Source organism: Triturus cristatus, chromosome 10, assembly GCF_964204655.1.
Source record: "Triturus cristatus chromosome 10, aTriCri1.1, whole genome shotgun sequence".
Classification (NCBI taxonomy): Eukaryota; Metazoa; Chordata; class Amphibia; order Caudata; family Salamandridae; genus Triturus; species Triturus cristatus.
In genome coordinates, this window is record NC_140593.1 from 391,637,071 (window position 1) to 391,700,606 (window position 63,536).

General features: G+C 41.8%; 1 protein-coding gene across 1 annotated transcript; it reads left to right on the forward strand.

The window, feature by feature from the left end:
- Positions 1–28,248: 28,248 nt before the first annotated feature.
- NPVF (neuropeptide VF precursor) lies at positions 28,249–60,326 on the forward strand. The gene is made up of 3 exons (XM_085630098.1): positions 28,249–28,414; positions 47,387–47,853; positions 59,901–60,326. The coding sequence occupies exons 1-3, from the start codon at positions 28,277–28,279 to the stop codon at positions 59,995–59,997; spliced, it is 702 nt and encodes a 233-aa protein (XP_085486224.1). The 5' UTR covers positions 28,249–28,276; the 3' UTR covers positions 59,998–60,326.
- The last annotated feature ends 3,210 nt before the right edge of the window (positions 60,327–63,536 follow it).

The following is a 63,536-nucleotide window of genomic DNA, read 5'->3' on the forward strand; positions in this document are numbered from 1 at the left end:
GTTGTACAATACTTTTGCCCATAGGGAACTGCTCAATAACATGCAGGAGGCTGCTGTGTATCCACACAGGTATAGTGATCATAATCCCCTTGAGGTTGCATTTGATAGTCCAGTGGGTTATGTGAACATGAAGGCGGGGATTACAGGGCTTGCCACCAAAAACAGTGGATGCAGGCCTGTCTGGAAAAAATGCAGACTTGAGGAGTATCTTGAACTGCCTAATGAAAGACAATCCTAGAATTGTGAACCTTTGCTCAAGAGAATTCTGTGTAGTCTGGTATATTTTGGGGCTTTTTTTCTCCTTTGGTATTTTTATAAGGGAGTTGCTGTTGATGCCAATTAGGCATGTTGCTGATAGTTAGAAACCTGGGTGGCTTGGCTCTGTGTGCAAATCAGCAAAAGCTAACTGTCGCATTGTTCTGAAACGAGTAAAATACAATAGGGAGGAATTAATACTGTGCAGGAGAGACTATAGAAAGGCACTAATCAAGCGTAAAGAGTAATACAGAAAGCGGGCTTGCAAATGGAGGTCTTAAAAGACTTGGTGGCCTCATGTAAGCGTAAAGACGCAAATTCCTTTTAGAAAACAGTTAACTCCAACAAGATAGCTAAGTTACCTGTTTAGAATCTGGTGCGGAACATCACCGTAGGGGAGTGGGTTGCCCACTTTGAATCCATATTTCTCCTTCCCCTGGCAACAGCAATGAATGCGAAGAGTCCCCACCAAAATACACCCTAATATATAGCCTTTGATTTAGCATAGGTAATGGCAGCAAGTAATCAGAGCCCTAATAATAAGGCACCAGGCTCTGATGGGCTCCCATTATACCTCTATAAGGTCAATGTAGGGTTTTGGGCATGTCTTCTGACAAATGCAATAAACGCAGCATGTAACTCAGGAATACCACGGTCCTGGAGGTTCGCTACAATTGTTCTGGTTTTTAAAAAGGGCAATTGTAGGGTCCAATGCTGCTATCGACTGACGTCTCTCTTAGATTCAACTGTTAAGATAACAATAGGAAGAATTGTCCTTGAGCAGCTTCAACAGTGGACAAGTGAGCACAATATCATCTCCGATGCCTAGATGGGCCGGATATGCCTGTGGTTAACGCTAGGTTCGTACACGTCCTCTTGCATTCAGATGAAGCTTTTACGAAGACCTTTACAATGGCTTGTGGTCCCAAAAATCCAAAGTCTTATTTTATCAAGGGCAAAATCATTGAAAAGATCTCTTACTTTCCTTTCTTAGCGGTTACTTTTGATTCCAATTGCACCTCTGGTCCTTATTTACTTGCCGGGAAACAACGTTTTAGTGTTATTGTGGGCTTCCTTTTTTTTCTTTTTTCCTTGGAGACAAACTTAGGTAAAAAAACAATTGTGCCCCTCTCGGAAATTTACAAACGCAAGTGTTTGCCAATATAAAAATGTGGTGCGGAATTTGGGATTATTGTGATTTTTGATCTCTTCAGGTTGAGGAAAATCATGCCTGTTGTCGCCTCCTGGGTCTCTATCCAAGTACTTCTAATTATGCCATACAGAAGAATTGGGCCTACAGTTCATAAAGGGAAATATTAAACTTTTGCCACTTTTGTTATGGCTCAATGTATGGTGTAATAAATCCACATATTTTAATAAGGAGATTATAAAGGGCTGCTTATCATGTGATTTCCCCATACTATTCCCAGGCTTCATTTTATTAGAACCACAGCAGCAAGCCTTGGTAGACCTGACCTGTTTACGGCCCCTAAGAAATTATCCACTGGAAATAAGGCTTGAGTTAATGCGAATTTCCTGAAGGCAGGATCGGCCGCGCAGGAGAGTGCAGAAGTCCTGAAACCTTCAGTCAAAAGATATGTATAGATATAGACCACCCTAGCCCATGAACCTTATCAGAAAATATCAGTCATACGTGGGAGCGGACATTATTAACTAGGGTCAAATTGGGCGTCATTAGGAGGCAGTTGTGTTTTCCATTGGGCCAATTTGGTTTGGAATCAGTTTGCCTTTGCCCTTGTGATGATGTTTCACCACAGATCAACACACAAAAAACGCTTGAAGAAAATATGGTCACTACTGTTAATTTTCAGTTCGGACATCTTGGAAGAGAAGGTCATCAAACGATATTTGAGAAGTCTTCTCACCCTTAACATTTTCAAGACATGCTTCAGCATTTGAAGACCTCTCACACCGGGGTAATAACAATGCCAACCAGCGGACTCAACCGATGAGAAAATGCCCTGGGAGTTCTGATAAAACTGTTTTCAGGACAGTTACTAGGGTCCTGTTTAGGCAAAATCAATTAAAACACAACTAGGGGTATACTTACAGGTTTCTTTATTAGTGAATTGCTCTGGTTCAATTTAAAACATTAAAAATGATCATATGGTGAAATACAATTTGTCACCAGGCCATCAAGAATCCATAAGTTACCAACATGTTTTGAGCTATATGACAGCGTAAAAAGGTCTCAACTCTTCTTCAGGGTGTAAGGACTCCCTAGCTTTGGTATCTAATCAATCCATGCAGAAAAAGGTAATAAATAAAACCATACTGGCCCCTCATTTAGTTAGGTTTAAACCTAAAGGAACAACACAAAATATAAGAGGAACAAGTTTAAGCATTAAGTGACCACATTCCTTATAGTAACTACTTCCACTATAAAACGTGACAGTTATTTATCTCAAAATATTATAGTGCACGACATGAAAATAAAAATAAAAATGCAGAAAGTTACTCCACATGACACTATCACAGTAATAAGTGATAAATAGACAATCACACACATTAACATTTATTGGTGGACATGCGTACTGGATGTCTAAATATGAACATGTTTTCTATTACCTGAGATAAATTAAACTACAAGTGTCGTAGCTGAGTGTAGGTGATGTCATCTTTGTAGTCACACATTAATAACGAAAATTGTTCACAAGAAAAGAGAAAATGATAGGGTACAATCAATATCAACATAGCATTCTTTTGGAAAGTCATGCATATTCAGAGCCTAACCAGGACATAAATCCTATGCATTCTAGTCATTTTGGTTTGATTTTATAGTGCCCCTTATTTCTACAGGTACCTTTATGTGTGCCCTTGATTAAAATTGTGATCTACAGACCAGACAAAAGAAGTGATTAAAATCTATACTTAGCATATTACCAGTGGACTATTGCAGCAGCCCCAAGCATCAGTAGGGTGGAGATTAGGAGGTCAAGATGAACTTGATTGTCATTTTAACATAAATAACTGAGAATAAATATCCGTGTCTTAGTACGCTATAGGTGAGGGATGCAGGGGCACCTGTAGGTTTCACCTTTTGTCTGGTCCTTAGAACACGATTTTAATGTCTTTTGATGACCTTCTCTTCTAAAAAGTGCAAACTGAAAATTAACAGTGGTGACCATATTATCTTCAAGAAATATTTTGTTTTGATCTTTTATCTGAGAGGATATACTTGAGGATTTACCTCCAATACTCTCTTATGGGGTTTGATTGGATTTTTCGCCACAGCCAATGCTTCTTTTTGTGTTCTTTTGTAAATGTGATTTACCTTTTTCTAGGAAATACCTTTTTTCAATTTTAAACAAGCAAGGGTCTGTCAATTGTAGACCTGCATTGCTTTACTTACGTATGCTGCCTGCTGTAGATGCTTCTGTGAATGTCAGTCTTTTTTCTAACATCTGCTGCCTGTTTTCGTAATAGTCTCCTTTTTTAGGTCTCGGCTGATCCAGCGCTTGCGCTGATCTGGCCGAGACATTTTGTATACAGGCTTTTCAAAGTGCTGCCGTGGCCTAAAGCTCCAGTGCACGTGAATGTGCACGCGCGCAGCGCCATGTGTCTTTCCTCCGTAGCACGCGATCGTAATCTCGATCACTTTCACTTGTGTATGTTAATGCTTTTGTTATCGCGGCTGCGTCTGCTTCACTTTCGCGGCGCCGCCCATACTTGTTGTTGTACTACTTGATATCAGGCTAGTCATGCTGGAAATGAGCAGTGAAAGGTTTTCAATGTCGCCAATAGTTTCCCTATGATGTCGCATCTCCTGTACCCTACTGATCTTAGACACGGGTGCAAAGAGGTGGAACAATGGCGTTTCAGCTAGCAACAGTCTACGGAGCTGGTCTGTGCTGCGGCATCACAGCGGCACAGAGCTGGCCTTTGTTAATACTGCTGAGATAGCATCAGAGCCTGCACTGAGAAACAGTAAGCGCAGGAGCCCAAGGATGTTCTCGTGAACTCGTAGCCAGAGCTTCCTAACACCAGGAACACCAAATACTGGGGCCACGTGGTCTTCATTCCGCCATAAGCACTTTATTCCAGCACCCTACTCTTTCTGCCTCTTCACGCCACTTTTGAGGGTTCTTTTTCCTCTTTCGCCCTTGTCGTTGTTTTCCTATTTTTCTGTTCCTCCGTTTTTCGTCTTTCTTAATTGACTGGCTCATTTTCTTTTTTTTTGTATAAAAAGACAGCCCGTGCCTGCCACGGCGCAAATTATGCTCTGTCCTTGCATCCAAGACCTAGAATGGATCGAGTGGACAGTGTGTTCTTAACGAATGCTTCACTTGCTTTTTATGTTACCTTGAACAAAGAGGTAAACCGAATTAAAGAGAAAAGTTTCATTTCCATAAAGTGCCGTCCTTTTGGCACAGACCTGGCAATGAAATAACACGTGTCTGTAAAGCAAAAAAGACCCTCCTGCTGGTGTCCGTTTTTCTAATATCAGTTGCTATGACAGCATATTGGGGCGATGGCATCCCCTGTACATACAACATCTCCATGGAGAGAGGGAATGAGAGGCTTGTTTTCTGTTGCTATCACTCACTACATTAGATCCTCCTGTGACCATGGGCAGAAAGGACATTGACGGGATGCCATATTATACATAGCTGCTTAAACACTCTGCTAATGCGACGATTGTGTGTTCTAAACCCACAACTACGACATCTCCATATTTTATTATCCCTTAGATTGCATTTAATCTACTCCCCAAAATCTCCCAAACCGAATCCATTCACTTTCGGCTTTTGATTGAAAAAAACAGAAAGGATTCCTTGAATTACGCATACTTTTTTTTTCTTTTGTAAAGGCTGCCTCTTCTTTTCTCATTGTTATTTTCTAATACATAAAAAAGCGGCAAACATCACCCTATTCACCAAAACATTCACTCTGTTGTCCTGTTCACACCACAGTGTGTTTTTTAAATATTTGTTGTCAAATCTCAACTTTACAAAAATATTTTTGCCTGTAAATTTAATTTGGTAATGGTGGCACTCTTGACCCACAAGTCTCCTTTTTTCGTGGGCACCATTCACATAGTAAACCACAAAGCAATTCTCCACATATTAAAAAAAAAATGAATTTAACTCATGCTGCAGCTGGAACTCAAGAGAAGCCCTACACTGAGATAATTAGTATGGATAATAAAAGTAAACAAAATAATACAGTTGTCTGTACAGAACTATTTGAACAAGCAAGAATCAAATTTCAAGACTAAAAATTAATTTTGAAAAATATTCCTTTAAAAAACGCAGGAATAGAAATTGTACACAATTATAACAAATAATAAATGTATGATTTGACTGTGGGATTCTAAAATGGGGCTTGTCAATAAAAGCGTAGTGCATAGGAATAGGACTCTAAGAAAAAAGATAAGTTGTAGAAAAATTACTGAAATGTTCGTATAGAGCATGGACGTCATTTAAGGGTCACTAGCGTTGACATCTGTGATCTGGCTTGCGCTTGCTACCCCTGACAATGCTCTTGCAACCCATGGCCTCAGAGTTTGAAAAGGCAGCACCAGTCACTGAGGAGTTGGACACTTTGGCAGCAGAAATACATTCAAAAATAAACTTGGGATGAATTCATTTCTTTCCCGTTTATGTAAAAAAATATAATAAAATGCAAAATAAAAAAAACGAAGGCCCTCGAGGGTGCTGCTGGCTGGGGACAGGGTACAGTTGAAACCTGTTACTATTTCATCTTGTCAATCAGCAATGTGCCACCTAGCAACATGCACGCCAAGGCTTTGCAGGACCCGTGCTCCCCTAAGCACTGTGAATGTTTGTGCTGCAGGCTAGGGATTTTTATGTTTTTCTACACTGGTCTCTAGTGGAAAAGGTATGGATTAGAAGGACTTGTAGCTTCAGCAGTTTTCCTGGGTTTCCAGTTTTGCTGGACCCTAGAAGTGATTTTGGGCCTGTGAGCTGTCCTTCCAAAAGTTCAAGAATGCAGCATTTTTCAACCTACTAACTGTCCAGCCCTGAAAACACTCAGCATTTTCTTTTTCCTTTTTTCATTTGCAATAGTGTTCCTTTATATTGCCTCCTTTGGTACTTTATGGGTGCCATACATTCCCTATGCTTATTTGTGATATTTTCCGTTTGCTTACGTGAGGTTTTAATGCCCTCTATGCAGCCCATTGACATTATGAGGCAATGGAGTCCCAAATTATCTTGTGTGCACTTTCTGTGGTAAAATTAGTATTCCATTTTGACATTTTAATATACGTCAATACTGTCATTAGGACCAGTTTGTCAGAATCATATGATGCACCTTCTGTTCTGTCATTAGGGTCAAATGATATGACGCCCATGACAGAACACCTACTATTTTTGTCAATCACGTCCAGGGTATAGAGACGTACCTTTTGTGAAATTAAGGCAGGATACCCCTCTCAATTGCTAACTAATTCTATTTTGGCGTGAACGCAAATCATGCCCTTTTCTGAACAACTTCCAGCAATGACCTCAATGGACCAGATATGTGTGTGTACATTTCTTCTAGTTCATGTATGCCTCCAGTGCTCAATCAACATGTATTCCTTTTTTACTCTCAAAGGTTAGTGTGTAGACTTATATAACTCGATTGTGTTACTGCACATAGGCTTTATCTTTATCACAATTTTAGAACAGCTGTCTGAGATATTTTTATCTCACTAGTGGGCATAACTAAGCTTTGCTATCAGCATATGGCAGAGAAACAAGCAAACGTTACTTGGTAATACGCATCATACGTGTGCTTCAGGAGAAACCAAGGCATAGGCAGGTTTGACTCAGGATGGTTTTGCCAGCGGTGAATCATCCCACTCACATTGGAGCAGGATTCCGATCTCTGCCTATTTGGATCAAAAAGGTTGCCCATAGCACTATACTTGAGGTAGTACCAAACAATGGAGGGTCTTGCATAGGAGCAACCAATGCATTGGACAGCACTACAAAGAGTGGTCATGACCAATAGTACATATCTGTCCCCCAAGCTGTGATCACTTCCACAAATGCTTTCCATACTATGGGAAAACAGGTAGCATAAGACTTCATTGTTCTTGAAGCAATTAATTTGACACACATGCCAATAGGAGAGGCATTTCTGCTCCTGATGATGAAGTGGTTAGCTAAGCAAGTGATGCATAGGCAAATGCACTACATTAGAAAGTAGGGAAGAGTCAAAATCTCTTAAATTAGTGCTAAAGAGGTAGAGTTCTTTTTCGTTGGCCTGATCTGTTGCCTCGGTTTCTAGAGTAGAATATGGTTAAAAATGGCAATTGATTAATAGAAGGGCATATCTGCCAAAGTTTGGCCACTCTTTCAGCTCAGTATGGAGCCCTATCTTCCCATAGATTTGCATTGATGTTCTGTGTACCCGAATCGTATGAAAAACAAGCATTGACATAGCCAATAGGTCTCGCCTTTGGGACCTTACAAGTGTTTAGTTATCCAGCACAATATTCTTGGTGCAACAACATCAAGTGTTGCAGGGCTAAACACTTATAAGGTCCCAAAGGCGAGACCTATTGGCTATGCCAATGCTTGTTTTATTTTGCACAGCAGACTCGGGCTGGGGTTTTATTTCTTGACTTGAGTTGTATTATCACATAAATTGTGATGTGTATGCTTTTATGTATGTATTCTGCTCTTTTACGATAATTTTTAATGATCAAATAAATTATTTTTTGATGATGAGGAGGATTTATTCTCGAATTTAACTATACCAACTCCTTATAATAAATCAGTTACAATCTTCACGATACAACCTCTGAGTGTCGATCGGCAAAGATACCTCACTGGCATCTTTCTTTCCTGTCTTCAATAATGTACCTATCTCCTTTGTAATAGTGGGCCCGGAAGTAATTTGAATTATGCCAGAGTTACTGGAGTAATTTTGGTAATTACGCATTACTCTTTGATGCAGAATTATCGAAAATTATGCAATAACTTCTGCTCGCAGAATTATGAGCAATTGTTAGGGAGATCCTACTGCAAGGGCATATTTATCGAGCGGCTGCTTGTTCTCACTATTTGTGTTCTGCCGCATTTAGCACTATTTCTCAGTGCAAATGCATCTTCACATACATTTTTGACATGAGGGTGCATTTTTAGCTAAACAAATAGTGCTACATACTGGGAGTAAGTTGTGGGAGAATTCTACCCCAAAGAGCGCATTTAGCGAGTGTGAGCGGCTGCTTGCGCCCACTATTTGTGTTCTGTTGTTTTTATCGCAATTGTTTAGTGCAAAATGCATTCTCATGCTCATTTTGGACATGAGGAGGCATTTTTGCGCTCCAAAATAGCGCTAAACAGAGAATAACTCTTCTTGTGTAATTAAGAGTAACTCGCCGAATTCTCAACTAATTCTGTGTGATTACGCTACACTGAATGATTCGAGTGACTCCCACTCCTATTAATAGATACTACTTCGGAATGGAGTGATTTATTCTCTGGTTTTTAGTGGGAGGGAGGGCGGGGCAGGAGGCAAAATGGAAGGAGGTTGGCAACATGGAGGGTGGGTGGGGAAAAAAGTGCTATGACGCAGCCAGCTAGCCTTTTTTCTATGGCGAGGTTGAGGGTAAGCAACACAGACAACAATGGAAGGGGTGGGAGCAAGCAACACATGAAGAAGGGACGGCAGCTGGGTGTGGCCATGAGCCAGCAAGGTTGTCAGGCATGCTATTGTGACAAGCACACAAAATACAATACAATAATTCCTAAAATATTCTTAATGATAGAGTGTTGAGTTGTACTGTATATGCATAACCCCTACACAAAAGTAGCTGGAGACCCAGCAACGGATGTAAAAACACATGGTAACCTTCACTCCAGTTTTGAGAAAGGTGAAGAGTTAACAAATGCTAGATATTACGATAAATACTGTGGGAGCCTGAAGATAAGCAAAGTATATTTTCAAGTTTAAAACACCCAACTTACAGACTTCGTCTTTGGTCAATCATGACGGCTCTTGAAAAGGTCAATGGACCTTTACCATCGCAGTATGACTGGAGCTAGAACAAAACATAAAGTATGCAACTATCATCAACAATAGGATTTTAGATGCTCAGTCAAGGATAAGAGGTTGATAAAGTATTCAACACTTTTTATGTTAAATGTTTAGTATTGGTTTTGTCATTTGTATTCAGATTAGTCAGTTTCCAGAAATATCCATAAAAAGATTGATTAATGACAGCATAAATCAATACACAGTGTTCCATAAAGGAAAGTGTCACTTAACGACCTAAAGGACCTAATATAAATAAAACTCACAAAGAGTCCTTTTCGGAAAAGAGCAAGAGTGGGAATGAAAAAAGAACTTCCCATAAGAAGTTGTTCTGGAAACTCAGCCGAGTTCCCAACAGCTGCAGAAGCAACCGTCAATAATGGAATGATATCTGCAGTAGCATTGATCAGGGTAAAGTCATAGATAACAGGAAATGAGTCACCTTTAGCATTAGCTGTTGGTAACAAAGCAAAATGATCAACTCTCAAGGAGACGAGTCTCAAAACACCGAAGATAGATATGGGTCTCTCAGAATCACATTGAGGGCTTCTCCAAAGCTTCATCTACCCCTAGCTAGCTATGAACACTCATTAATATAAACCATAGAATAATCTATTAAGCATCAGCTTGTCCGCTCTTCCGATGGTGTAGTCAGCTTCCAATGTCTCTTCACTCGATTCCCACTGTAAACATTCATGCTGGTACATTAGTAAGACACTGTTTCAAATGTTGCTACATGGATGAAAGTTCTCATGAGAACTATTTACTTAAGCTAGAAGACATGTTGTTGGTTTCAAAATGAAGACAAAGACTGTTCAGATATATGGAGGCAAACTAGTAATAATATTCTGATGAAGCATTCATAAATGTCTAAATCATTATTCATTAGAACAAACACAGCATGCCTTATTGCATTGTACTCAATGAACTAACATGGGATGAGGGAACTAAATGAAACATAGGTTTGACGTCAGCACATTCTAAGCAGGTTGCTGGTGCTAGGGAAATATACACGTCTATTAAACAGTGAGCAAGAGTGGATAGAAAAAGGGCTTTGAGACCTAAACTAAATCTGCACATTTAGGAATGATAGCTTAGTACAAACTTTTTTTAAATTATACTATTTCCTAAACATTTTGTAAGCACGCTTTTCATTATATATGTATGCTTAATATGTCTATTTACAGCATTAATAAGGATTTCTTCACATTATAGGGTGGGCACATTTTGTTTGTGTGTCATTTTCTAAGTGAAAAATTTCTGCAGCAGTTTAAATGGGTTTCTAAATTGTATTCTAACATAGCCTGAAAGTAGAATTTTTATATGAGAACTTCTTTCTTTCAACTTGAATTTGACGTGCTAGATTCCAAATAAAGCCCAGTGGAAGAATAAAGTTAGTACTATGGATATTAACAACAAAGCATACATGCCAACAAATCCGAATCAGGCAGGAGACACCTCATTTCCTAAGCCCAAAACGGCTATATTTAAGGCGTCTCCCTCCCAAAGTTTCCTCTGCTTCAAAATAAGCAAATGGGAAAAATCAATTCCCCCACTTTTATTTTCACAATATCCCTTTTACCAGTTTCAAAATGTTGGCATGTATGACAAAGTGTGTAATTGAATAAAGTGTCACTGGAAGGCAATGTGCCCCAATTCACCAGAATGCCATCAGTGAAGGAAGTTACATCACACAACATTTGACCTCTTGTGATATCACAGGTTGACCCGCAAATGCCACCATCGGTCACTCCACAGATGCTTGTATGCTGTCAAGACGCTACAAAAAGGCAAAACAAGCATTGGCATAGCCAATAGGTCTCGCCTTTGGGACCTTATAAGTGTTTAGCCATGCAACAGTTGCATAACTAAATACTTATAAGGTCCCAAAAGCGAGACCTATTGGCTATGCCAAGCGGCCGCGAAAGTGATCGTGATCAAACATCAAAGCGGCCGCGAAATGAAAGTAATGGCGGTCAAGTGCAGCGCGCGCGCCCGCGCACATGCACTGTAGCTCTAGGCTGGCCTGGTAGCACTTTTTGGACCCCTCTCAATAAGTCTCGCCAGACCAGCGCATGCGCTGGGTCAGGTGAGACCTAAAAAGGAAATTAGAGAAAGTAAACGGGTCCAATTATTTTCTGTTTATGTCACTGGCTTTGAAAGCACATTGTGTAGTTCACAGATTAAAAAGGAGCGGGAGTTCCCTGATTAGATAGATGTTTGACCGAGAATGTACAAAGGGCTCTCCTTCTCTCATTCTACCAATTGTTGCTGACAAGTAGGTAGACCGTGACATAACCAGGACCAACGGCTGCTGGCAGGGATCGGGGGTGAGGGAATGTGGGAGGAGAAAGAAAAAAAATATATGCACTTACCTTTAACCACTCCTCTCCTCCGTCGTCTCTCCCAGACGGAACAGGATGTGCGCATGACTGTTTGGCTGGGCCGAAACACTCATGCGCACTTACAGTGTGCTCATCACTCCTTCCCCTGTGTGAGCAGCCCAGGCCTGACCTGGCTGCCCCACCCCACCCCACCCACAAAGCTGCCACACCAGGAACAAATAAAATGATAATAACTTCATGTTATTATAATTTTATTTTATCTTTTTTACACTACTGAAAAGCAGTGGGGTGACGCTCGTCCGCCTTAGCGGAGGAGCCGCCACTGGCCAGGGATATTGGAGAGCTGAGTGTACCTGGTTAGATTATTTCCGCCCTGTTATTAGGGGTTTTACCCCCTGGTGTTTAAAGAGATGGAAATTAACTGGAGTAGTGAAAGTGGTGTGTCCAGGATGGCCGTTGAAATCTATGCTCAGACTATGAATCAAAATTCAAATTGGAAAAATGTATATTTTGTCATAACTCAAATCTGGTGAGCTCCAGCTTAAAGAGAATACTGAAAGTTTTTGTTTTTTTATTCTGTTGACTTACTGATGTCAGACGATGTCAAATCTGCATAAATTCACACCAGAGTCAGGCTGAAATCTTGTGAACGTGTGAGCTGCGCCTTGCTTACATGAGCATCATTTATACATAATGCTCTTTTAAATGAGGGCGTCTTTGTTAGCAAATAGTCATTAACTAAAAATAGCTCTCTTGTTTGCTATTTCCTCTGTCATTGAACTACGATATTTACTTGGGAGTCATTCCAGAATATTACATATTTATTAACGTATGTATTTCATACAATGCATATCTAGTTTCAGTGGGATTATCATTGCAACAGAAGCTGTGTAAACAAAAGAGCAGCATGGTTGTTTTGGGGTGGGAGGATGCTGAGGAGAGGGTTCTGCTAGAGAATGCCCTATTACTTACCAGTAATCTTCAATACTCTATGTCTTACTCATCCTTGTCACAGTCATTACACTACGAGGGTGACTCTGCCTTCTGGACAGAAAAAACACAGGGGAATTCTCAATAAGCCCTACAGACCCTCCTGAGTACTATGTAAAGGATAGCTTACATAGAATCCCCCTGTTATATCCAAGCAAAGTCACAGGCTTGGAGGGAGGGTGGAAGGATTTGTAATGACTATGATGAGAACGAGTAGGACTAAGAGTAATGAAGATTAGCGGTAAGTAATCGGGGCATTAACTCTTCGTTCCTTGTCCTCATCGCAGTCATTACACTATTAGCTATACCACATTAAATAGTCTTTGACCTTAAATCACAGTATACACAAAAGTATGCACACCGAATGATTTAATGCATGACAAATCTGTGAATACTCCATTTATTAAGTCAAAACACCCGTTTACTCAAGAACTGAGGTCAAAACCCTCAAACCAAAATTCTAATTGTAGTCAAGCATGTCATTTAGTCTGTAATACTTTACAAATGTAGAGTCTGAATATCATGCATAACAAATCTCTTGAACAGAGACTCCCTGGAACCCAAGAGGCAGCCGTACCCCTGGTAGATCTACCTCGAATAAAGTCACTTTGAGATGATCCATGCTGAGTTCAGGGGTGGCTGCTGCCAAAATACACTGGTGGAGCGGCGCGGGGGGCAAATAATAATAAAACAAAAAACACGTACCTCACGCTGCCATCCACCTCGGTGAAGAAGTATAAGCAAGTCTATTGGCCACTCCTATCCAATCCAGATGCTGTTCCCAGCATGGGAGCAGTGCCAGGATTGGTCTGAGCGGCCTTGTTAGGCGCTAAATAACTGAGTGATAGCCATTGATGTTTCTCCACCCAGCTGTACAATACGGCTGGGTTGTAGAAATAAAAGTGTGCATGGCAGTTTGGCCGGCCTAAGATGGCAGACCAAACCGTCATGTGTCATGCGCACTTCCAGTGCCCCACATCTCCTCCTTCCAATGCTGGCTGTTGTTCAGGGTGCCTGGCCCTACCCACCCCGCTCTTGACTAGGATTGACATGTCAGAAAAAAATAAAAAGATAATAAAATTATTTTGCTATTGTTTTATTTTTCTTCTGTAGTGAATGGGGTGATGCTCTTCCGCCATTGGCTGTGCTTGCATAATAACAGCCCTTAACCACCTACTTAAAGTAAATTAAATTAAAGTGATTTTAGTTGCCTTCTTTCCTTGACCAGCTTGTTTAAAAGTCATAAACCGTTGTTCTGTCTTCTGGAATGCTTGTGATTTGTTAAGTTAAATGGAAAGAGCTCATTTAACTTCCAAAGAGGGTAGAGACCTTTCCTCCTCCGAAGAAGGAGAAGGGAAAAAAGAAGAATGAATCACCTCTTATGAATTGTCAAAGAGTTGATGTTTGGAAGAAAAAAGGGATCTAGACAGAGAATGGCACCATCATCAAAAAACCTCAAAAACAAGAGGGTGGTAGAGTAAAGCCAATAGTACAGCAATCCTTCGAGCTGGAAGGATCACCAACAGAATTTCAAAGCAACTTCTTCTAAAGGTTCAAAGGAGGAGACTGCAAAGATTTAAGGACTGATGGCAGATCCCAAGACGAAGAAGATTTCACCATAGGTCTTGAGATAGAAAACTCCTAAAGACACTGTTAATCAGAATATCAATTAAGGGTGGGCGGAATTTGCGAAAGTGCCTTGCGCAAAATATCGCGAAACGGCAAAAAATCTCTGCGATCACGCGAAATTTCGCGTGATCGCGGAGATTTTGTGCTGATTCATGCGTTACTGAATTTGACCTTCAACTCGGGCACCTGCTTTATTTATATCTGTAAGACTTACAGATATAAATAAAGCAGGTGCTCGAGTTGAAGGTCAAATTCAGTATATGTAAGTGCTTCCTGTTGTGGTTTAATTTTTGTGACAGGAGCATCGTGCCAGAATGAATCTTGCCCTGCATATTTATTCAAGAAGATACCACCGTTTTGTGCAATACCTCTACTCAACTAATCTCCAGTATTAATTTCCCTTTCTGTGTCATTTTAGCAATGAGGGGCGCGAAGAAAGGATAGGCACCAACGCGCCTGCCCAGTAAAGTTCCTCCGAGGCACCATGGCCCAGAAGTGTGAGGGTGCCCATGTCACCCCAATGAGCGCCTTTTTTTTAATTAATACCTAACGCAGTGAAGGGGGGACGCTTTCTTTGCTTCCGTTAGGTTCCGGGACATTAATGTGAATATACTGGTGGTATACAAAATAGAAACAATGCACAATTTGCATTGCACAATTTGCAGAATTTTTTTTTTTACAATTTCTAGTAAGTACAGTAATTCTGGAAAATTCACGAATCTAGAAAAAAACAATTGTACAGTCTCAATATGCACGTTTCTTAAACATATCCATTTTCCCCTTCGTATATGGTGTATGTAATAACATGTGATTGTAACACTTCCTGCTTGCTGAGGAATATACTCTGCTCGCTCACCCTGCCTCTGACCCACACCTCTCCTCCAGTGCAGCCTAAGAACAATGCCCCATAACTAGACATGAGCTGAACCCAATATTGTGTATAGGATGTTGTTTCCGCTCTGTTGTTTAGCTGTCGCCTCTTTAGCTTTCCAAGTACTGGCGTCTAAGGCAGAGGACGGTCAGGTACTTGATGTTATTGCTGTGCTGGGAAACAATTCCGGGAAGCGGACTTTCTTAATTCAGAGCGGATGAAACATGAGGTGCGAGACCGTGCGGTGTAGAGCTGGCTGGATGCAGAGCAGTGACGGAAGAGGGGATCGGGCCGCACGGACAGGTGGGTCTCTGCGACTGGGAGGAGATGAATGGCGCGGAACGTCTCAAATAAGAGTTTAGGTTCTAACGCAGACTTTGGCTCCCAAATATACCATTCATTATTTGTCGAAAAAGAATCATGTATTGCCATGAGGGTCGGCAGCTGCGGGCGTTGAGTGCCTGCGGGTTTTACATCAGGGTCAGACTCCATATTTCTGAGGATTATACTTTTGACATGTAAGGAACATGTGACGTGTTTTTACGTAGCCTATGCCAGCCTATTACATGGCCTCTTAGTGTTCTTTTCACGCAGACCATGTGACTGCATTGTGGGCTTCTCCATGCAAGTTGCTCCATAAGCGACCAACAGACCAGGCCTAACCTGGGAGAATGAACGTGAAATGGGGTGGAGTTTTAGTTGCTAGGTTATAATAACTCCTAGAACTTTAACTCAAAGACAGTTCAGTTCTAGGTGGTTGTCAAAGGTGTCACCCGCAGGGAGTGCCTTACAAATAAAAATGTTGAGGTCCATATAATGAGTACCTTTGATGTCAGGACTAAGGGTGGGCGACAATTTCCATTCCCTCGTGGATCGCGGAAGTTTTGACATTTTCGCGTTCCGCGCGAAACGTGAAAATGTCAAATTTTCGCAATTTCCGCGAGCGGATCGGAAATTGTCACCCACCCTTAATATCAATATCCTTTTGAGGCTCTGAAAATGTTCTAAAGGCTTGATAGAGAACCAGTGAGAATTAAGAGTGGATTGAGAAAGATTAAGCTGATATCCCTCCACCAAAAATTGCAAAACTGCAGGAAATGGACAGGAGAAGCCAAGAAATCATGTTTGAAACACCATTTGTGAAAGTTATCCCAATGTCTACAATAGATTTTCAGGGTCAAAGGCCTTATTGAATTCTGAATGGTTTCAACCAAAATATAAGGGAGACCCTTACTTAAAAGGTTCACCCTTTCAACTTCCAGGCTGTTAGAATGAGATGTAGAGGGCAAGGATTCGTGAATGGAGACAGAGCTGATGGAAGAATCTATGGAGGAACATTTTCCATCCTCTTTAGAACTGGAAACCAAGATCGTCTAGGGCAATAGCGATCTATCAATATTACTTCTGCCTTTTCCAGCTCAATCTTTGCTAAAGTCCATCTGATTAAAGGAAAAGGCGGGAAAGCATAGAACATTTTGTGGGGCCTATCCTCCACCAGACCATCCGTTCCCCATGCCCTCTTCTCCTGTAAGCTCGAACAGAACCTCCAGACCTTTGTATTGCTCCTTGATGCGAAAAGGTCTAGAAATGGGAATCTGAATATCTTGCAGATCAGATTGAAGACTGATTGAGCTTTTTCTGGTCAATCCCCGATCAATAGTCCCCGGAGGACTTCTTGACCAGGAAGACAATTGAGTAAACACTCTGGCGCATTTCCTTCCTTGCAACAGGAAAAATGGCTCTTTTCTTCTGGCGGAAAGCAATCCCTTCCATCAAGACCTGACTCTTGAGGGAGTTACTAAGAACAGGTGTGCAAATGGTTCCGGAAAGTTTTGCAGGAGACAGAAATTCTATGTAGTTACCCGTCTTGATAATATGGAGCATCCATGTGTCTGAAGTAATTGGCTTCCATTCGGAGAATAGCTCCCTTATCCATCCACCAACATGTAAGGTTAAATAAATAAAAGCATAGTCAAAAATTCTGCGGTTTGGATCCCAAGTTTGACTTCTGTTTCCTAAATGAACAAAAAGAAAAGGATCTGCCCTGGGATCTGGACGAATGGTCAGAATATTGCCTCCTTGAAGGTTGTCTGAAGGATTTCCATCTAGAAGACTGTGAAAACGTTGCCACTTCCTTCTTAAATGATGAAGAAGGTTTCCTTTCATTGAAGGAATGATGGAGTTTGTCCTCTAACTCTGTTAAATCTCTGACCATCAAAAGCCATTTTAAGGGCAGTTGCTCTCTGGACTGTGTCGGTGTTCTAATCCTTTAAGTAAAAATTGTGTCTGGCCGAGATAAAAGATCCACTGGCACAGGCTGAGGACCTGACCACGTCAAAAGAGATATCTGACAAGAACTTTATCCGCAGCTTTAAAGACTTTAACAGATTAAGACAGTCTTTCTGGACTGGAATATTTACTTTACGTCAGTAAACACTGTGTCATATAGACCTCATAAGCTCTTACCCTCAACGCAATCTGGGATCCCATAAAAACCTTTTTCAAAGAGGAATCCACCTTCCGGTCAAGTGGATCTTTTAAAATGGTCTCATCTGTCATAGATGAAAAACCCATCAGACTGCCTACCTGACTACCACTGAATCAACCAGGATTGTATCAGGCAGAACAGTCTCCATTCTTTTCAAAGGGATAGAGTTTTATCATAAACCCAGGAAGAGAACTTTTGTCAGGGTCCTTCCATTCATTCTTAATAACGTCCAAAATATACTGATGAATTGGGTGTCCCACATTAAGGTGGTTGTAAAAGAGGGGCAGCACAATATCCTGGAAGAGGAAGGCTTCACTACTGGTGGAACAACCATAGGAGAGAATCTCTTGCATTTCGTCTCCAGAAAAATATTTCCTCACAAAACCTTGTGGAGACCTAGACTCCTCGCTATTCGAGGAGACACTTGAAGAAGAAAGAGGACCTTCCATTAAACTCTTATTGGTTTACTTATTACTCCTCTTCCTGGAATCATCCTGAAAGTCTTTAAAGTCTCCACAACTATATGGCTAATCTTCACCTCTTCATCGCCCTCTCTACCCTTCTTGTGTCACTTAGGGGAGGGAGAAGAGGCCCCATCTGAAATAGAAGATAGTGGGGATCTGGAGTGGGAGATGTTATGCTTTGCAGTGGTTTACTTCCACATACCTCTCAAAATCTGGAAACTTCCAAACAACACTCTGCAGGAGCAGAATCTGGAGAAGGAAACCACCAAGACCCTATTTTCACCAGGGAATCACTGTCAAAACACCATCTGCACCATCCAAACAACAAGGGCACTTGCCTCTGGCAGGAGCGCATCCTAAATACTCCCCCAAGAGGTTTACCCAGTCGGAACCAAACAAAGGGACGTGCATGTGCAGCAACTAAAAAGCTGTTCTGCGCCTGTGCCCACTCAGCTACGACACCAGGTACAAGCAGCAAGCCCTTTAAATCCAGCTCCTCGGTTCCCATGGTAACCGGGAGGAGGAGAAGAGGAGAACAACAAAAGCGCAGCAGCCCACCAACAAGGGGATGGAGCACCCATGGTGCTCTGCTCCTTGGATCTAGCTTAACTGGGAGAAGGAGCAGACACTGAGGACATGCACTGCCACCTAGCATGGTAAGTCCTCCACAGAAGTCCTGCATTGCAGAGGAATAGAGCTTACACGCTCAGCAGGCAAGCCCTGCTCCCACAGACTAACCTCTCCATCCTGTGTTTCTCGTCCCAGAGGACAGAAAAACAAACATTGAGGATTCTGGATAATCTATCCCTTATATAGCATGCGGGAGGGTGGCTAGGGCTTACTGAGAGTTCTCTTGTGGTTTTTTTGTCCAGAGGGTGAAGTCACCTTCATGGCGTAAGGACTTGGATGAGGGACGTAGAGGTAATGCATTACAGAGAAACATATTATGGGATACTGTCCCATGTAATTTGTTTTATGTTATATTAGGCACAGCTGCATTATGGCCCACATTTGAATTGTGAATTTACAAGCAGTGTGCTTACCTGATATACCCACTATCAGTTTTCAGGTTGTTCTGAGTTTGTATTGGTTTGGTTTTACACATTTGTGAAAGGGATTCACAGGATGGGGGGGGCGGTTCATTTATCAGTTTCACTACATTTAGAGGGTGGGATTCGGTATGGCATTCTTTTTCTCTTAAAACTAATTGATAATCAATTTTTTTGTCTAAAATAAATGTGCCTCGTAAATATATAATTTTAAATCATTGAATAAATGTTGTTGGACAAAACATATTCCATAAAAGAGGCATCTCATGAAGTTTAACAGCGAACAAAATGTTATTGCTTCTAAAATGCTGTGAAGATCACTCTAATGTTAACATGGTTAGTTCTAAAATGTGTTTGCTTCGTTATTTCTTATATACTGAATAGCCCCCTTGTCACAATAAAGAATAGGGCTGGAGGGAATTCAGATAAAAAGAATTTATAGCATTTAGGGAGTTACCAAAAATGCGAAGGGCATGGTGTAGTAAGGGATTTCGAGCAGAGCTTCACAGAGCAGAACGGACACCTGTGACCTCCTTTTGCCTTCAGCTATGGATTCCAGAGAACCGACTGGGCAGTCTCTAGGTCTACTCTGTCACAGCATAGCCATGGCTGACCCTCTACCATTTGACCTTCTCAGACTGACAAATAGGCAATACATAGCTAACATTTAAAGTATATGGGCATGGGTGGCGGGGGCAGCAAACCAATGGGCAACTGGTGGCAGTACGTAACACTACGGACAGTTAGAGGGGGTGGAATACAGCCACATACCCTCTCATGGAGTGCAACAAATTTTATTTTAAAAAATCTCCAGAAGCATGGTGGAAGGACACTGGCAGTGGAACAGAAGCTGTAATTGGTGCATGCTCCACAGGTCAGCTGAACACAAGAACACAACATGAAACCAGGAGGCGCTGGCCAATGGGAAGCAAGGAACTGACAGTGATGTCAAAGCCAACCAATGGTAAGAAATGGGTGGTCTCTAAGCCCCTTTGCATGTTTTTTTTGAGTTCAACAGATCTCGAGCAACAGCGCATACGTTGTCAGCCGAGACCTAAAAAATAATGAAATGTGGTGTATTAAAGGAGATGAAAGAAGTTGTGCATGAATCTAAGATCCTTGGAGTGCCAGAGATTTTTGCTATTGGTGGAGATGCCCCACTCTCTACCACAACAATAAAGCATAAGGTTAAGGTCAAAATTAGGCCTGGACGGTAAGTTCCGTTCCGCACACGGAATTAGCGGAATGTGGGTAATTTTTGCGTTCCGCGGAAAACGCGGAATTGCCTAAAATTGGGCGATCTGCGGCTTCGCGGAATTTTTTGCTTGTTCGCACTTTCAAAATGCATGTTCACAAGCTATTTTTCCCCGAGCACGCAAACAGCGTTCGCGAACAGGAAAAAAGCATCGCAAACGGGCGGAACAAGCAATTCCGCGTGTTCGCGGATCTCTGCTTGCTCGCGGAGATTTTTTACCGTTTCGCGGAGCATTGAGTAGCGCGACTATGCAAATTCCGCCCACCCCTAGTCAAAATGAAAAAACACTATGAATAGAACATACACAAGAAGAGCATTAAGGTATTTAGGGTGTAAAGATACCATGGAGAGAAATATTCTAGTATGATGGGAGCACCAGTACTTGCATGCATCTAGTGAAATCTCAGGAAGACTGACATCTGCTCATGAGCGCAAGCCATAATTAATTGCCGACCGCAGACAATAGGAAAAAGGGGGGCATTCATACAATTGATATATGTCATCTGAACATGGACATCATTAGAACACACTATTCTATGGTGTCCACATTATACAGAAAGCAGAAAAAAGAAATGACGCAAAATCATGAAAGAATCTTGAACAGAGAGGATTTATAAAATGATGCTGTTCTTACTACTTGATTATTATATTGACATTTTCATAAGAGTACCTCCCTTTTTGAGAGAAACATGGAAAAGGGTAACCCTAGCACAGAAGTTGAATTAGGTAGGACTGAAAGGAGGAAAGGTAACACTGATTAGAAAAGAATCACAAAGGTTGTCTACTCTATACTTTTGAGATTATGGTTTGTCAAATAACAATATGGTTAATTGCAAGAACAGGTAAAGTTACTGTGCTCTAGTGAAAGAGGAGTAAATGTGGTAATTGGTAAAATGAAATCCTAATGTTCAAAATATGACATGGCTGTAAGCTGGCAAAAAAGAAGCCATCAACGTGCTAAATTTCTAAAACTAAACCTTCAATTTTGGATCCCCAAATAACTCCTACTTTTATAAACACGTGTTACATATAAAATGGAAAAAGAACAATTGATGGACAGAATGCAGAACAATGTCATACATTCACCCCAGTAGACAGACCTGGGCCTAAATCCATCGTTTTTCTGCTCACCATGCCATTCCAGTTTGGACCCAGCCATATGCAAATCAGTCTTGACCCTGCGCCCAACGGTCTCAGGATGCTTGTTTCCGGTTCAGGGAAGACCTGGATTGGCAGGTCGGGCTGGACTGTTCCCATGAGGCACATGGTCAAGACTGATTTGCATATAGCTGGGTCTGAACTGAGGTGGCGAAGTGAGCTAAAGAAAGATGATGGATTCAACCCAGATCTGTGACTAGGGGTGAGTGTCTGAAAAGTTTCAGCACTCTGTCCATCATCCCCTTGTGTTTGCTTTGTGCGCCCTAGTTGGCAGGGTATGCCCAGACGTGGGTCCCTTGCTCACTTGGCCACTGGATTCAAGCTAGCCTTGCTGATGAAGGGTGTTACCCAGAAACCGGTCTCAGGGTGCTTGTTTACAGTTCAGGGAAGACCTGGCTTGGCAGTTCGGGCTGGACTGTTCCCATGAGGCACAGGGTCAAGACTGATTTGCATATAGCTGGGTCTGAAATGAGGTGGCGAAGTTAGCTAAAGAATGATGATGGATTCAACCCAGATCTGTGACTGGGGGTGAGTGTCTGAAAAGTTTCAGCACTGCGTCCATCATCCCCTTGCGTTTGCTTTTTTCGCCCTAAGTTGGCAGGGTATGCTCAGACGTGGGTCCCTTGCTTACTTTGCCACTAGATTCAAGCTACCCTGGCTGATGAAGGGTGTTACCCAGAAACCGGTCCTAGGATGCCTGTTTCTGGTTCAGGGAAGATCTGGCTTGGCAGTTCGGGCTGGACTGTTCCCATGAGGCACAGGGTCATGACTGATTTGTATATAGCTGGGGCTGAACTGAGGTGGCGAAGTGAGCTAAAGAAAGATGATGGATTCAACCCAGATCTGTGACTAGGGGTGAGTGTCTGAAAAGTTTCAGCACTCCGTCCATCATCCCCTTGTGTTTGCTTTGTGCGCCCTAGTTGGCAGGGTATGCCCAGACGTGGGTCCCTTGCTCACTTGGCCACTGGATTCAAGCTAGCCTTGCTGATGAAGGGTGTTACCCAGAAACCGGTCTCAGGGTGCTTGTTTACAGTTCAGGGAAGACCTGGCTTGCCAGTTCGGGCTGGACTGTTCCCATGAGGCACAGGGTCAAGACTGATTTGCATATAGCTGGGTCTGAAATGAGGTGGCGAAGTTAGCTAAAGAATGATGATGGATTCAACCCATATCTGCGGCTGGGGGTGAGTGTCTGAAAGGTTTCAGCACTCCGTCCATCATCCCATTGTGTTTACATATAAAATGGAAGCAGGGGATCTGTAATGTAATTCAGCAGTCAGAAATAAATGACAACGTCTTGATAAACATGGGACAGAGAGAAACTAGTTTGACTAGTTCATTTTTGAGTCACGGGTCAGTGTGTCTTGCTGTGAATTACTGATGGCAGTATTATCTCTCATAGTAGGGGTCAAAAAACTTTTGGACTGGCACTATTTCATGTCATTAGTGGTAAGGCAGTACTTGGTGCAAATGTGTTCTCTACCATATTAGGAAATCAGGTTTCTTGAGCTGGTAATGTGTGACAAGAATGTTTGTTGTGTCCATTTTGTTGTGATGCTGATGTGTTGCATTACTTTTTTTGTGTTGCTGTGCTGCATGACTGCAGTACGAGTGGTCTCATGGCTAGACTGCCGACTTTGTAGCTGGGATACCAAGGTTCGAGCCTCTGGGTCTACTCCACATCCTGTGATTCTGGGAAAATCACTTAATCTCCTTGTGCCTACCAAAAAAATGAATGTGTCCTTGTGTAACGTAACTGGTGATCATGTAATGCGCTCCAATGCTTTCAGGTCGAGTGTGAGCTATATAAATCTGCAACAAACAAAAATGTGATGTGTTGTTCTGTGGCTATCGTGTTCCATTCTGTTGTGGTATGGTGTGCCCTGCTGTGTTTTAATTATTTTGAAATGTTGGTTTGTGTATGATACTGTTGTTATGGTCCGTTGTTCACTTTAGATATGTCAACAAATGCTGATACATTTCCAGCCAAAATTACCACATTTCCTTTTAAGTTCATGTAACAAACAAGCAAATACCAATTACCCCATAATCAGTGGCAGAGACTATGTATTAAAATAGCACCTGCAGTGCTTACTTTATGTGATACAACCCTTTGTCTGCATCATGGATGTCAAGTGCCCTGAGGAGTGAGTAAGGATAACCCGTAGGGTGATGGAAGAAAGAGGTATCAGTGGAATCAAGACCAGGCAGCCTTGGTCCTTGACTCGGCAACTCCAGCATTCAGTAGCCGTAGCAGTGGACTCTTACGATAAACTTTGGGTTCATGCACTTACCTTTTACAAATTAAGCACTGGGCCAAAGGACAAGCACTCCAGTACCCAGGATTGGAACTTTCTGTCCTGGGAGTGAATCACCTTCCTGCCAATTAGATAACACCACAACAAGTAGTTAAGTTGTGAAGGAGAGCCTCACCAGGAGCAGCCTGTCTGCTGCTCTGCCCAACTGTCACTTCACCTCTCTGTGTCTCAACATTCCGAGGCTCATCCAGACTCCAACATTCTATTGAGTTCAGAGCACAGGCACTGGCTGAGCAGGTGGTGGAAAATACATTACAATACATATGCAGGATACTACAATTTTCCATTGAAACACTGACTCAAAAAAGAAGAACTTCCATTCATGTGTCTGGCACCAGCAATTGTAATACAAACAGTACATCCAATCCTGTCCAAAGAGCTGCCGTTCTAGCACTAATAAAGTATGAAGAATAAAACACTTGCCATCTCTACCACTTATCAAGTTATTTATTCTCCTTATTTAAGCACAACAGTATGTGCATTACCTATTTTACCACATTAGTATTTTATGCCTCTTGCCATGTAGGTTAGTGCCACACACATCCTATTAAAGAAGTGGGGGATAAATATATTTCCTATATTTCCTTGATGTTATTGAATTTTTGGACTCTAACAGTTTCAGATGACGACTTGCACTACCCTGTATTTCGTGTCACTAGGTTTAGTACATAGCTCTGAAACACTAGGATAAGGTCTTTAGTTCGCACACAACTCTCTAGTGCAATTAGTCAGAAGGGTGACTAACACCCAAGGTTGAAAATCAACTTTGTTCCTCTCCCCAGCATTTTGGCAGTGATCACTGGGAGTACTGCCCATCCGTTTGCCCGATGAGCTGGATTTATACATGTTGTGCGGCGTTCCTCCTGGCCCAGTCCAGCCAACTCCAAATGGCTTGACAGATTGATCAATTCTCCCAATGGCTTCCTCTTTTAGGATAATTTTTTTAACTCCTGTGAAATATGTTTCTTCCTTCACCACCCTTGCTATAGATCAATCCACTATCACAAGCATGCTTCACAAACCCCATGTATTCAGATCATAGAGTGATTGTCAGAATCAGACCTCCTGCCATCAGCATTCAATTCAATGATGGTGCTACAGACTTCTCATTGTAACTACCCCTCTAGCTCACACCATTCACCTGCCTTCCAAATGAAGGTTGATTCTGGTACAAGATATAGTTCTTATAGCCTCAACTTCCATTTTTTCAACCAGATAAGGTCTCTAACTGTCCCTTCTTTCATTGTGTAATTTTTATGGGGGGATTCTTTGATAGGATTTCAGAGTGCATCCAATCTTTTTTCCCGAAGAGAGGATGTGTTGGTGTACATAGGGTCGAATCGGAGTGTTGTGACAGCCCATTTCGAAGGAGGTTTGTGCGATCCCTTTGACTTGTGTAGAAGGAAGAGTAAGGTCCCATGCCTTTAACAGGGGTGTCTCACAGAAACTTGTGGATTTCCTGTGGTACATTCTCATGGTGAGACTCACCTTTAAGGGTGCATTGTTTTAATCTTAGTGTTCAAGGGTTATCCAATGTTCCTCACGTTTCAGCAGAAGGTCTGAATGTGGAAGCATTCTGAACTGCCATTTGGTCTCTCAGCAGCTCTGTGGTGGACCTCTAAGGTTCCTTAAGTTGTCATTGTAGATCTATGAACAAAACACATTTGCCTAGATGATATGCTTCGGATGCATCAGTGTCTGTGTTACTATGCCAGCTCTTCTACAACACTTTCCACTTAGTGTTAATGACTGACATCGTAGGCTTCCATGGAAAATCCTCTTAATCACAAGCATCTTCCTACCACAGAAGAATATCACTCTCTTCATGAGGGAATTGAGTGCAGTCCTCAAGGTAGAATATGTTTCCCTGAAGAGATTAGCAAGGCTCATCAGCCCCTTGACGCAAGCCTTGTTATCACTCATCTCTCCAGAACTGAATGATGCCCTTTTTTTAGTGGGGGTTTCTTACTCAAACTATGCTGTCCTTAACAAGGATGGCTAGGATGCCTTATACAGGTGATCAGCTAATACTGATTCCTGGCATGACAGCATCATCAAAATAAGCAGGTCTGCTTGGGGAGATACTGTGAGTGACAACTGTCCATGCTGGAGCTGGCTCCTGGAAGAAAGTCGTCTTCATTTCAGCATCAGTTTCTGGTAGGGAATAATGGTGTCGAAAATCTAGCCAAACAAGGCTCTTGCCATTGCTTGTTCATCAGATTGTATAATGTGCTCACTAAAGGTATGTAAACAACCTCAATGGCATACATTCAAATGTTCAGGACAAAATTATTGAGGACCTTGTGAGATGTTGGCCTGGTATATGCTGACCACTAATTAAAGTGGGCACCTTGTACCAGTCCAAACAACCCTTATTGATGATTAGGTTAAAGACAACCTTTATTGAAAGCTATCCTAGTGGTAGCTATGGAGAGCAGCCTTCAGGCTAAGTCTCAAAGGAATGTAAAGCAGCTTGTTTTACCAGATCAGAACCTCCTAAATGCCCAAATGAAAGGAGAACCACACAAGAGATATATAAAATATATGTATTTATTACTAAACACTCTCTATTAACCCCTTTATGAGATTAGATCACAAAGCACACAATATGAAATCACTAGAACAACAGTAAATAGCACAATACACAGCAGGCTCCAGGGGGAGACCGAACCATATACTAAGAAAGTGGTATAACAACCACGACTTAACTAGACACAGTGCCTAGAGCACGTAGAATCGCTGGGACCCCAAGGAACCACCCAAAGTAGTGACACAGAGGACCCAGGGAGGACGGGTGCAGTGTATGAACACAGACGTGAGTTCCGTACAACTCTATGGGAAAGTCACGGTTGGAATTTTAGAGCTTAAGGACACTTCAAAGAGGACTTTAAGCAAACCTATTGTCAAGCATTCCCCTGCTCAAGCTTGGCTCAGCAGCAGGAGGGCAGACTCATGTCTGTGGCTGGCAGCATCCATTTTGTGTTGCCCAGGTCGAGAAAGCTGGTACCGGGTAGCCCAGTGACCCACAGTAGTGGTTCTACAAGGGAGGAATCATACCTCCCACACCAGTTACTGGTGTGGCGGTATGATTCCAAGGTGTTCAACACCAAACACGACATTTCCAATTATTGGTAATAATTCTACCCCAAAAGGGATTAATTGATGTAATAGATGGAAACTCTATTGGGACAAGATTGAATTTCAATTTACAACCTTTCTACGATGAACCAAATGCACACAGAGAGGAGCAGTTATTTGAGAGTGGATGTCCTCCCAACCACAGCATCTGCAATAGGACCTATGCTTTCATCCAGTGTTGTACTGCAGTGCTGGTTCCACAGTTTCTTATGTGGTACTGTTTCTCACTCTTTAATTTAGAACAATCTAATCTTACTTTGGCAAATGATCTAATAGCATTGTAGCCCTTCTGCTATACTGGTTGTTTAAGGCCCTCTCCCTTTTTATAGGCCCTCACCTGCGGCTCAGGACAACAGCTCTGATTCAAGGCCTTTAACAAATGAAAACTCTCTTAGCAGCAGTGTACAATGCTACATTTAAACACGAATGTCAAAGTTTGCAGTGCGGATATATAGACATCATTTGCTTAGGAATCTTGTTTTGTTTCCCATTTTCAAGCTATGGCTTTCACAGTAACTCATAGTTGGATATATCCTGACCCAAAGCTATTAGCCACACGGGTTCAATGGCCGCACAAGCTGAAAGACTTATCTTGATAGTAAAGGGGCTCAGACAGGGTTCGGATCCTTGGGGGGGGAGTTTGAATTATAAGCACAAGCTTAAAGATCACAGATATGGACCACTTAGTGACCTCGTAAAGCCTGTTTGGAAAACTTGTTTTCCTTTGCTTCCTAATGAACCTCTCTTTCTTTGATGAACCCGTTAAGTATGATGACTTGAAGTAGTTTTAGTTAAGTATCATAAGCCGAGCTATCAATTTTCATCGTGATTCTTGAGGTAAAGACCTGTTGCCGCAATGACGATGTTCCTGATTAATCATTCAAAATAGATGAGTCATGTTCCTTTATGGGAGTTGTTTGTTGTATTTCAGGAAGCTAAATTGTATGATGGTTTTGAAAGAAAAAAATGTCAATGAAGTTCAGTATTTCTTCCAAATCCTAATTGCCCTCGCCTCCACAGTTAGCTAATTAATAGGTAATACCACGCATGGGAAATATTTCCAAAGGGCAGTGTGCTTGCAGGAGGATGGTGAAACGAGTTCAGAAAACAAATTCCCGACATGCTTGCTTCCTGTCTGTAAGTTAGCAAGGGTAGCCTTAATTAATGCAAGTCAGAAGCTCTAGAAATGGGGACACAATGTGAGGAATGCTGCTTTTTGTTTCCCAGGAGTATAAAGAGCATGGCCATTGACAGCAGGGCAGAGATTATTAGTACTGTGTGTGAGCACCGGTGTATTTTAAAATAAAATGGAGATACTCTTAATGAGCAGGCTGTTGTTATTGACTCTGGCTACTCTGGTGCTTGCTTCTCAGACTCTCGGCCTAGAAGACACAGGAAGATCTCATCTGTATGGAGAGGAAGGCGACGGAGAGGACTTCCCCGAGGTAGGATTTGTGTTTGCTCCAGGCGCAATGTGGGCATCTTAAGGGGGCCTGACCATCCAGTGTAGAGAGGACAGTTCTCTTTGCCCAATCCTGCATCTCATAAGTCACCAGCAATAGGCATTCTAGAATATTTGTTTATATCATGATGTCAGCCGGAATTTTGAGATCTACTGTGACATCATTCGAGAGGACTGCCCCTTTACAAAGCATCAAGTTTGAGAAGAATTTAATGTTTTGTGTGCATATTTGTGATTAGCATGCATTCAATGAAATGTTATCATTGTATCTGCTTGTCAGCTGCTGATCATTGCTCAGAAAGTGGTCAGTCATTTGGTGCAATATACAAAGTGCAACAATTGAACCATGGTCTACATGGAAGTTCATGATGTTATCTCAAATCTCCTTGTTCTTCAAGGTGCAATCTAAGGGGCATATTATCAAGGACAGCATTAAAAATATCGATAATGGGCTTGATAATATGCCGCAGAGAATTCCCATAGAAGCCCATGTTCTGGTATCAACATGGGCTTCTATTGGAATTCTCTGTGGCATATTATCAAGCACCATTATCGCCGCTTTAGCCCCAGTTTCCTGCCGCTAAAGCGGCGATAATTTTAACGCCGCCCTTGATAATATGCCCCTAAATCTTTACTGCATGTTCTATTTTATATTCAGAGCATTGCTTTGCGTATCCTTTTACTTCAGCTGGGGGAGCCTCTTGTGCTCCCCCCAAGCTAAAATATGCAGACGGGAGGCAGCTGGGCACAGCAGCTGCCTGCAGCCCCCCCCCCCCTCCCTTCCCTGAAAACTATAGGCGGCTCTGGTGTCTCCTGGACCATAATCACTTGGTCTTGAATTTTAAGACCACATAATTATGAGCCAGGAGACACCTGAGTGGGCAACTTGTAATATGGCCCAGAATTGTTCCAGGGAATTGTGGGTCTTATCTATGAAGGCTAGGTAATAACATCAAAACACAACTGTCCTCTAACCATGAAGTGTAAACAAAACCTAAATATTTTTTACTATTGTTTGCCAATTGGTAGGTAAATATTGCAGAGCAGCTGTCAAAACCTCTCACTCCTGCAAAGAAAATGTGATTAAGAACACGTCCAAACTAACATTAATATTTTCTTGAAAGTTGGTGCCTGGTGACAGAGAGTAATTTACTCCATATACCAATATGTATATTTTGTTTATTAGATAATTTTAGCTCCCTTGTTTTTATCCGTTTTAATATCATTGTTCATATTCTGTCTACCTGTATCTAAGGGTATCATCCACTCACCCCCAGTGTCACTTCCCTTGTAATGGCTGTTGCGTATATTTAAACAGTTTGAAACAAAATAATTCTGAACGAGGTTTTCACTTTTTCACGATAAATCTCACATTTAATTAAAGAATTGCACATTCTTCGGCTTACAGTGAGTGCCTGTTATGACCTCTAGAAACAAGAAGTACCTTGAGTAATCTCACAATAGACGCCCTACTATTCTCACCATTGTTTTAAGGCACTTGTGAAAAGCCGTCCGTGTTTAAAGCGTGCAAAGGGTTCACCCTACCTTTCTTCCTAGCTGCATTCACTTTTGATTTTATGCATCGGCTATTCAGCTTTTGATAGCATCTGCACACGAACCTCTCCTGGTCTAAAATATCAGAAATTCACAGTGGCGGAACTTAAATCCGGGTTCAGAAGGGATGGCTGCGGATATGTCGGTTTCATTAAATCCAATTGTCACGGACCGTTTTTAAAACATTTGTAGCCAGGGAAAATTAACGCAGATTCAAAATGCCAGTCGAAGTTCATCTGGAGGCTCCTTCCTGTCAGTTCGACTTTTTCTTCCGACACCCTGGGATTTTGGTCACACAGGCTGGCAACTTCTTTGTTCATTGGTAGTTCCGCCTAGAGATATCCTTAGCCATCCTGTAGAATGTTTACCTTTAATACAAAGAGATGGAGGCCATAAGTCAACCTTCACAGTCATTGCTTGTTGTAAGAGTCCTTCAGTGTTGATGAGCCCACATTGAAGTTGGCTGTTGTATCTTGTAGTCATGAGGTATGTTTTCCCCTTTGCACCATCATGCAGCAATTTAATTGGACTGTGGTTGTGTGAGATGGGGACATCCTGATTGTTCCCCTTTTGTAAGTAGACAATGCTTTCAGGTCTGTCGTTGTTTAATCATGGGCTTCTGGAAATACTGCGAAACAAAGAAATACTTGGCTCAAATATGGCCGCCACAAGACTTCGGTGTTCCTATCAGGTTTGCTCCACTCTAGTCAGAAGGCTTGTAACCTCTTCACCACCAACTCACCTGTTTCTCGCAACAAGCTGCCAGCATGACCCAGCGGTACATATACATAGTGCGCATGGTCTCAGAACACGGTTCACAATGCACTCAAAAGTCAAGTAATCTATTGAGTGCCCCTCTTTTTTGTATTAGGATCCAATTGTTTATTAAAGATGTGCATTGGTTGAGGTGAGAACAGTGTCCATTTTGAGTCACTCTCAGGCATTAGATGCTTATCATGCAGGATTGTGGTGGCTAGAATTGGAAACAGAAAGGACGCAGTGAATCAGGAGGGTGGTAGGGACTCGGGTTTTGGTCTAGGAATCAGGCAAGGTACAGGCTTTAATGCGTTCAACTAGACTTGCGGGAATAGAAGGCAGGGTTGTAGTCACATGGACAGGTCTTCGGTCACCCAGTCAAAGAGAGAGTCACTGCTGCAGGGCTGGAGTGACACAGGCATTGTTTCAGTCATTTGGGCAGGATTGCACTCACTGGCACAAAATGGCCGACGCTCGGGGTAGCAAACATTCTGACTAAGTGGCAGTCATTCGGACAGAGTTACCATCAATTATGCAGGGTTGTAAGCACACAGGGAGTGTCGGAGGGATTCAGGAAGAGTTGAAGGCGCTCAGATGTGGTTACATGCAGCTAAATTGGGTCAGAACCACACTTTAATAGTTACACGTACTCAAGCAGAGTTGCAATCACACGGACAAGGTATCAGATTAAATCCACTTCCAGGATATTAAGAGAACCAGATCACACATAGGTTTTCTTGGGGCGTGTAGGAAAAGGGTTTTCTCCACTGGAAAAAAATTTTTTGATTGCAGAGTACAAATAAGAAAAACATGCATTGTCACAGGGCACTTCAGTACTCCTAGGCTTAAATGTATCATATTTAGATTTCTGACCAGTGGAAATGTCACATGAAATTACTATTCGTCCACCTGCAATCCTGAGCCTGGTCCAGCTTTCCCGGCATACTACTAGGAATGCTTTGTGAATTCTCATAACTAGTAAATCTGCACCTGTATTCGTAGGTGTACCTCTACCTGTGCAAGCATGCTACTTTTCAATAAATAGGTCTTCTTAGCGATTACCTCTTTATTCACAGCTTTAGTGAGCAAGTGTACATCTTGCCCCCTTGTTTACAGAGCCACTTTGCCCTTCAGTCATTGTAACATAGCAGCCCACAAAAAGTGGCAAGTAACATTGCAATGTGTTAATAAGTGTCAAACTTGTGTTGTGCAGTTCTCCTGAGTTTGCACTACATATGCAGAATGAAGGGCAAAAGACCAACCAACCTCAGCCACTGAGTTTTGTAATGGTCATTCCTATATTGGTCAGCCCACCTTTATCACAGTTTGTGCATTGTGACCATCAGTCACAGGGTATGGAGATGCTCCTCTTCACTTGGAAATGCCATTGCATTTAAATAGTAGTTAAATGATCTGCAGTGGGATAGGCATCCTCTTTTTTGCACCTCATGATGTGTGGAATCTGCGGTAGAAGCGCCTCTGCAGAGGTGGGAGACTGGCATGCTTCACTGATGCTGCATTACTGGATATGCTGCAGATTTCAGACATGTTAGGGGCCTTAGGTTGTGCTGGCAGGACGCTGTGGGAGGAGTATGGCAATCTCATGGTACAGCCTCATATGCACAATAGAGCAAAAGTAAATATAAACAAATCAAAGGGCCACTATAAGGTAATTTGTTTGATAAAATATAGATGCTGCACACATCCTTATAGGTGTGTCAATTAGGTTGATATGCTTTCAGGTCTCATAACTTATTGTTGGATTCTTCTAAGTATGACTAAAGCTAGATTAAGCAAAGTGGCAAAACTTCCATAAACAGAAATGAAAAAGTTAGAAAAGGTCTGCAGTAACTGATGAAGCTCCGTCAAACGAAGTCCAGCTTTACCACAAAGAATTGCTACCCTATAAATAAACAGTCATACTAAAGGATATAATGGTAATGATCCAAGGCTACCTTCTCATGCAGATTAGACAAACAGAGCATGGCCCAAGATGCTTTTTGATTCATGCAATCATTACGTTGACAATCTCACAAAGAAACACAGGTTTAAATATAGGTTGAACTAAAGTTGAGATCTAAGTGAAAATAATATTGATCAGAAGAGCTTTAAGCACGGTGTGCAGTTGTCTGACCTTACTCAAAATCTGTTGAGAAAACAAGTGTATTAGCTGTGACAGCAGTTTGTATAGAAAACAAACAATGGATGGTCTCAAATGGGACCTTCTATAGGTAGCGATAGAAATGGCATACTTGTCTTCTGCTACCCAGACTATTCAGTGTGTACAGAGTGCGATGTGCACAAATGACAAGTGGTGAGGAGATGTTAAGACTGTTTGTAGAAGATATTCTGGAAAAAAGGTATTCCTGTGTGCAGATGGTCTGCTGATATATACATGTGGTTTGGAAAGATCAAACATAAAAATGCTCTTGTTAGACTTGGCATCTTTTGGCGTGTTTCCCCTGAGTTTTTGCTTTCTGCCCTCCCGTTTTTTTTTGCTGGCGTAGTGTTTCTGCGCACTTTTCTCACTGCTGATCAGTGGTAAAGTGCAAGTGCTCCTGTGATAAATTGTGTTATGGATTGGTGCTTCCAGGATTGGGTATTTGATTTACTTGTTAGTCCCGCGTAAAGTGCACTGAGTGTGCCAGGGCCTGCAAATCAAATGCTACTAGTGGGCCTGCAGCACTGATTATGCCACCCACGCGAGTAGCCCTAAAAAGGTAACTCAGACCTGCCATCGCAGAGTCTGTGTGCAGTTTGTAACTGCCATGTCGACTTGGCAAGTGCACCCACTTGCCAGGCCCTAAACCTTCCCTTTTCTACATGTCAGTCAACCCTAAGGTAGGCCCAAGGTACCTCTGTGGGCAGGGTGCAGTGTATGTGAAAGGTAGGACATGCCCTGGTGTGTGTGGCATGTCCTGATAGTGAATTACAGCCCATTTCGTTTTTCACTATTGTAAGCCTACCTGTTCCCCATAGGACAGAATGGGAAGTTTTTTATAACATCTTATAAACATAACTGGCCCTGGGTACTAAGTGGGAAAATAAAGTTTAGTATGCCTGAACTCAGAATCTAAAGATGCATCTTTTAGTGAAGGTGATTTTTACATTCTGTGTTTAAAAATACCACTTTTAGAAAGTAGGTATTTTCTTGCTCAGTCATCCTGTGTGCCTCTGCTGGAATGTGGATTGCCTGTCTGGGTTTTGGATGACAGAAGGCTGGGGAGTAGGAGTGGCTCCAGATAGTCTAGGTAGAGTCAGGAAAGGGCTGAATAGACCTGGGCTGCAATGGGGGAAGGGGGAGGAGATTTCCTTGCACCTCAAAGGGCCTGGTCTGCCTCTGACAAAGCCGTCTCCACCTCCTGCCAGGAAATCAAACCAGAGAAGGCAGAACTGGTTCTGGCTGGGCATAGACACTCTCTGCCTAAGAGATCAAATAATTTTGGGATATAAATATTAGGGCCCAGACCCCTGAACTTTAGAACTCTTTTGGATCAAGAAGACTGCAAAGAAGAAGAGCTGGAGAAGCTGTGAGGAGGACCTGCCACTTTGCTGTGTGCTTTGCTGTGTTGGCCTGCAGTGGCTGCTTCTGTCTTGGGCAGTGAAAGGACTGTACTGAACTTTGTGCAATCTGCTTTTTGAGTTTCTCCAAGGGCTTGAGGTAGAGCTTGTCCCCTGTTCAGGAAGTCTCAGGAACAACAAAGACTTCAAGCTCTTCTGCCCGCAGCACTGGGGACTGTGTGTTTTGTGCTGCAACAGAGGAAAAGCAACTCAACAACTTCTACGATGCCGCTGCCGACTCCGTGTCCTGATGGCACCGCAGAGGGCACCGCCTCACCGTGACCTTGGTCTCACAGACAACGCCTGCTGACGCTGCCACCGAGCTGCTGCACGCACCGCAACCTATATGCACCACAGTCCGCTCCGCCTCAACGCCTTGGCACAGTGACCCTGGTCTCACCGACGACACCGCACCGACCTGTGGGCACCGCACTCCGCACCGCCATGCTTCACGCCGATGCCTTAGCACCACAGAGTGCACCGCTGCAACGGTGAACCACGACCCTGGTCTCAACGATGACACCATCTGACGCCGCCACCGAGCCGCTGCTTGCACCGCAACCTGAGAGCACCGCACCGCTGCACTTCGCACCACAGCACACAATGCCTGCCGACTCCAGCGCTCCTAACTCCAACAGAGAGGAGACCGACCTGCAATGGGTGTGACATCGAGGGCCCCAACGACTCCTGCACCGACCTTCGGAACCGACACATGCAGACGCCTTGTTTTCGGAAACGCAACGAGAGGCTGCCGACGCCCTGCATTTCTAAAAGGTACTGTTTGCGGGTCTTCAAACACCGTAGCTGACCTGCGACACCGCAGTCAGCCAGAACTGCTTGGATTTGTTTGCTCACGACGCCGTGATAGCCCCGGACAGAGCTATTGACCGCAAAGAACTGTTTTTAAAGCATATTTTGATAACTGTAGATTTGTAAGTACTGTATTGTGGATTTTTATCGTTTTTGGTCTTGTATATAAAAATATTGGATATTTTTCTAAACTGGTGTGGTGTCCTTTTGTAGTGCTTACACTGTATTACTGTTGGTTATGTGCAAATACTTTACACACTGCCTCTAAGATAAGCCTGACTGCTCGTGCCAAGCTACCAAGGGGGTGAGCAGGTGTTTTTTTTAGGAGTGTAACTCCCTTATCCTGACTAGGAAGAAGGGTCCATATTTGGACAAAGGTGCAAGCCCTTGCCAACTAGAGACCCCCATTTCTAGCAGCTCTTAATATAAACAAACAATGAAACTAGAAATGACTGCCTGATAAATAAATACATAAATTGCCTTGTAAAATCTTATGTATATGCATAACTAAGGGTTAGGCGGATTGGGGGCAATGCCTTAGTCTGATTGTCCTCCCTCCTCGCCAAACTTGTAATTCGTATGCCCCACATAGAGAAGGGAGAATGCAGTTTATTGTCGATGGAGCCTCTGACTCTGCAATGGTAGCTCTGAAGAAATTCAAAACTCCTTCTCAGGGTTAAACTAACAAAAAAAAGAAGTTAGCACAGAAACTGAAATATAAAAGAACATCTTTATTAAACTCAAAATGAGTGTGACTACGTCACCCAGAAGCCTCAGCAACTGAATGAGGCAGTCCAAAGAGAGCAGAACACTGGGGCCTTATATATGTGAGGGTTACATACTCAGCATAAAAGAAAGGGGCAGTCCTGGCTCATGCAAGCATGCAAAATGCCAATATGGACATACAAGATCTGCCAAATATTAGCCAATAGAAAAAAATTCAAAACAAGGCATCATGTAACCAGAACGTCCCACTTGAGTCGTGTTTTTGCCCAACCCCATAAGGCAATCAATGACAGCACCTATAGGTCAATCAGTAACGGCAGGACATGTTTGTGTGCTTCAAAGGACAACTTGCAAAATAGGATAATGCGGAGAAAGAATACTGAAGGCCAACAAATAGTTGGGACAAGGATTAGTCAGTATAGGCAGGGATTTAGTCAGTCTGGCTAGTTCCTGGAATTGGCTTCACAACAAGGAAGGGAAGGTTATTTGACACATGGCAGTACAAAGGGCAAAAACACTCGGTTTACCAAGCTGCCTGAGTGAGGGCAACAAAATGGCGACAGAATACAGAATGGAGTTAAAACTGAATTACCTCAGCTCTTGACTCATCATTGTATCTGCCACAAGACTGCATGGCCATAGTGGGTGCATCAGCAGCTACCTCCCAGCACAGAGATACACACCAGGCAGATGGGCATCTCTACATAAGACACATGGTCCTCTGCTAGGATTGTGGAGGGTATAGGATCTGCCACCCTGGAGAACCTGCGCATTACCGGAAGGGTCTAAATTACCATTAAGGCATTTTCAAACAAGCTGGACAATGTGGACAAAGTGCATGCGCTAGACACATTAGCAGATGTAAGACTTTCTTCTTACTGCTTGACTCTCTCTTTAAATAGGTATGCTATGTTTTGAAAAGTTGCAGCATATGGTCAATTAAAAATGCAGAAACCACTGAGGAAAGATGAATGGGGTCTCCTGACTTGCTGCTAATAGTGGGCAGTTCAGCTGATGAAAATAAGAGATGTGTTAATTCCTGACGCAGAGTTTGTGGATATTTATCAACAATCTTCAGACCGTTTCACACCAAGAAAATCACTTGTCAAGTAGAAAGAGATTTCTCTACTGGGAAAACAATTTCTCCAAGGAGAAAAATGTGTGTGAAAAATTGCAACAGCCACTGCTTTCCAGGAAGACTCCTTGAAGTTTTTGTGAATTCCACTTTCTCATAGAAAAACAATTTGTATATTTTCACACACAAAACATAATCTGCTAAACGCATGCAGATAGGTGTGCTTCTGTCATTGACAATAGTAGTTCTCTGACCTTCTCTAGAACAGAAGTTGTCAGAAAATGGTTTATGAGTAACCCTAAATGTCCATGTATGTGGGTGCCAATTACATTTAGAGCATAGACAACCTGTAATTCCCTTTCACCACCCCCAGAAGAATACACACATGGCATCCTCCATGTGATTACATCCTTTAGTGCAAAAAACATTTTTCCTTAAGTTGAAAAGTAGTTTTGCACTAGTGAACAAGTGTATTTGTGTGTGTAAGACACATTTACACAAACAAGTAGCTTTCTTAATGAGTCTATAGGTACTGAAGTGGCATCTTACCCTTTTTTCTGTATCCTGGAAGACTGTGACCTATGCTGAGCAACATTTTGATTTATATTCTTCTTTCATTTATACTGCTGCAAGTAATTACGCAAATCACCTGAGCGAATATAATCTGTAAATAAGATATCAAGGGAGACAATAGGCATGGGAGAAGAGACTGGGGTCTATTCATAAAAGTGTTTGGAATTAAATCAATCTATAATCATATCGTTGGAGGAGATAAACAGGCAACATTATCAAGGCTTTGTGCTTGTGCAAAGCCACAAAAAGTGATGCAAACTGATGCAAAGTCTTAATAAATGATTTACTTTTCAGCACAAAACTTGTTTTTTGCTCGAACGTTGGCAAAGAGTTACGCTAATAGGGCTTTGCGCTACTTTGCATTACTGTGCATCAAGGGGCATTTCCGTGAGTGCCACATGGGCATTCCCTCCAACAACCTGTGGGTTTTGATGGAAAGCCCTTTCGTCTAGCTGTGCTAGAGAGTGCTTTGCTCCTAGAAATGACACCCCCTCAAGCCAGATGTTAAAAAGGAGAAGAGTTTTTATTACTCCCAACTTTTACAACAGTGCATGTATGCTGTATTGTATGGTATACCAAGGCAAAATTTAAATTATGCTGACATAATTTGTGAAATGATGGGAATTTCACATTATACACGCCATCATGCCACTTTGTGCAATTATGCTCCATATGGCAGTAAAACATTATTGTAAAAGGCGGACTTTGCAGTAAAAATGTACAGCAGCACATGGGAACAACAGAACGCAAGGAGATATTGTTCATCGTGCTTTTGTTAAGGTGCATCCCGGTGCCAAAAATTGACGCATTTTGTGATAAATTATATAAAGCAAAATTATGGATTTGCATATTGCATAATTAAGCATAATTTTGCTGAAATTTCTTGTAATTATAAAAAAAACAAATTACACACATTTCTTACACCCCTACTGTATAGCACGCATCAAATGTGCGAAAGTGATAAAATTAGTCCAAGGATAGGATTGCGCAATGAAATCATGTTACGAAAAGATCCTGTACAAAGCCTATGCTCGACTGCTTGGCATAAGGTAGGCTGAAGTGCACCAGCGCAGAGAGCGAGAGAAACAGCGTTGTATTTTTGTAGCTATGACGTTGCCCTGCTCTCTCCCTCTCATGCAAAGCAGTGCCGCAACGTAGGTGTCTGTACTGTGTTGTGTGACATATTAGTAAATTTACCCTATTGCCTTGTTACAGGATTTTGATTTTTTTCTCTCTGTTATTGTGGTTTCCAAACAATACAACACATAACCCTAATGAACGGTCTTGTTACAGGAAACTCGCCAATCCAATATGGTGCATATCTTAAAAGTGACTGTGTTAAGCACAGGACATGTTCACAAGCAGAAGGGAATCATAACAGGTTTTCTACACCGTAGAAGATCCTTGTTTTTGACAATCATTAAAGAGAACATCATTGCCTTATTCGCAGACAACTGTATCGAAGGTGATGATTGCCATATTTAGAGTAAGTTAAGTAGATACTAACTTTATTTCAGACATTCAAAGTGGCTTATGGACATACATGTCATTTCTTAATAAGTGCTGAGTTTATAGATAGTTAGCAATAGCAATACTTGCCTAGGTTAATGAATGGTAAAACAAATGCATGCTTTGTATTTACAAGTTCAATATTGAAAAAAATGTTTGAGTAGTGAAAAGGGGTGGCAACTTGTTAAAAACGAGGAAGTGCCCAGCCTTTGTATAATACTTTTTTGTGAAGGCACACTATTTTACATTAGTCATACTTCGGGTATGAAAAAAACTTTATGGAAGCATGGGAACATCACATAGTTTGGTACCCAAATTCCACATGGGATGCAGGGTTGCCCTATAATTTATTCTAGACTTTCATCACTACAGGTGGATCTGGATGCCTTTTTCAATAGTATTCGAGGGACCTCAACAGCCATAAAATATACACATCCATCTTAAAAGCTCCTACAATCTACATTATATGTAACTAAATAAATAAATGTGCTTCGACGTCTAAGGCGTTGGATCACAGAGCATGTTGCTTCTCCACTAGAAATGCAATATGTCCCATTAACCTAAAAGAAAATAGATTGCTGTGTTAGGAGCTGAAGATGCCATGTAATCTAATGGCTAGTCCAAAAGAGATTTGGTCAGTACAGATACAAAGTTCTCCTCCTGTTCTGAAAATCTGCAACAGCCACCTCACTCACAGAAACAGAGGCCAGTGCTAAAGCCTTTGTGAATAGCATAAGGGCAATATTTAGTGTGCACTGTTTATCTTCGAAACGTATAGGGTTCCAGGTAAAATACAAGACAGTAGGAAGAACCAAATATGTATTTGGAAAGCCAGATTACTGGGCAGATGTGCAAGCTTTAAAACTATGTGCACCTTAGAAAGGTCAACGTACCAAATCTAGCTATGATAAATGAACACTCTAATTTTCCTTGGTTGATGTATTGGTTATGAGTAGCATCAATCATTACAAAGCAATAAATGAAATATTAGGCACAAATTATGTTATGTAACACCAAGAGTTAGTTTAATTTGAGTTAGATTCAAATACTCACTATTTAAGACCCCCCTCTAGTACCCTGTAAAATCACACATCTTCACCTAGGATTCTAAAATAATTCTCATACCACTCATGACTCAGATTCAGGTTGGCAAATTTCTGTCTCCACTCGTTAAAAATAATTAATAACATAATCTGCTATAAACCAGTCTAAAACAAAGGTTTGACATCTTGTGATCTGTAAACTGGAATTAAGCAATACATTTCATAAGAGCTCCACTGTCCTCATTTGCCCCACTCAACAACACTCCATTTGGCTGCCAGACTTGTTATGGGCACCCACAGAAATTGATCCCATCACATACTTTTTACCTCCACTAGCTGCCAATTAAAGAAGGAATACATTTAAAATGACTCTACTTTCCCTACTAAATTCTTATCTGAAGGCTTACCCAAAATAAAAAGTGACAAGAATAAGAACTTCTTTTCCCCAGATGTGGACCTTCAATGGACCATAACTGTCGCCTTGGAACAAACCGTTCCCACTTTCAGAAAGCACTTTAAATACACATTTTTCTGCCTCTTCTTAAGCTGACGTACCCTCCCCCCTCTAAAATCGATTTCCTATATGGCATTTGTTGGAGCTGACATCCTTGCCATGGTTTTCCCCCAAATGTTTGCCTTCTATCCTCCTGTTTTTGCTGGCTTTAGGTCTCAGCACACTTTACCCCTGCTAACCAGTGCTGAAGTGCTTGTGCTCTCGCCTTTAAAGATGATAGAATTGGCTTCCACCCAATTGGCGCTTTTGATTTACTTGTAAGTCCCTACAAAAGTGGTTCTACAGCCAGGGCCTGTACATTGCTACTAATGGCCCTGCAGCACTGATTGTGCCACCCACTTAAACAGCCCTTTGAGATATGTCTCAGGCCTGCCATTGCAGCCTGTGTGTGCAATTTTAAACTGACAATTCAACTTGCCAATATAAACTTTCTGCCAGGCCTAAGCCTTTCTTTTCAATACATATAAGCCACCCCTAGGTAAGCCCTAAACAGCCTGGGGCAGGGTGCAACGTATTTTAAAAGGTGGACATGTACTTTTAACCTTTACATGTCCTGGTAGTGAAAAACTCCTAAATTCATGTTTTCACTACTACAAAGATTACTTCTCCCTTAGGATAGCATTGAGTCAACTTATTACATTTAATAAGTGATAACTGTCACTGTAAGAATATTCAATTTGGCGTCTAAGGAATGGTAATGTAAAACCCTCTTTAATGGTAAAGTCAGATTTTATATCACAATTCTGAAAATGCCACCTTTAGAACGTTGCCATTTTTTTGTACTGGCAATTTGGTGTCGGTAGGCTGTGTCCTAGGACACATGACAAAGTGTAGGTATCTATTACTCTCAGACAGTGGCACAATGTGGGAATAGGTGTAGGCAGGATGAGCTATCTTTGACTTAATGAGAGGTAGGAGCTGTCACCTGCTACACTTGCACATCACAAAGCCTCTGCCAATCACACTCATAAAGTATTTTGATAATACTCTTTTGTGGCCACAGACAAGCTGGGGCCTGGGCAAGGAGGCAGAAAATTTCAAGCACCTCTGGGGTGGAAGCCTCTTGAACCTTCTCCTACTTCAAAGAGGGTGCTAGGTATAAATAATGGATCCCCAGACCCAACTCTTCAGTACGCCTCTGGACCTGTGGAAGAGTCAGAAGGGCAGCTGTGCTGCTCTTTAGGAAGGACTGGAACTCTGCTGTTCTGCTACCCTGCTGCCTGAGAGAGAAGGACTGGACCTTCATCTTGATCCCAGGACTACCAGAGTGACTCGAAGGGCTAGCTGGCCTCCTGATCAAATCGTCAGGTACTAAAAAGATTCCAACCACATTGAACTGAGCACCTGGACTCTGTCTCCTGTGAGGCCTACTCCCCCAAGTGGTGCCACCCAAGTCTTGGACCCTTGGAAGTGGGCCTGAAGATGCACTGCTAGCCCAGCTGTAGTCCTGTGGGCAGAACCGCTGCAGAACGATGCATATCCTAGCAGCTCTGCTTCAGAACCGCTGCAGCGAGATGCATCCCTGCAACCGGAGCTTCTTCGGACTCACTGGTGAGCATTGCATCTTCACCACAGGACTTTGCATCGCAAGCCCATTGTCGACGGCATCCTAGACAATGACATTGAACTCTGCATCGCAGCTTCTCAGCTCCTTGGAATCAATCAACGCATGCTCGTAGCGGGATCTTGCAAAGCTCCGTAGCCAGGATGCAAGGTAATTTGCTCAGTGAGCTTAAACTGGTCCCTGTATCAGGCCCACACTCCATCGAGGTCGGCCTGAACATGTGACTTTGCCCCGATCCAATCAGATAACCACAGTTGGGGCTTTGTACTTCTAGGTACAATTTATACTTAAAAATTTGAAATTACATATATCCGTCCTACTGATTAGATTTTTGTCATATTGGTCTCAATTTATTCAACTTGACTGTATTTTTCTTAATCGGTTTGGGATTTTTCTTCTGTTGTGTTTTCACCTTATTACTGCTGGTTTACTATATAAATACCTTACACATCGCCATTAAGTTAAGCTGACTGCTCTCATGCCTCGCTACCAGAGGGTTAAGCACAGATTAATTTTAGGTTTACTTGTGTTTCACCCTGACAAGAATTGTGGTGGCTGCTTCAGTAGAGTTTCACCCCCCTCAACCAATCACCCATTTTCCTACAGCATTCAAATCAATACTTCTTTTACTGTACATCCTATTGTTAAAATATTTCTCTTTGGTAACATCAAACGTGGCCAGTTGAGTTATTTCCCTATAATATTCTAACATGCCATAATACTTTAATTTACAATAATACTCTAATATCCTAATACTTTTTCATGTGTAGGCATTATAAAAATATAAATACCTAAATAAATGTAATCATTTTTGTTATTATTATTAATTAATTATTAGAACTTGTAGCAGCAATACTTAGTTTCACTATCATCACTATTAATATTATTGTGGTTATTATTATTGCCATCATCAAAAACACCAACATCATCATCTCACAACAATATTTAATAGATACATGTAAAAATCATCTGGGCATTAATTTGATTAATGTGACTAGTCAAAGGTAACATTTCTCCAGCAAAAACAAGAGAACGGATATTAAATGTGCAGTGTTATTTGTCTGTCATGACTGGAATTTGCAATATAGCAATGCAATTAAACATCCTTTATTTAAAACAAATAACAGCAATTAAAAATATAACCTGGAACATCACGGAGAAAAGGCTACAGTTAAGAAATGTTGTCAGTACCGTATAATTAGGACTATATATTTAAAATACTTATAAAATATTATGCAGGTATCCCTATTTGATGGCAAAAATTTTCAATTAATATTTCATGTTTTATAACGCCATATTCAAAGCCAATCTATGAAACTTCTAAAATATGTAACTAATCAATAGCAAACATTCACCATTGGGGCTAAAAAAAACCAGAAAAACATTACTGCCTATGCTGTTCTCATCCTACCTTTAAACACAATGTTTATATACATTTTTATGTGCACAACAAAATGTTGAGCATGAATAAAGGACATTAGGAGGGGGTACTGTGCACTCATTTTACAGTCTTTCATTAACTGACTGACCCCATTCACATCCCTCTGACATTTGCCAGAGGGAGGGAGGTGGTCACACAGATTTTACTTTGAGATTGAATTGCCTGACGTGTGGTGTGCCTCTCTGGGTTGGCCTTCAAATAAAACTGGGAAGAGCCCATTACTGCAGTCTGGTATAAGGGCTGTAATTGCTACATACTTCTACAGTGTGCCAGATTGGACCGGAAACTCTGCTCTGTGGCACATGTTTTCAAATGTCACTTCCGGCAGCCTGAAGACACGCAGCCCGATATTTCCAGCAAACAGGTTAATCTTCGACAAAGTCGTAGACTAAAGGCAAGTGAAGTTAAAGATTCCCCTCTGGTCTCCTTCCAGCTCCACGAATGCCAGCCAGGGCCAAAGACAGCTGGTAGAAGAACCTAAGTGTGATGGTGGCCTTATGGGGGGGTAATCTACCTGGGGCATGTGGCTGGGGGTACTAGCCGACTTCTGGGGACTTCCCTAGCGGGAAGGCCTAATTACGCTGCGTCCGCAAAAATGTAGTCGGATGACAGATCCGCGCCGTCAGCCACGTGCGCTGACGTCGCCGTTTATTTATACTCTCTGATCCGAGCCTCGCCCAGGGAGTTGTTGGTGCAAAAGTGTATTGCAGTGGCCGGGTGGCTCACTACACTAAGGACTTCAAAGCAACCTTTATAAATAATACTGAGTATGTCTAAGTCAAAGGAAATGCTTTCCGAGGACATTGCCCTCCGCACGGCCAGGAAGCCCTTTCACAATGTCCTCAGTTTATTCAATAGAAAATAGTATTCAGGAAATACATTTGATTGAGTACAATGAATGCCATTGGGGTCATCTGTATTCATCGATCTTTCTTAGGACCTGTATGCTACTACTTCCAGAGACTTGGGGGCATATTAACAAGCCAGGCGATAAAATTATCGCCGCTTTAGCGGCAGAAAACTGCCGCTAAAGCGGCGATAATGGGCTTGATAATATGCTCAATGGAATTCCAATTGAAGCCCATGTTAAAGGTGAAGGACATCTAACATGGGCTTCAATTGGAATTCCATAGAGCATATTATCAAGCCCATTATCGCCGTTTTAGCGGCAGTTTTCTGCCGCTAAAGCGGCGATAATTTTATCGCCTGGCTTGTTAATAAGCCCCATGGAAAGTCAGCATGCCTCTTCCAACAGAAGTTGATGACGCAGTTTATTTCTGGCGTTGGGCTGCCCAAGCTAAGTTATTGGAGTAAATATTTATTTTCTTTAACAACCTCCAGTTCAGCGGTGGTTCGTCTAGTCGCCGCCTTCATTTCATTTATACTTCGCCTGACCTTTCAAGAAAAGAATAGCCTAACTTTCAGCTATGTAAATTATTAGGTGGTTAAACCTACCATTCTTAGATAACAGGTTGGGGTTCCCCTGAAGACCAATGTGGGTGATAATCACGAAGATAAAAGCATCAGCTAGCATGAGGAGCAGTAAACCACCTTTGAATTTCTTGCTTTCTGTGCGTCTCTATCTATGTGCTAGGTTGAATTTCACTGTTCCTGAATGTATTTCTATTTGGCCACTAGAGGGCGCTTGAACCTTATAAAAAATAACACCAAAGCCGGTAATTTTATAATAGTTCAAAAACTATTAATAGCAATGCCAATCTTTATTTTGCTTTTTGTAGACCGAAATGTGGCTTTCAAGCTTTATGTAGAAGAGGTAGAACAATGCTTACTTGCAACATATTTTGGGACTCTAGCGCTCCTGATCAATACGCTCTTCCTGCTCTGTGCTATGAGAGTGTGTGTAAGGCAGCATGCACTGCTGCCACATGTTCCATAATTAGGGCCACAAGAATTATGCGTCAGAGAAGAACCAAATTATGCATCAGGATGACTAAATTATGTGTCAAGAAAAGGCAAATTATGCGGCATAATGCTGCACTTTTTGTGATAGTATTACTTCATTATTTTGTCATTTTTACACCTGTCTGGGAAAAGTTCACCTTATCAGTACCAATTTGACACCCAAATACAGCAATAATCAACTGAGAGGTAATGAGTCATCCTTTGAAAAAAGCCTTCGCGTGTGTGGGATCCAGAGTTGCCACCGTTTTTGTACGTTTTGATTTGTTTGAGCTCGAAACAAAATTAGTTTTTTTGTTAATATCTGCAGATTATGCAGTAGATGGATTATATGGCAAATGCAGCAAATCCATGATTATGCGAAAATTACCACCGTTGTAGAATTGTAAAATTCCAGTGGCCTTGTCCATAACTGTCCTTTATACAGGGGAGATTGCACTGATTTTGCCTATGCTGTATCTTCGGATCACTGACAGAATATCGGAACCAAAAATATCGCATGGAAAGAATATCGTGTCAAAAATATCAAGGACCAAAATATCGAGAGGGTACATGCAGACAGGCAAGTATAGATTTACTATTCTTAACTCCACATCTATGTACCAAAGAGAGCAAGGGACTCACGTCTGCTCAGACGTGAGTCCCTTGCTCACTTTGCCACTGGATTCAAGCAAGCCTGGCTGAAGACGGCTGAAATGCCAGAAACCGGTCCTAGGAAGCTCGTTTCCGGTCCAGGGAAGACATGGCTTGCCAGTTCGGGCTGGACTGTTCCCATGAGGCACAGGGTCAGACTGATTTGCATATGGCCATGTCAGAACTGGGGTGGCAGAGTGGGCTAAAGAACGGTGATGGATTAAACCCAGATCAGTTGACTGGGGGTGAGTGCTTGCAATGTTCAACACTCCGTCCATCATTTCCTTTGGTTTCTGCTTTATTGTATTATTACCCATGAGGAGTGTTGCTGTTCTTGAGAATAGGCGACAAATTAGTATAGAAACGGCTCATCATATGCATAATGGGAAATAGTTGAGTAAAAATAAATTTCTTATCAAATGGATTAGAATAATTCTAAAACATGTGGCAAAGCAGTGGTCAAAACTTCACTCCTGTCTTCCCTAAAAACTTTGGGGAAGATTTACAAGTCCCTAGTTACACTTTGACAGCGCCCCTGCGTCACTTTTGTGACCCAGCGGCATCGTAAATAATGCGCCACGTTGCGACACATTTACAACGTGACACATCTAGGGAGATGCATCATGTTGTATAGCCCTGCGTCATTTATAATGTATGCAGGGTGGGTGAACCGAAGCAAGAAAGCCTCGTAAAAGCAACGCAGTGAAATCTACAAGATTTCATGCGTCGCTTCTATGACGCCACTGCGTCAAAACGTTACACCTGCTTGAAGCAGGCATAAGGAGTGACGCAGCATAATAGGACTAGGCCTTCCTTATCATTGCTTGAGTTGCTTCGTGCTTGCGACACGACTCCAGCAATGCGTTGTCTGTATACCAAAAGATGCGTCATGCATCTGTCAATCCTTGCACCACGGTGCACCGCATTGTAAATGCGACGCATCCACGGTGGTGCGAGGGTTTTTTTGCATGACGCAAATGAACAGATGCATCTCTGCTAATATGCAGAGATGCATCAGTTCTTGTAAATCTGCCCCCACATTGTTATAAACTAAAAAAACAACATCCTAATTGCGGATTTAAATAATTGTGTTCTGAACTTACTTGTCTCTGAAGCCATGATGTCGAATTAATTGTCCCTAAAATGTCTAGAAAGAGTTTACCAAAGGTTACCTGTTCAGTCATGCTCTCTTTACAGTACTATTTTTCAATCATTTTCCGTAGTTCAGATTCTGGTGTATCTAGGTTACATTTATGGATTTTCTGTTTTGTTTTAGTCTAATGAAGATATCTTTGAAGAAACTCAGAGAAGTGCTAACTCTGGTGAAGAAAATGAAGCTGGTGTTAGAAATATGGTCAAGATGAGCGTCCCTTTGGCCCACAGGATGCCGCACGCTTCGGCTAATTTACCTCTGAGATTTGGGAGAGCTTTCCTGGAAGAAGCAAAAATGAGTCCTGCTTTTTATCCACCTCTAAGATACGAAAGCGCTTTTGATGAAAGAATTCGTAAAAGTGTCCCGAACTTACCACAGAGATTTGGTCGTTATCTTGCCAGCAAACGTTCCATCCAGCCACTGGCCAACCTGCCTCAGAGATTTGGCAGAGCGCCACCGGCTGGCCAGTTTATCCAGTCTCTCGCTAATTTGCCTCAAAGATTTGGGCGATCAATAGATCTTCAGAAATTGAGTAACCTTCCGAGTATCTACGCAAAAGGTGGCCAAGAATCTGGCTATGGTGACAAGAGGTGAGTGAACATTTCTGTTAATTACCAAGAACATATGTGGCAACAATTTAGAAAAGGAAAATGGGAGATTTTGAAATAAACTCAGAGAAATGTATTTTCCCTATTGATTTCTATTGAAGCTGGGGCAATTTTAGGTGGAAAACAGCAAAAATAATGTACTTTTTCTCTTCAAAAATCTGGTGTCCCATCTGACTCGGGTCTGTTGACGTGTACAGGATTATGTTTTGCACTGTTGTGTCAGGTTTTTGTTTCCAATTGAGTTACACAAATTGCATTCCCTTCATTAAAACCATCTTAATGTAGGTTTTGTCAATCCCCTACTTCATAATACTTTCTCCAGTACATTCAAAGTGAAGGGTCTGAACTTAAACCAAAGTTACAGCAACTAAGAGTTAAATCGGACCTAAAAGGCGGCATTTTTGTTGATGTTACATGATAATTATTTTAAAAACACAGGTTTATGTAGGAATTATGATCGTTTTACTTGCTAAAGTGAAGGAAAGGTCTGATTTTTAAGGACATGGTGGCAACAATTATGCTTTCTCTCATATTACTTTAATTTGCAGCAGCATGAAAATTATTACTCTTAAGTACATAAAAATATGATCCCATTACATTTTCAGTAACCAACTCTTAGCCAATCAATATAGATCCTATGTGCTGCTTCCAAAATCTTTTTCAGCTGATGAAGATAACAACTTGGAAATTAGATGACTCGGTAAATCCTGGTTAGCAAGTAATCTCTGCTCCATGATCACACTGTTGCTCAGTTTCCTCCTGCTTAAAAACAATCCACTCATTTGTGATGAGTTTTATGAGAGAGGCAGATAATATATCATGTGTGCATTTTGTCTTCAGGAAATGAAAATATTTGCCTTTATAGCTTATTAATATCATGATTTTTAATTATCTCTAGCTCTCTAGAAAATCCATAATTTATTGCGAGGACAGTGCCTTTGTCAAACTACTCTAAAGGATTACAGCAGCTTGTATCACTCGGCTTGCAATAACACATTTTGAACACTTACAGGATGAATCAGCTGTACAATGGATGTCCTTAGAGGCTACAGTGAACTCCATTGAGAAAGATCCACAAAGGGGCACATTTATTCTTGTTCAGTTAATGGTCCACTTCAGATAGCCCACCAGTATGGCAGAGGAAAATGAAGAATGTGGGGGTATATTATCAAGCACGGCGTCTATAGTAAAGGATACCCAATGGTGAACTATTCTACCTTAAGTATACAGCGCTTTAACTTCTGAAACTGCTTGAAATGAAATGAGGCAGATACCATATGAACGATAGCATACCGCTCCTTGAGGGTAATGTCAGTGTTACCAGGCCCAAACAAAAGGTAATCAAAAACAATTATATTATCCCACAGTGCTGAATATTTCAGTAAAGAAGGTGGTATGGCTCAAAGATACCCCAACCCCCGCCTCCACAGAAGCAGTCAATTGAATGGTGATAACCCAGTGGAAATGGTTCTATTTCCTGCTCATATCATCCCTGCTCCCTTCTTTTCTTTGTGCAAGCTCACTCTTTCCATCCACCCAATATCTCTCTCTCTCCTTCTCTCCTCTCGCTATCTGATCACTTTCTCTCTACATCGCCCCCTTTCTCTCTTCTGAAGCCTCCCTGTGCCTGCTGTAATTAACCTCGTTAAGTTGGGGAAAGTGACAGCGGCACCAGGAGCGGCCATGGACTTTTAAAATCAGCCTCCAAGGCAGCCGCGGTCGGTAGTAACTGCAGGGCGGTGACGTTGGGAGGGGGAGGGGCAGGGTGGGGGGTAGTAAACTATGGATTACGGAAGTTTACAGGTAAGTTAACATATAAATTATTAAAACGAATTTCGTTGCGTGCACAGCATCGCATTTGGGGATGCAGTGCACGCAACGAAATTAGTTTTATTAATTGATATGTTAACTTACCTGTAAACCTCCGTAATCCATAGTTTACTACCCCCCACCCTGCCACTCCCCCTCGCCACGTCACCGCCCTACAGTTACTCCTACTACCGACCGCGGCTGCTCCAAGGGCCTCAGACCACCAGGGAAGTCCCCAGTGGAATAAAAGGAATGTCTGGCCCACAAGGTGTGGGTGTGCGCCACCCTAGGGATTCCTCAAAAACAAGGGAACTGAAGACAGAAGAGAAACAGAGTTCGAGCAGCACCAGGAATCAGACTTGGGTTTCTGAAATAGAGGAATCAGGCCAAATGAAGCTTTCTGACCCTGCATCTGGGATATCATTCTGGGGATCAGAAAGAAGCGCAGAAAGGAATACATTCGACTTCTGCATCAATGCATCTGATCCCATAGGCCCTGTTCTTCAGCTAAAAAAATCTCAATTATCAAGACTCAACCCTACTGATGATCTCAAAATTTCTTGTGAAGCATCAGGATAAGTGTTCTGCATAGTGCCCAGGGAGCGCAACAGGCATGTGCACCCTTTTTGTGGGCTCCTAGGACACCATGGTATCACAGAAGGTGCTTGTTCTGCCCCTTCTGGAATACTGAAAGCGCTGACGCACATTTAGCACCAGGACTATCTTGAGTGAGCATGGACCTGTGTAAGGAGGGAGTCACTCTACCTTTGAACCCTGTTATGGATGTGGGTACAGAGGCAAACAGGCCCTTGGGAAGAGCACTGGCACTGCACCCCAAAAAGTGATGCTTTGTAAGTGCACAGCCTGAGGGCAGCCCCCTCAAACATCACATTCCAGGCGAGTGGAGTGAATGGGTGCACCTGCCTGAAGGGGGATCCCTGTGCCCTCTTTAAAGTGCAGACGGATGTTGCCTGCACTGTTAAAACAGAGGTTTGTAAGCAGCAGTTCTATCTTTCACTGCATGCACTTCTCCCAGGACAGCCACAAATTTGCGTCTGCCCTGGGAGCAGCGTAGTTATGAGAATAGAGTGCACAGACCCAGTCTGCATCAGGCGCACCTTCTGAGAGGTGTAGTTGGCAAAGTCCGGAACAATGCACACGTTCTATAATCGAGGCCCAGGTCACTTGATTCGATTATATACTTTAAAGCTGCAGCATATTTTTGAAAATCTGGGTTGAAATGGTATAAATCTTTGAATAGTTCTGGAAACGTTTTTCCAATTCCTGCTGTCATTTTCAATTGTGAATTGGTCACTTTAGGTGTCTCAGCCCTTCAGACAGCAATCATATTCTAAAATGAGATCTGGAGAAATAGAAATAATTGCCCATCCCTTTCAGGTATCTTGGTGATTGAACCACCATCAAATGTCTCCCTTAATTTCTATTTCCAAAGTCACCAGAGTGCCATAAGAGAGACATTGTCTGAGACAAAAGAATTAGTAATCTTTAAACAGTCCGGTAGTGCCAAAGGTGAAGGAAGATCCCTTAAATTATTGCGATTAACCAATTCGCTACTCTGACTTGATGTCCAGAAAGGTCATGTATATGTTTTCCCCAGGGTAGTCTTTAGTCCTATGAGCCTAACTCTCCAGTGTGTTTCAGGAAAGAGGGTGTCTATTGAAAGGCTCCACTTCACCAGGATTCCACCCCTAGCATTTTCCTTTGTGCAACCAGAATTCAAAGATCGTCCGTCCTTGCCTTGGTGTCTTATTTTCCTAGGCTTAAATCTGAATAGAAATATTTCATTATAACCACCTGGTTTGTTTTCTACATTCTTGCAACTGTTATCGAACATATTCAAGCACAATGGACATAATGCCCAGCCCATGCACCTCTTAAGATTCATCATAGGATCAGTCATTTTATCAAACTTGGGGGCATTTCAGCAACAACCAGCGATAATTATCGCTAAGCGCAGTTAGCGCTAGGATAATTATCACCGGCTAGCGTGGATTTTTTCGCTGAGATAGCGTGCTATTAGCAACGCTTATCTCAAAAGCGATAAAAATCCTAGCGCTAACTGCCAAACGTGAGATTATCGCTGGAAACCCAGCGATAATCCCACGAAGTCTGGCGGTGGCTTTCTGATAGGGCCTCACATGCTTAGCCATGATATCCACCTTCCATAGGATATCATGGCTAAGTCAATCCTGAAGCAGGCGTAAGGGAAGTAGCGATTACAGGGTTTATCTCTACTTTTCTTGTCGCTATGCTGCTTTGCCTGAGGCTTGATAATAGGAGAAATGTCGCTTAGCGACATTTCTCCCGTTATCCTGGGGAGGAACGCCCACTTTGCATCTCATTAGAGATGCAAAGATGGGCGTTAGGAATTCAGGCGCTAAGGCAAGGTTTCACACGATAGCGTGACCTTGCTAAAATAGCGATAAAATTATCGCCGCTTTTTGGCCGAAAACGGCCGCAAAAGCGGCGATCATTTTATATCGCCGCCTTGTAGATATGCCCCTTAGTGTCCATTGCCGCTGTGTTGCTCTTAATATCTTGAAGGACCATCATGAAGCATGCCTCGGAATGAAAAAGTCCATTTCCTGTGTGGACTGTGGCTGATCCTTTGCTACTGCTGGTGTTTTTTACTTTTTTTGCTGTATTGTGGCCTGTATCATTTTTGTATGGATTTGAGGCTGTTCACTTTGTACTGAGTGTGGTGAGGATACCTGTGAAATTCTGCTATGCACGTCTGATGTTTAGTTGAGGATTTAGTTTAGATTCTGCCATGATCTGAAAGAAACCCCATTGCTTTTTCATTAGCACTGAGGTAGCCTCATATGGGGCGATTATTTAAGTTCCTTGATCTGATTTGATCTGTCATTATTCGCCTCCCCTCCAGTGGACACTGGATCACTGGTCTTTGCCTGTATCTAGGATTCTGTTTTCTATTTTAAGCCAATGGCACAGCTTTCCCCTTTCTTGTTACTGCTTGGTCCATCTCTCCATACACAGCCAACACTTTCTCCTAGGTAGTTACCGACATTTTGTCTACATGGTCCTGCATCTTATTTCTTCATTCACATGTCTCTATTTTGAGATTACTAAATGTGAATAAAAATATCCAAACATGACAAATACAGTTTAAAATCAGCGTATTGAGGAAAATTAATTAGCAAATATTTTCCAAGTAAATTAAAGCACACACCACTATTAGGAATTAGGCTACAAAATTAGGGTCCACCCTAAGCAGCTCATAGGTAAAATGGACACAGAAGCCAATGATGAAAAACACAGACAAACAAAACCAATACATCACAAGTTTAAAAACATCTAAAGCACGGTTGCATCTATAATTCAGTTCAATATGGTTTTGTTTGGCTAGATGTATCATTCCGTTCCAAAACCAAGGATGTGCTGTTTGCGCACATACTGGATTGCAAATCGGAATGCAATTTGCAAGCCACAAAGGCTTTTCTGACTCACAAAATGGGTTCCATACTAAAAAAGCCATAATGAGGTTGCAAACCCTGTGATTTTTATGGCAAAATAGTTTTGTGAATCAGGTTCTTAATAATCTACCCCTATCTTAATATCAACACAAGGTTAGCTCTCATAACAATATTCTAAGGATGAGCTTGATAAAAACACTAACAGGCAAAAGCACAACATAGCACTTTATTTCTCATCCTGCTATCTCATTATATTCTTCATGTCTTGTTACCATTGTAACATCTCAGAGGCTTCACACGCTTTACACACTATACCAAAAACATTAATGAGCAGCTAATAATCTCCCAAATTAGCCAGATACTTTGAGGACTCTAGATTTTTTTCATAATAAGTTGCAGTATAAATAATTAATAACTCCTGAGGGGAACAATCATGAAGCTTCTGATACCACGCAACATGACAGCTTTGTAATAATATGCAGATAAGTGTTTCAATGTAAGGATAACATAGACTAGCCAGTTTACGCTCCTTAATACACTGGACAAGACACCATGCCCATCAAAATGGAAGAGTACACAATCTAAACAACATGTAGATGTGTGTCTCAAGTAGACAAGGTGATCCATCAATGTGATTGAAGCATCTTCAAATTGAAGTCTTGAATGTTAGATGCAAAAAACTACTCGTCAAGCAAATATAATAGATATGGTAATTTTACACAACTAATTTTACTGTCTTGGATTATAACCTTAAACTGGGAGTAAGACGCTAAGAGATTGTAAAGGGAAGCCCTAATATCAAGATGGGCAAGGATATTATTATGTATGATGTATTATTATGTTAAAGAAAGGCAGAATCCTCCCTTCTAAGCCTTTCTAAAGATCAAGAGCAATAAACTGCATTACCTGGTATTGAAGCTAATTGGTCCAGCCACAGAGGCCATAAGTGAGTGACTTTTGGCTTCTGCCTGGCACCTTCATGAGAGTCTGCTGTCAATTGCTAGACCTGAATAATTATAAAAGAACACCACCCTCAGTTTGCTCGTGACAAGAGGCCACCTACCACTGGACTTAGTCTGGCCAAAACAAATAAACTGGTTTTATCCAGATTAATTGTATTATCGTTGTGATTGCAAACCCCTAACCAACTGAGTCTACACTGTAAGCCAATTGTAGTAGTATCCAGTAGTAGGTAGACATCGGCCAAGCAAAGAATAGGGTTGACCTCACTACCCGACTAGAAAGGAAATCTGGCAGATCCTCCAGCCTCAGTAGCTAGATCTAAATACAGATTTCAAAAAGAAAGGAAGCAAGTACATATCACTGTCTAAGGCCAAGCTCAGTAAAACTGGGAACCCAGAGCCTATCCTTTCTTGGGAGCTTGATGCAGGACCAAGTACCACAATGGGGCCACTGATGATATGAACAAGCCAGTAAAGACTGCTGCAGCCCAACATCTTGGTGCACAGTTTACCCTGCCTCTAATTATAGGACCAAACACTTAAATCCACACATCATACCCAGTAAGACTTTATTTTATGTTGTTCTATGTGGTTTCACTCTATTTATGCACCTCTATTTTTAGGCACACACTACCTGAAGTAGCATGTCTGGAGAAACATTCCTAAACTGATCTCTCTCTATTTGGTTCAAGGTTTTGAATAGTTGTGGTAATTATTTTGCCATAGGTCCTTGAGTTCTCTGTTGTACTTAATGTTATTTGAAGTAAATTTAAACACTCGTGAATTGTTTTCAGAGTTTGTTTCCATTTTGTTAATTTAAAAAACAATCCATGTGCTCCTCCGAATTCAACAAATGTATCTCAGTGCATTTTATGTGTGTGGTGTGCTTCATCAAAAGCAGTGTACAATACACATATGTGTTCATCTAGGGCAAATACATAAAATATATGTTATCAAACTTGAAATCAAGGTTTAACTTGTACCTACGTTACCTATAAGGCTTCACAGGTGTATCCCTTACTTGATATATGAGAATAAGCACACCATTATTTTGCATTTGAGCAGCACACTGAACTGAAATGTTGTCAACAGCTACCTATCAAGACCATAAGTACTCATTGACCAAGCACCATTGAAAAAATGTAGCTTCCTCCTTCATTGTAAACATTTCTTTCCTCTTCTTGATAGTTCAGGTCTAAAGCCTTGTGGATCACCCTGCCCTCTGTTCACAATCTATATTGAAATAATAAAGTAGTATTACATGTGGCGTCCCATTTTTACGTCAAGACTACCAGACACAGCAACAGTCTGGTTGCAAAAACCTATTGAGGAAATGCTAAAATCTTACCTAGGAATGTATTTCACCCACTGCATACCATTGGCTTTTTTTTTTGTAACTCACAGTTGCTTTCTTTCTCTTCACTGGCTCTGTATTCGCCCATCCGGCATACCTTTACCCTTCCTGTGGAGCCTCACCTATTTATCACCTAACTGATTGGCTCCTTCTATTCTTCTAGAGTTCTTGCTTTTTGAGAACTATTTTTTTCTCCTGAAGCATTCCATGAATGCATGCTTTATCAAACTGTCTCCATTGTATGGTTCTACCCCATCTCGGTGCTCCATGTCGTTTTTTTAAGCACAGTGTACGCCTGTGTAGGCCTTTGCCTGTATTGCTCTCTTGTGTGCTTCCGTTTTACTTTTTTTATATAAAGCGTGAACACAGCCGCAGGGGCATTGGACCACTTTACATTAGGCACTGGTGTATATTAAGTACTGGTTACATTACACAAGGTTACACTTACTTTTAAGTATGGGAAGAATATGTAATGTGCCCAGAATTACAGGATGTTGAGTCAACACCCGGGTTCCAAAGTTGGCAGTCATGGCCGTAATTCCAAGTCAGCTGCCCCTCCCCCTCTCCTGTCTGTATTCCTCATTTAGTCTGTGTGCTTCAACCCACCCTCTGTGTTGCTTAAACCCCTCCCTTGACTCTCTTTCCAGTTAGTTTTTATTGGCAAAGACAATAGGTCCTTACGCAGAGATGTGTTGACTTTGCCAATGCTTGTTCCTCTTTCTCTTAAGACTGTTTACAGGCTCCTCCTTTTCTCATCTATCTAGAGGGTTTTTCCCCATACAGAATATACCCATCCTTGTTTTTGCCAATATATCCTTCCCCTTTACTTTGTGACTCACTTCGATAACCCCCACACATATACAAACTCTTTGTATATTCTTTGGTTACTTTTATAGGCACCTATTTCTCTTTCTCAGTCATTACTTTGTCACTAGTTATGTTTTCGGGCCATATGTTTTGAGCCAGATCATTTGTTTTCAATTATTGGAAGTAGTCAGTGTGTATGTAAAAGCCACTGACAGCCTTGTGTCCACTCAAGAATGAGCTTGTGTGGTGCGTGATGTGCTGCTGAGTCTGATTAATGCAAGCCCTTTGTTTCGATACAAGTGCCAAGTTGATGAAAGAGTAGGCATGCCTGCCTATGTCCTGCCCCCCCAAGGGCTGCCCCAGAGCCACTGCAATTTCCGTCAACCAGAGCAGGCTCTCATGTTGTTTGATAGTGGTCCACTTTGCACACTAACAAGACCAAGGCATCAACTCAAAAGCATCGGTGGGAATGGTGGCTTCTTATGCCTATATTAGGACACCAGACTTGGGGCACATACATGTCTTCTGTGCCAGGGAATGCAACATGGGCTCTGTAAATCCTCATCTGTTTAGCATAAGGACTATGGTAGAGCAAGCTCTACATTTTGCACCAATATTGGCATATACTGTAATGCAGGGGCGTCGCTTCCATTGGTGCAGCAGGTGCAGTGGAACTAGGGCTCAGAGGCCTGAGGTACGCTTTAAACCATGATTATTGATGTATTTCAGATTTCAAATAGCGGCCAGGGTTTGAGACAGTGGAGAATTTCCTTTCTTGCACTAGGGGCAATGACACGCTGGCTCTGCTACTGCTTTTATACACGTTAAATTACGAGCATTTGTATAGCGCTTTTCTTCTATTAGTATGCTCATGCATCTCTTTTCAAATCTGGGCAGCTTTTACATTATTTCTATTTTGGATCAAGCATAGGTCATGTATATAATGAGAGGCCAATGGAGATGCACAGGAGTCAATCAGATTTTTGGAGGGGTAATACCATATTCACAGAATCAGTATATGAATGAGTGTGAGTGAGTGTATGAAAGGAAAGAAACACAAGGAGATGATGAAAAGAGTGCTGAACATTGCAAACACTCACCCCCGGTCACAGATCATCTCCTTATGTTTGCTTTGTTCGTCCTAAGTTAGCAGGGTATGCCCAGACGTGGGTCGCTTGCTCACTTTGCCACTGGATTCAAGCTAGCCTGGCTGAAGAGGGCTGTTAGCCCGAAACCGGTCCCAGGATGCTTGTATCCGGTCCAGGGAAGACATGGCTTGGCAGTTCGGGCTGGACTGTTCCCATAAGGCATAGGGTCAAGACTGATTTGCATATTGCTGTGTCTGAACTGGGGTGGCAAAGTGAGCTAAAGAATGATGATGGATTCAACCCAGATCTGTGACTGGGGGTGAGTGTTTGAAAAGTTTCAACACTCCGTCCATCATCTCCTTGTGTTTGTATGAAAGGAAACCCTCATAAAGCACCTCCATGCCACGCAGTTGTCTTCATGAAGCTATACAAAAGAGATGACAAATAATGGAAGACCCATGAGGGACAAGAGGAGATCCTAAAATCCTTGCTATTGGGATTATCTGTTTTGTTGAATGGCAAGGTTGAGGCACTGTCTGTTGCAAGACATATTGTTAGCTTACAGTGGGCTTACAGCCCGCACATTGCTTACCATTGGTTGACTTTATTGTCACTATTGTTTGTATACTTCTTTTTCGCTACATCATGTGGACTTTCTTTCCCCTTCTTGTGTTTGTCACTCCCCTGGAGCATGGAATCATTACTTGTGCCCTTTTACTGCTCACTTTTCAAGCACTACTTTTTCTTTTTTGTTTAGCCACTTCTCAAGAGTGCATGTGTTTTCCAGTTCTCTCTCTGGTGTACTTCTTGCGCATCCCCTCCTCTGCTGTTGGTGTTCTTCTCTCTCCCTGTGTGCTTCTCCCTCACCTATGTGCTTGTCCTCCACTCCCCCACATTGCATTCCCACCCATGCGCTTCTCCCTGCCAGCTCCACTTTGCTGTCTTTTGCACGTTCAGTCTCCCACCTGTGCCTCTGTGCTGCTTCTTCTCACCAGTGCTGTCTGTGTTGTATCCACCCACCCGCATCCCATTTTGTTCCACACTGCTGTTGATCCCCAGTGTTGCTTCTGCCCCATGTTCCTTCTGAACCCCTTTCATGCCCCCTGAGTTGCTTCCACCCCATTACTTTAAGGTCCCACGTTGCTTCCCCCTCATTGCTTCCATCCACCCACCCGCTCATTATCTAAAAGCAAAAAAGCACATGTCATTTCGTTAGCTTGTGGATGTGTGGTACACATGCCTACAAATTGACGTGACCAACTACACCAACAGTTTTTTACAAAATTCTTCGGCCTTGTTGCAGAGCACCGGGAATACTGTGCAGCATGGCTAAAGACCATTGGTAAAGACAATAAGTCCCTACGAGGAGTCCATTTGGCTTTGCTAATGCTTGTTCTCAATTTGTCTCTGTACCGACCTTTGAGAAATTTTGAGACTATGTCTAACACATGAGAACAAATCTGTGACAAAATGTCATGTTTCACATCATTAAAGTGTATCGCTGAGGGTGCTTTGGGATTGCATAGTTCTAACATACTTTTGTGATCCTCTCAATTGATTTCGACAGCATGTGCATTTTTTCCCTCTTTACCTCTCCCACAAGAGCATTTGATTAAAAAGCATACGGTTACACGTTGCCTAACTTTTCAGTCGAATTGTTTACTCTGTAGTAGGATGAAAAACATGTTCTCCGTTCATGAAATTGAATATTGCTCAGAACTGAAGCTTATATAGGTTCCTTATTTCTGTTTTTTCAAAGTCATTTGCATTTCTAATTCTATATATTTTTCTGTTGTCATCAGAATTAGTTTGTTCCCTCTTCTGTGTGCGAATGTTGGATCGTTTTTGAAGAGCCTTGGAGGTTTATGGGCAGGACAAATGAACTTTCGATGTTATTTTTTAAAATCCTCTCAACGCGCTTGTTTTTTAGAGCAACATAAGCTGTAACAAGAAATTCATTCATCTAAATATTTGGGCAACAACTATTCCAGTGTTTTTCTTTGACTCGGGGCAATCAATAGTTTAAGGTGCATTTCTTCTTTTACACTTTTTTTATTGTCTGGTATAATTTCTGGTATTTGCAATTTATGGGAGTACAGGAGGTGTTTTAGCAGATGACATGGATGAAAGTGCTTCTCAAGGTAAAGATGGTTTCTATCCATGTTTCTGTTTTAAATATTGTAGATAACAATCATTTTGAGGATAATTAACTGTAACAACAAATACATAAATTTTATGATTATGAATCATGATTGTGAAATGTGTTGTATCCCATTTGATGTTTAAAACATTATTCCAACCCCAGGCATTTCCAGTTCATATGGTAAATATATCATTAATGGATCTGAAAAAAGAATGTTCAAGCCTTTTCCAATAATTATGTTTGTGTCTTTAACAAATGATCCTCTATTGCCTTTATCCTTTTTTGTTAAAAATACTGATTAATAGTGTGAACTACAGATTCCTTCTGCAACCTTTACAGTTAACATTTAAAACTTTGAAACCTTGGAAAAACCAATGTGCTGTATTCAACATTCATATTTCACATTTTTAGGATGCTGGCTGCAGACAATGGTCCTGAAGAAGAGCAGAAAGAAGAAGGAGCGACTCAAAACAACTGGAATCAGAATCACAACCAAATGGTGATGTGAAGGACCCTACCTGGCTTCAGAAGATCAGACCACAGTTTTCGTAGTTTAACTAAAATTATAGGCATGTAAATAACTCACTCATACATAAGTTGAATTTTTAAATTACAGCACCTGTTTTGCTGAACTGTGCACTTGGTGGGTGTGCTATGAGTTGTGACAATCATGTGCAACTGATTTATTGTATCTTTAAAGTTTATAATCAAAATAAAAAGCATACTATAAACATGCATGAATAGTTAAAGGGCGAACTTGCACTTTGAGTTGCATGAAAGGAAAAAACTAAATATTAATTGAATTGTCTCTTTTTTGGCACAGAACCGCAGTATTGGGCAAAGTACAAATAAAATGTTAAAGTGTTAACCACATTGCATTGTCTTAAGGTGATCTAAGTACCTATGTGTATGAGTATTCTGAAAGAATGTGAACAAAGGCAAATGTGACACAACTGTCAAACTGACTAATTAATCTAATTATTGTAAGATGGCCTTCTTGATGTAGCTCCAGGACAGTTATGCTGAACTAGGTGTTGGTGATGTATTTGCACAGTCCCGGGCCTTTGGGTTTACCAAAAGCATTTCCTAGATGTGCTGCACTTGGTTTAACAACTGATGAGCTGGAGCAAAATGTAGGCCCTTTCTCATACAACATATTTGCAACAATCCTGTTTGAGCATGTTAAATGCATCTCTAAGAAATCATGCTCCCAGTTTAATTAACACAACACATCAATGGCTATTCAGGTTTGAAGTCATGTAGTGGTGTCAGCCATGTCACAAAATCGAGAACCCATCTTAGTCAAGAATTAGAGTGGCCAGGTAAAGACATGAGTAACCTGGAAGATTTTTGTTTTGATGTTGTGGCTTGTGCATAGACATAACAACTGCATCAGTCTTTAAACCCAGTTAGCAACTCTGGAGCTGAAGTAAGGGAGAAGGGGCTAAATTGATCTGGATTCTGAATAACGGGCCAATGTTCATGACTCCCACCTAGGGTAATATAAAGGCATTTAGAAACGGTTTTTGGTATATACGAAACAATTAATGAAGTTTTAGTCCATATCTTATATTTTTACAGATTACTGCTTGCCCAGTCCTTGAGCTGTTGTACAAACAATGGAGCAATGATTCAAATGCAGAGAACAGTATATGGTATTGCAATACGGACAGTTCTTTCTATTTTTTCAGCTCTTTGCTAACCTCAGAAAATTGTCTAGTGAACCGAGTACCAATTCTTGCACGCTCATTTCTTGACTGGTACAGATTGACAGATCAATAAGAAGCAATAAACCAGGCACTAACACCTAGCATCAATGCAGTTAGATATCTGTGAAGCCAACACATGCTAGTGGTCAGGAATCAAACCACAGAAAATTCACAGAAAGTTTAGATCCCTGGAGATAAATCATACACTAAACCAAAAATAGATATCACAACCACTGTTCCCGTTAAGGTGAGCGTGCTCGCGTGCACCTCTATTAACGTGAGCGCACACTGCCGTATGTGCAGTGCACACACACCCACGACATCCCGCGAATGAATCGCGTCGCTGCTTTAAAAAAGCGAGCGACGCGAAAATCACTCACTTCCTGGATGCGGTGTGCCAGGACTCGGGAGTGAAGGTAAGGCGGGCTTTGGGGCTTGGGGGCTTGTGCTGTCGGCACTTGCAGGGCAGATTGTGGGCTTTTGATTAAGTATTCTTGTTAATCACAGCCCCTTCACGAGCTGTGATTAACATGAATACTTAAACAAAAGCCCACATTCTTCCCCCGCACCGCACTTTACTAACTAAAAAGCACAGCAAGTTTAAAAACACAGCGTGTACTTTGAAAAGTACACGCTGTGTTTTTAAAGTTGCTCTACTCTTTAGTTAGTAAAGCGCGGTGCGGGGAATATTGTGGGCTTTTGTTTAAGAATTCTTGTTAATCACAGCCCCTTCACGAGCTGTGATTAACATGAATACTTAAACAAAAGCCCACAATCTTCCCCCGCACCGCGCTTTACTAACTAAAAAGCACACAGCAAGTTTAAAAAACACAGCGTGTACTTTGAAAAGTACACGCTGTGTTTTTAAAGTTGCTCTTCTCTTTAGTTAGTAAAGCGCGGTGCAGGGAATATTGTGGGCTTTTGTTTAAGAATTCATGTTAATCACAGCTCGTGAAGGGGCTGTGATTAACATGAATACTTAAACAAAAGCCCACAATCTTATGTAGTTATATAATTAAAACACAACCTTTCACAATGTCTTAAATGGTCTCCATCCACCGTTAAGTCACTACTTTAAACTAAAGACACCCTGGGACCTTGGAAACCTTTGTCTATTCAAACATCTTGCTAGCTAGACAGGTATGTTGAGCAGAAAAGTGACCTTTTTAGGTCTCGCATAGGACGAGACCTCTCGAAATCGATATGATTTTGAGGCCAAAAACGTGCACGCATTTCATTGCTTGCAATGGCAACGTGTGCACGTTTGGCGATTCCATTGCGGGAGCAAGCAGCGGCGCCATATGATAGCAATTATCGCGCCTTGCTGCTCGCTCCCGCAAGGTAAACCCGCTGTACATGCCCGCTTGTTCCATTTGCCACCTCCCGTCGCTTTAACTTTCGCTTTAACTTTCGGCCCGCATGTTTTCTTTCCCATCGCGGCAGCTGTATAAAGCAGTGTCTGGTAATTGTATAGCTTGCTGCTTGCCTGTGATGAGCTGTCGGGCGGCTAGAGGGAGGCATTACTTTTTTACGTCTTTGGATGGAACCCTCCCTCCTACGAGCACTCCTTCCTCTGCAGGCACCAGGTAGCTTTTGTTAGTCATATTTACGCGCTGTACATGCCGCCTTGTTCCATTTGCCGCCTCCCGTCGCTTTAACTTTCGCTTTAACTTTAGGCCCACTTGTTTTCTTTCCCGTCGCGGCAGCTGTATAAAGCAGTGCCTTGTAATTGCATAGCTTGCTGCTTGCCTGTGATGAGCTGTCGGGGAGCTAGAGGGAGGCATTACTTTTTTACATCTTTGGATGGAACCCTCCCTCCTACAAGCACTCCTTCCTCTGCAGGCGCCAGGTAGCTTTTGTTAGTCATATTTTCTCTCTTTTAAAAACAAAATGAGATTGGAAGCACACTGTTCAGGGAGATCCGAATTGTTTCAAAATCACATCTTCTGATTTTGAATGCATCCCTTTCAACTCATTTACAACCAATTTTGTTTTACATACAGGGTTACATTGAGTTCCAAGTGTTCTAATTTTTACTTTGAACCTCCCTCACTTAAGGGCTAAATCTCCAGGGGATATTCTATACTTGCACAATTTTCGTTCCCTTTGGATTATTTTGTGTTTTCATAACGCTTGTGTTTTAGTTCATGTAGCAGTAATGTTAATTGCCTATTTAAGTAAGAATCTTCGTTGTGTTGGACAGATTGGTTTGCTGATACTTGAATTATCGAACATGTAATGCATAGTTGATCTGTGATGCCTTGACTAAAAGTGCACGTACATAGGTGAGAGTTCCCTTTAATGTTTTTTATTGCATAGAGCGCTTATGAATGATGAC

Bases quoted from the DNA above. Each gene is read 5' to 3' on its own strand.
- NPVF (XM_085630098.1), top strand. From the start codon at position 28,277: ATGGAGATACTCTTAATGAGCAGGCTGTTGTTATTGACTCTGGCTACT. The intron at 28,415-47,386 runs GTAGGATTTGTG...GTTTTGTTTTAG, and splicing joins ACGGAGAGGACTTCCCCGAG to TCTAATGAAGATATCTTTGA. The intron at 47,854-59,900 runs GTGAGTGAACAT...TCACATTTTTAG, and splicing joins TCTGGCTATGGTGACAAGAG to GATGCTGGCTGCAGACAATG.